Source organism: Bombyx mandarina, chromosome 23 (genome assembly GCF_030267445.1).
Source record: "Bombyx mandarina strain Sakado chromosome 23, ASM3026744v2".
Classification (NCBI taxonomy): Eukaryota; Metazoa; Arthropoda; class Insecta; order Lepidoptera; family Bombycidae; genus Bombyx; species Bombyx mandarina.
Genome location: NC_143229.1, coordinates 4,743,706 through 4,815,794, shown reverse-complemented (window position 1 = coordinate 4,815,794; position 72,089 = coordinate 4,743,706). Strand labels below are relative to the sequence as shown.

Sequence of the window (72,089 nt, the reverse complement as noted above, 5' to 3'; positions counted from 1 at the left end):
GACACACTGAGTGACTGAGTTTTTTACCGGATTTTCTCAATGGGTCGCGGTGGTAGATTCAACGAAGCAGTGCCCTTGCCGGGACTAGTGTTCGCTAATTCTCTCAGATTGAGCCCCATGAGTTTCACCAACACATTTGGTGCAGTTATTATAACCCGTTAAGGTTACTAGCAGTATGTGACCAATAACAAATAGACAATAGTTTAAAAATCCGTGATTGATTAATATTTTCTCATCTATATGTTGGTACTCTTTTCGTGTATCGAAAGACTTCCACGATTAAACAATGTATCATATAATGCAACCCACAAGTTACCCATTTATGCAGTTGAAGACTTATTCAAGATTCAGTCATTATTTCAATGGACTTGAGAACTCGGTCTCATATTTCACCGTGGATACCGGGGTTCTTGCTGCGAGATCTATGAGTTCTGGAAGTCATTTGACATTAGTTGAACGGTGAACTTCATCTATCCAGTACAGTCAAGGAAAAAATAATCAAGGTTTCTTGACAGTCCACTGCCTACGCATAACTACATCCTTTTAAAAAAAACATAACAACAACAAATAAATAAATAATCAACACCACTCGTCAACAACAAAATAAAACGTAACTTTGTACTTATTTAATGAGTTCTTAGTTTACTTAATAAATAAAAAAAAATTAAACGGACAATTAACCAGTAATTCAAAGAATAATTAATAACCAGTTTGATGAAATATTAATAATTTTAGACTAGGTTCTCATTTTCGAAGAAACTTTAGCTGCGACCTTTAAGATATTTAAAAATATATTTGTTTGGAACATTTGTACGCTCATTAAAAACGAAATGGCATGAATAAGTGTTTGATCATATCCTTCTTCAAACGAGGCTTGTGGAGAGAGCTTAACGGTAGGCAGCGGCTTGGCTCTGCCCCTGGCATCGCTGAAGTCTAGGAGTGACGGTAGCCACTGATCATCAGGTGATCCACCATCCATGCGAGAATCAAAGGAGGATTCAGCAGCGCTCCTTACGAGAAACTCAGTGGGCTGTTGGTTAATTTACTCGTCGAGCCCTTGAGAACGATGACTGGCGCTTGAGGTACCTAAAAGCACCGTTAGTGGATCGGGAGGATCCAAAATGACGTGTCTTGGGCGACGTCGACTGCTTTACATTCTGTCCGCAGGATCGGGAACGTAGTTACCGGCGGCCACGATGAGAGGGTTCTCGTGTCGTGCCGCTTTGTCGAAGTGTGTTCTTGACCGCTCATGACCACTCACCACGAGGCGGATCTTTACACTAGACTTTAGCGAATTCACAGCCCATAGTCTTAACTGGTTGTTATTGTTTTTCTTAAAAGCGACACGTTTAAATGTTATAATATGTTGGTTGAAAAATGAGCTATTATTTAAACTGTATTTTATAATGACTAGATAAATGAATATTTCTTCGTTGTTTTTTAATTAAAACGATTATAATGACGCGATTATATTGACAATTTCATTGTGTACTATTTATAAATTCATATCTAAGTGTCGTGTTAGACTCTGGAAATAACTTTGTTCGTGAGCCAAGGTCAAATATCAAGTTTGTTTTGTTCCCATACAATAAAAGGTTTGTATCATATTAAACAAAATACTGGCAAATCTTTATCATTTTTGGGCGGTCCGTTTTAACAGTAGCTCATTTTTAGTATTCGATTTGAGTTTGAAATATGTCAGCTACACCACGGAAGCCTGCTTATAAGCTCTTAAATACAGTTGAAATTATGATAAAAGCCACTCTAGTAGATTTATAAAGCACAGACTGACACTTTTGTTATTCTTATTACCTTTCTCTAACTAGATGGGATCCGAACCATACCATTTCACAAACTTGATGTCGCTTGAAATTCCAAGACCGGCTGCCTAATCTAATACCTCTTTGGGAAAGTTAAGGCTAGCACTGTATCTTATAGCCCTAGTATTAAGGGTCGAAATTGCCAATCAACTGAGTATACTGACTGAGCTTACCGGGCATGTGTGCTTCGGTGTGCGTGGTTGATACCACGGTCCGCTGTCCGCATATGATGGAGCCCCACCGTACGGTGTCCACGTCACTTAAGTAGAACTTAATCTTTGACAATCGCGGGAGACGCGATAGCTATTAGTGGAAGATAATGTTCAACTTCTGTAAGTCCATTAATTTGTAAAAGGATACGGCGGATGACCCTCTGCCGCCGAGCCAGTGATTTTGCACAAATACTGCCCCATAAGAGTTTCAGGGCACCAAAATGACTTTTTAAAAATAATTTGTAGTTAAAATGAAGGATTGATTACTACATTTTTTTCCGTTCAGCTCTATGAGCATCGATCGGGTTTTCCTTTGTAAATTACATATGTAAATCTTAAAACAAACTGTTAGTATTTGAACTGAAGTGCAAATTGCTAGCGGCTCTCTTCCCTTCTTCCTCGAAAGCGCTGGCCGGGTTAATCGTCCAAACGGCTTATGGTAACTAATTTGCTGGTATCAAAGCTTAACGCAATCAAAACTTCGCGGTACCCACAAAACGGATTAAAGTATTTAGTGGTTTAGTAGTTCACCAAGAACTCCTAAGTCCCAAAGTCAAAAACAATTAGGAGACAATGACATTAATTAACTAATCGACTTCAAACTTTGAGGAAATAGGTATGCTTGAAGAAATCAACGGTCAAGGCGTTCGGCCTAACTCCATTATAAAATAAATTTGGTAGATATTTGCGGGATTTTTGTCAAATGCAACAAATTTGACATGTTTCTATTGAACTATGTTCAGTTTTTGATAAATATTACATACTAAAATTTACCATATTTTTTGAAGTGTAACTTCTTTAGGCGCATGAGGGTAAACATTTTACAGAACGTCACGCAGGTATGCAACGGAAGTGACATCAAACTACTATTAAAATTAAGTATTTGTCAAATGTCAGTAGTAGTAGTTGTTGTATTTTTCCAACTGGAAAGGCAAATGTATCATACCATACAGCCTAAAATTTTATAATTTTTTGTGAAAAATGTTAATATAGGAATTGAAATGAAATGAAAAGAATTTGGAACATTAATCAAATAGCATGAAATTAAATTAGTCAATTCAATTGGCAAAATATTAGTCATTTACAATTTAGAAATCTAAACATAATGTGACTGTCAACGCTGAGGTTTGAGATTGACATTTGACAGACTTTTGGCGGGAACATATATTCCTTTTTCCCTTCCTATAAGTCTCGGAAATCTAAAGTTTTAGATTTGTATAAATATAAGCAAGACTTATAAATTAGTTCGCCAAAAAAGTTTCACTACTGACATGTGTACTTTGTACGCACGTAGTTTTTTTTTAGATTGATAGATTCCAAGGCATTGTACCGATTGAGTCGATACATTTTACGGTTATCGATGATATTTCAGAGAAGCTATCTGATTATTCATAGACGTATGACAGAGAACTAATTAGCGATAGTAATAGCTAAGTTGAAAAGAGTTTTAGTTGGTTCAGCATCGACATGCTCCACTTACGAACCCCAATGGGTTCAACGATGTAAGGGGATTCCATCATGTCCAAAAAAAGCTGGGTTGACTCACTTAACGAGAATATGCTATGCTCCCGGTGCGACTTTCTATCTGTTTCATTCTGATTTATTAGATATGAACGTACGCGAGAGTAACGAGATGCCAGCAGACTCGAAACTTGCACATATTTATGGATAAATGAAAGTTTTTCTAAAACTATTAACGATTAGATTAATTATATATCTAAAACGTTTTGATTTACGAAAGTATTAAAGGACCACTTTTTGTTGGTATATAACTTTTTTGGAATACATGTGCTCAATCGGTACTAAGGTACTTGTTTATTTCTATGAGTCGTGTCTACGGTAACCACTTGACAGTATTTTATAATTACAGTGATCATAAACAGCGGTGTTTAGTCTAACGCGTGATTTTTATTAGAGTTAATTTTAATTAGATAGAAAAAAAAACAAGTTATTGAAAAAAATTCAATTAATCAGTATTTAAATTTATATTACTTATAAATTTTATGGAAACTACAATTCGAAATATTCTTCCAATGGCATTGTCGTAAATACTTTATTTAAAGCTACATATACATTCCTGAAGCAGGTTGAAGCGAACTTATCTTGAAGAGTGTAGATAATATTTCTCCAGTGCTCTTGTGCTAAAAATTTGGCACCTGTAAAAAATGTTAGCTAAGTTATTCAACTAAGTAAGCGTCATTCGTATTACAAAGCTACTACACCGTAGAAGTCGGACTCGAGAGTTGGAGATATAGTCGTGGATCCCAGTAAAAGCTTTGGTTTGTATTTTTTAGAAAAATAGCCTTCCATGGTACTCTGAGTGACCTCGAAAGTATGGACTGTGGTCCATATACAGTCTGGTTTGATACAGTACAGTGCAGTCACTGGATCTCATAGACCATCATAACATGGCGTAACGAACGGTAGAATACCGGTCTCTTTGAGATGACATGAATTCTAAGTATCAGTTTTATAGTACAGCGACTGCCCCGCCTTTCAAACCTAATCAATAATATTGTACACTATACAATATTATTGTGTCTCAATAATATTGTATAGTGGTTTTCCCATCGCCCCATAGCAGTAGATAAGTGTGATTTACCCCTGTGGGTTCACAATAAGCCTTTAAATATCCAAATCATTTTGCCTTTTTGATTACACGGTATTGTTTCTTAATGTGTTAGTGAAAGTGACGTATTGCAATCACAATAATTGCACTTACTTGGTATTTTCCTGCCCGTTATAAAGATTCGTGAAATGTAACGCCACTTTCTCCAATGGCGACACCTTGACGATGAAGTCCTAATATGAAAAAGAGTTTTATTCCAACAGTTTGCACAAGTTCAAATGTTGTGTTCGGCATTAACTTGTAGCTTTCTGAAACATAATTACTCAATTTTTCATTAAAAATTATCAGTTTGATTTCGTTTTAGGCTTCGACCGAAAGTTGCAGAGACAATCTCTGAAAACATTTAATGCCTTTGCTGTTTGCTAGTTCATATAATTTATAGAGAGGGTCCTAAAAGTACCGAGAGTGACTCTGGGGGATCTGACAAGACATGTTTCGGGCCGACGGGCGGCTTTGCATTGCCCTGTCGCAGTCGAATAAGTAATTAGCGGCGACCACGATAAGAGGGTTTTTCGTGTCGCACCGCTTTGTCGAAGTAGCGTTCTGAACGCTTCCTTAAGATACTTACGTATCGGTACTTAGATTTAGGTTATCGTGAAGATCTATATTCCTCACGTACCGGTGATTATAGGGCTAAAATGCTATCTTCGTGTCTGTGCATACCATACAAATAAATGACGTGGCTGTGAAAACATCAATAATGACAGATTGAGAGAAGTACTGGTTTTCTATTATAGATTTTTATTTACTGGAGACACGCTACCAGCCAGCTGTACGATCCTACAGCTGACCTGCCGTGCATCTAAGCGATTCAGCGAGTCTACGGTGACTGGGTAACTCGCACCAGTGGCACTGCCTGGGTGGCGACTCTTGACCGCCGTAGTTTCTCCAATATCTTTTGGATTATAGCTTAAGCAGGGACCTCGTAGGAGGTTCGGTTCCAGCCAAAAAATAGCGTACTATCTCTGTGAGCGCCTCTTGGATACGGTAGAGTTTACACTCGCAATCTATTTCGCACGGGAGGCGTGGCTCTGTGTCCTTGGTGGTTCCGACTGGTCGCTACGGAGCATTTTTTTGAGCTGACAATTGGTAGGCGATTTACGATATCTCTCAGCATCAACCCGCCAGCGTCCAGCCAGGTTGGGGTAGAGATTTGCCCAAAATCCTGGTACCCTATAGTGTTTTAAGTGTCTTTTGCAATCAGTTTTGAAATCATCAAGAGGATGAAGTGTTTGCGAAAGTGACCTGGTTAAGTGACGGATGACTGCATTTCCCGCCCAACACTGGTTCTGGTTTAACATGGTTTCCTAGGGTTTAGCGATGCCATCGGGACGAACATCGAATGGTTTATCACCGGATAGTCCCGGTTGTTGTGGTGCTAGTGACCGCTACTTTGCGTCTAGCGGATAAGGATCATGAGGAGACAGCTCTCCACGTGATACCCGTTGCCTTTTTCCCAGCCTTCCTCGGTTGAGTTTTTTTTCCCATCCGGGGTTTGGACGCGTGTTATTGGGCGATAAGTTTTAGTCGGTCATCTCTGATATGTGAAATGATCGCTCACAATGTGTTAGCGGATATTTTTAGAGCGGATCATCAGAAATATCTCTTCTTGGATTAAAAAGTTGTCGCCATCGCCTTGTATTTAATTCTTAAATTACTGTTTTGAAATTTGTATATCAATGACTTACTTGTATCAATATTAAATTTTCCTTTTTCTTCAGTAGGAACTGTCACAGCCGGTCCAGACATCTCATATTGCCATTAATCGAAAAACCCAAACAGTATAATTCTAAGTTCAATAAAGATGTTCTATGTCCCAACTGTAAATTAAAGTAAAGTTGAAATTATAATTAGGTATCTCAGTCTAAGTTCAATAGTAGTGGTTAATCTATACTAATATATAAATATACAGTGGTTTTTACGGATGTCCGTTATAACTAGTGAAAGATAGGCTAATATTATATTAGTGTTGGACTCCCTAATAACAATGACATAAATAATAATGTTAATTTAAATGCCCAGCGAAGCGGGCGAATACGCTAGTAATAATATATAATTACAAGACATTTGTGAATTCCGTGCATGGTTCGTATCAGTATTGTGAAATTTGAATTATAAGGTTTAAAATTTTGAAGTTAAATTCAAAATCCTGAAGTTGCCTTCTCTTGAAGTTCAAAAGTTGTGTGGGGCCACCCTGAACTAAAATTAATATGCAAGTTCCAAAGTTGGCGATTTAAAAATACATCTAAGATTATTTCTTAACTTACCTTAGAGGCTTATTTCTAAATGTTATTTAATGTTCGTGAATACTAATTGGTGTGTGTCACCAATTCGGATTTCGAGAAAGCATTCTACAATTGACCAAGTCCACAGAATTTTTAATAAAATCGAAAATACGCTTGAAGAAAGGAAGTCTGTTTACCATCTTCATAAACATAGTTCAGCTTTTGACCAGTATGGCATGAAGGCCCGATATTTAACTTAAATCACTATTACCTAGATATTTTCTGGATATTCTGGAATCATATATATCTAATAGGGTTTTTAGAGTTAGGCAAAACAATGCCTGTTCAGAGCTAAAAGCAATAAAGCTGGAGTACCACAAGGATTGTTTTAGGGCCGGTCCTGTATCACTTGCGGCATTCCCCACATAGATAATAGTGCTGTTGCGACTTTTTCTGATGATATATCCATAATGGCTATTGGAAATAGTCACGAAGAAGCAGTAGAAAGCACAAATAGCTATTGATCACGTTCACCAGTGGAAAGAGGATATTTCTGTGTCTGTCACCTGCGTATCGCGACAGAAGGCATTTTGATCGATCCACTCTCTTTAATTGTAAAGATTGATTTAGGGCATGTCCTGTATATCGACGATAAGCACCGAGTTTCAAGTCTGTTTTAAAATACGCGACAGAGTTCTAGCGGGAATCTTCATTTCTCGCGATATTCTTAATGGGGTTGCGAAGAATTCTGACTTTAACAGCATTAACAGCCTTTGTAGTTCTACCAGCACGCGGCGGCCCCGATCTTTTCTGGTCTTCAACAGATGAAGTGTTGTTGTATCTGTTGATAGTACGATATACGAACATACGGCTGATACCAAGCTTTTGAAGTGTCTGAAATATGACCGACGGCTCCATACCCATTTTGTGCAAGGCGATCACTGCAATTCTATTTTCTTTAACAGCCCATTTCATATGGTAATTTGATAATGACACGAAAAAATATGTGAAATGGCGCGAAATCGAAAAAAGTTTTTAAAATAATATACGTGTTCCATATTAAAATAATTAAAATTAAAAAAAAAGAAAAGTTTTTACGTAACAGTATTTATGGCCAGATCTCTTGGCGCGAACCGTTGACGCGAATTTGCTGTGGAAAGCTCAAGTCAGAAAAAACGAGAAGAACAAGAATAAGATACAGAAAGTTGTACTGGCTACTTGGAAGACGGTCCTCGTTGTCGGTACTCAATAAATTAATGCTATACAAACAAGTTTTAATGCCAGTCTGGACTTATGGTATACATCTCTGGGGTTGTAACAAAGAAACTAACGTCAGAATAGTACAGCGCTTCCAAAATAAAGTTCTCAGGGATATTGTGAACGCACCCTGGTACATAAGAAATGACAATCTTTACCGGGACCTTATTATTGAGCCTGTCCGCGAAGTAATTGCAAAATATGCTAAAGCTCATGAACACAGGCTTCACCATCATGTGAATGTGGAGGGTATCTAACTCCTCGACAATACAGACTTAGTGAGAAGGCTCAAGAGGACTAAGCCTTTTGAGTTAGTGTGGTGTTCATTCGAAAAAGTGTTACAGTGATAATGTCGTAATGTGTCGCACGTAGCTTTTGGTACATTACATAATAAAAAACTTATTAAGTACGTATTTTCTTGGAAAAATACGTATCTTGCCGGTTCGAAATGCGGGATAGGACATCGGGCGACTAATACATTAGGCCACAATGTCTACAAATGTATTTACTACAGGCATGTGAATATCAATTGTGACAGGCAAAGTATACAATACAAATATCTAACTATATAATAGGTCGGTGAAAAGTTTCTTCTCATTTTTTAAGAAATTTACAAAATTTTTTAATATAGTTTATTTTTTACATTTAACTAAAGTATGTAGGTACCATAATGCTATAGAAATTTTGGGGCTTCTGATCAAAATACCGCGACAATTGGTTTTGGCTGTCCTCTCGTGATATTAACCTGACACTGCCTAAAGAATTCTGAAGAAACCGAAACAGGTGGAAAACTGAAGGTGCAAGGTCAGGACTATACGGCGGATGCATTAACACTTCCCAGCCAAGCTCTCTTAATTTTTGCTGAGTGGCTAAAGATGTGTGAGGAGTGTCGTTATCGTGATTAAAAACCACACCCCTTCTGTTGATTAATTCCGGCCGTTTTTTCTCAACTTCTTGCTTTAATCGCATCAGTTGTTCACAGTAGAGTTCAGAATCGATGGTCCTGCCTGGTAGTAATAGCTCGTAATGAATAATACCCTTCCAATCCCACCACACACACAGCATCACCTTGTTGCGAGTTAACCCGAGTTTCGCCAGAGTCTGTGAAGCCTAACCGGCCTTTGACCACGCCTTTTTCGCACGTTCGTATCGTACGAGATCCACTTTTCATCACCAGCTATCAGCTTCTTCAAAAATAGTTCAGTTTCATTACGTCGTAATACAAAATTACAAATGAGTACATGGTTCATTAGGTTGCTTTCAGTGAGCTCGTGTGGTACCCAAATATCGAGATTTTCAAATGCGCCAAAACTGTTTTGTGGTCAATTCCTAGTTCTTGTCGTAACTACAGATATGCCCCGATCTTGCTCCACTTTTTAAAAACTGGCATTCATTTTATCCGTAATAGGGCGACCAGAGCGACGTGCATCTTTACCTTTTTTGTAGTAAAATTTTAAAATGTATCGAATTTCTTCATTAGATTCACTTATCTTGACATTACGAAAAATAAATAAAATCAGACATTTTCCCAATTTGAATTTGGAATTATCTTCTTTAAAATTTAAACTTTTCATGATATCAAAACCAGTCAGATACAAACAGTATGGTCAAAGAGATTTTATTACAGTGCATGCATACTATAATGCGAAAAGACTTTTTCTCCAACCTATTATTAAGTACTGAAAACTAAAAATATGTTCTTACTATAAATCGAAGACTTTACAGGTATTATAGCCAGTCATGGAAATATTTGTTAACTTGATCTTCCGGTCAGGAAAATTTCCTTCTACGAACTCTATATACATGGGATCAATGTTTTGATTATTATCAGCTTCGAATATTTTTTCAAAGACAGAATTGCTGAACAAAACAATGCATTGCTTGTCTGTAATTTTGCATTTTCCTGAAAACGAAATCGATTATTCCTTATTGGACTACGTGGTAATTTATCTACTTAGTGTAGTGATTTTATTGGTCAGGACAGTTCGTGGATTGATGTGAAAAAAAAACAGTTCACGCATCTATAGCCCATTAAACAAGACGATCAGAATATTTTGCTGCCCATATACCACCCCACAGGCCCATAGGCCCATATACCACCCCAAGTTGGTCGGTGATCCCACCGGTAATCTTTTTATTAAGATAGAGACAATTTTCTCAATTAAAAAATGGTGCACATTCACCAATGAGCAGTAAAATAAATTCTTCAAATTAATACAATTTCCACAACTGTACTGTTAGCGATAAGGGATGCTGCTACATGATCTTGTACGGGTTAGTAACATCGTCAGCACAATTATGATTTCCGATTTGAAAGATTCGGTGTACTTAGGTATGCAGTTTCTACATTACCGTCCACCACCACCACCATCCTTCCCCATCCACCACCATCCTTCCACTTTTCTGCCGTGAAGCAGTTATATGGTCACGTTTGAAGGGCAGGAGAGCAACAACAATACAATTGAGATTTTGAAGTCATATCTGAAGGGGAGTGACGGCATTCACGACGGTTCTATAGGCTCCTGTAACCATTTATGAATGGATAGGATGTTGGTAGGTATGGACAGTGTATTCGCTTACCCAGCAAAGATTTTTCTTAACAGTAGGGCCAAGGTAAAGAAAACTTGAATGAATGGTCCTTAAAAGACTTTTTTTAAATTGGACGTACTTTTTTAAAGAGGATATGTGAGAGAAGGCTGTGAATGCGGAAGTGACGTATGATAGGCCAGAATGCAAAAAAGGACATGACGCACTGATCTCATATGGTAGGATAAGGGCAAGAAGAGGAAGTACGAAAATAAAACTATTTAAACTTACCATTTTCACCCGAAGCACCGAAAAATGCACATGATAATAGTAACAGTGTAGTAAGCATTTTCTAAAGATATTCGGAGCCAAGTTAATTTGTAAATGAATTAATCAGTAATAATACAACTTTATATATATACAACTTATTGAACAATCGGGATTCGTACAAGTCTTTTGTGCGAGCATTTTGTTTATATTTTTTGTTTGTATTGTTGAAGTTAAATAATAGGAATCTATTTTTGTTTCACTGTATTTGCATGAGTTAAACTAATTTAAATTAATTATATACAAAGAAACGCAGATTATAAGGTTTTTTGTAAAATTAAACGATGAGAATTTTTTCTATTATGAAAAATATCAGTGTTTCAATTTAGCCTTTTTATAACGTGGTAACTGAAAATCCTTTGTTGTATGCTATGTAAAAACTTATCAGTTTTAGTATTTATTAGATCTTGGGATCTAGCGGCAGGGATGAAAGAATGGCCTAATCTCTAGTTTTATATTCTCAAATAAATGGCCTTCATTTATTTAAAATATTTAAAAAAATGCGTAGTTATTTAAATTATGTTTAGTCACGACAAATTTTCTTAAAAAAATGTCAAAATGGACGTCAAGAAAAAATTTCAGATTTTCTACAAAATATTTAAATAAACGTGAAATTAAATGATCACAGTGTAAAACTATATATTATAATTATTATATTGTATAGTGAAATAGTCCTCTATATCCGTGGATAAAAATACATTTGTGTCTACGAATAAGCCTCACCTCAGAGTTGGTAATTAATTCCCTGCGCTTACGTTACCACAGTCCGAAAATTTTTGCTAAAACATGAAATGCCTGCTTTTCTAATCAATGGTTCATCATCATCGGAATCTGCTGGGACCTCTTCCTCAATTTTAATTTGATTTTCGCTGTTACATAATCTTCCTTGGAGATATCAAAATCGTCATCGTCAAAATTGTAACAAATAAACAATACCAAACACTCAATATCGGATGTGCCCGGAAGATACACGAGAGATAAGCAAAGATTTTTGCGCCAAGCCTGGTCTATGAGACAAATGTTTGTGAATCTAGGGTTGATAAATTACAGTGTACGTTTAAAATTTACCATTTAAATTTAACACTTATATTATCATATGTTAACGGTTACTCTCCCGACCCTGAGCAGGCTACATCCGCAAGTCAGTCCGGTGCAACCGCGTCACAGGAACCCATGCAATGCGTTTTTTTCAGGGACAAAGAGGTTTGCACATACACAAAAGTAGGTGCCATAAGGGCCGGCAACCGCATGTAGTAGCAATGAGAATTTTCATAACATAACTGCCAATGAAGCCCCCACCGAGGGCCCTTATGGCAAAAGTAAATAACTCACTTCTTACTGGTGGTAGGACCTCTTGTGAGTCCGCGCGGGTGGGTACCACCACCCTGCCTATTTCTGCCGTAAAGCAGTAATGCGTTTCGGCTTGAAGGGTGGGGGCAGCCGTTGTAACTATACCTGAGACCTTAGAACTTATATCTCAAGGTGGGTGGCGCATTTACGTTGTGGATGTCTATGGGCTCCAGTAACCACTTAACACCAGGTGGGCTGTGAGCTCGTCCACCCATCTAAGCAATAAAAAAAAAAAAAAAAAAACTCGAAGAGAAGCCTCTCTTTGGTAAAAAGAATTCCTCGCGAGGCTAGACAGTGTGTGGCGACCTCTTTGTCTTCCTGCGTTCTGATCTCTGGATGTCATCGACGAGATCGATAAACATAGCTGGGAGAATTTTCTGACATTCGCGTTTAAAACGCTACATGTTAGCCAAGACAAACATGAAAGTTCCCTTGCACAAAAAATAAAAAAAAACAACTGTTCCTTCAACTTTAGGTCTACTTTAGACAATATTCAGGAAAAACAAATATCGTACAAAATTACAAAAATAATTGAATTAAAATTTGATGAGAGAGACATTAAAGGTGCTGCCGACATTTTATTTACTAGTGATGTCGTTGCTCCCAACTCACCAGAAACCTACGCTGCCTTGTTGTCTAAACATCCGCAGCCTTTAGCAACAACTCACTTGCCTGATGCCCCCGAGCCTTCTGAGCGTACCCTGAAGGTTACACTAGAGGATATATGAGCCGCGATTATGTCTTTCAGTAGGGGCTCTGCCAGTGGATTAGACGGAATGTCACCACAACACCTTAAAGATTTGATTTGTAGTGTTGTTGGTGACTTCGGCACTGCACTTCTGGAAGATTTGACCCGCCTCGTGAATCTTATATTCTCTAGGAAGGTATGCAATAACATCATTGATGTGTTATATGGGGCCAACCTTTGCGCGCTTCGGAAAATGGATGGTGGCATCCGTCCAATTGCCGTAGGCAATGTAATTCACCGTGTGGCTTCCAAAATCTGCTGTAGGCACATCCTGCTAGATTTGCAGCAGTTAGGTTTTGGAACCAAGGGAGGGTGTGCGGCTGCTGTTCACGCTGCGCGCACCTTTCTCAAAGAAGGTTTAAGCGAAGTGTTGCTGAAGGTAGATGTAAAGAATGCATTCAATTCTCTGGACAGGGGCGTTTTGCTGACCTAGGCAAAAGACCAGATACCACTTACCTTTGCTTACCTGTGGCAATGCTACAGCGGATCAACCAGCCTAGCCTATAATGGTCAAGCAATACAATCAGCTGTCGGCTGTCAGCAGGGTGACTCTCTCGGACCGGTTATATTTAGTCTGGCAATACACCCCCACCAACCAATAAAAGGCGTAAATATGCGGCCTTGGGAGAGCCGTATATATTTTCGCCTTTTGCCGTGGAGACCTTGGGCCCTTGGGGTGCGGAAGCCCGTCAGCTGTTCAAGGAGATTTCCGCATCTCTCATCGACGCCTCGGGGGATCCAAGGGCTGGCGCGCATTTCGGACAAAGGTTGAGCATAGCCATTCAACGGGGATATGCCACCAGCCTCTTGGGCCCCCTAGCCTGCAAGGGAAGCGATTTGTGGTCGATTTTTTACATTATCTAGTTTTATTTTTAGTTTGGTATATGTATATAGTTTATTTAGTAGTATTAAATATGTTAATATAAAAAATATGTTAGAATTTTGTGACTTTTTTAGAATATTGTGAGTTTAAAAAGTGAGATTATAATGTCATTGGATGTTGCCTACCCAATTACCTATGTAAATATTTTAAAATTCATTATATAATCATAAAATATTTCAACGGAAATTGTTCCCGTTGCATACTTATATCACTTAAATATGTAGTTTTTTTTATTGCTTAGATGGTGGACGAGCTCAAAGCCCAAGGGCGGATCCAGCTTTGTCGCCAAGAGGGGGTCACATAGTCAAATTTAGATGCGTTCGTTCCCAAACGTTTGCCATTATACAAAGTTATTATATTATATTAAATTAATTAAATATTGAAGGTATGTAGTTACATAAAATCTATATGGTGACAAATATATAAATAAAGTCATTATATTCATTAGTGGTCCATCTAAGTCCTGGAACCAGCTCAGGGGGTGGTCATGACCCCCATGACCCCCCCCCCCTGGATCCGCCATTGTCAAAGCCACCTGGTTAAGTGGTTACTGTAGCCCATAGACATTTACAACGTAAACGTAAATGTTCTACCCACCTTGAGATATAAGTTCTAAGGTCTCAAGTATAGTTACAACGGCTGCCCCACCCTTCAAACCGAAACTCATTACTGCTTTACGGCAAAAATAGGCAGGGTAGTGGTACCTGAGTCGTTTAGTGGGTGGGTCCTAAAATCCTTGGGCCCGCGGTCTGCTCACAACACCATGCAGATCGTTGAGTCTCACATACCCCGCGCGCCCCTTTTGCGCGGGGACCTCGTAGGAGGTTCGGCCCTCTACACGAAAAAAAAAAAAAAGGGTAGTGGTACCTAACCGTACGGACTCACAAAAGGTCCTCGCGGACTTTTTTATAAATCTTTTAAAGGACAACAATTCTGTCATACATTATTTTAGCGAACTTTAACCGTTTCCGCAGCGCACACAGCGGAAGCTCTCAAAAGGAAAAAAAAAACGATTTTGGTACATTCTTTATTGGTGCTCTTATCTTGGCGTGATGTTATATAACATATAGCCTTCCTCAAGAAATGGGCTATCTAACACTAAGGTAATTTTTCAAATCGGATCAGTAGTTCCTGAGATTAGCGCGTTCAAACAAACAAACAAACTCTGCAGCTTTATAACATTAGTATAGGTAATAAGTATAGATTAAATCAAATGACGTAAAGGAGCAAATTTCATTAAAATTAAATACTTGTAATGAATAACGTATTTATTTGGATAGGAATTATTTTCATATTTATAAAAACACGTTCAGAAATAATATTTTATTTTAGAACAAATGTGGTTAGCATAAAAAACATTACAGTGAGCCAACCTTAACATTTATAGATGTTACGGTAAATGTACACTTTTGGGAAATGTACACTTTTACCGGTAAATGTGCACATTTGCTAAAAAGTTAGGCAAATGTGTACTCCTGCACTAATCGACTTCAAACTTTGAGGAAATAGGTATGCTTGAAGAAACAACGGTCAAGGCGTTTGGCCTAAGTCCATTATAAAATAAATTTGGTAGATGTTTGCTGAATTTTAGTCAGATACAACAGATGTATTGTATTTACTATTAGGAATTTTGACATTTTTCGTGATCTATGTGCAGTTTTTGACAAACATTAAATACTAAAATATATCATGTTTTTTAAGATTGATATATTCGAAGACGTTTACCGATTGAGTCGACACTTTTTACGGTTATCGATGATATTTCAGAGAAGCTATCTGATTATTCATAGACGTATGACAGAGAGGTCTGAGATGTTTCAACAAATTAGTGCATTACAAACATTTAGCTAGACTTGACTATGTCTCTGGTATTATTATATTCATGAGGGGGTGAAGGTAATAAAAACAATTAAATTAAAAGCGATCGTAATAGCTAAGTTGAAAAGAGTTTAATTTTTTTTTATTACCCTTGTAGGCAGACGAGCATACGGCCCACCTGATGGTGAGTGGTTACCGTCCCCATGGACTTCAGCAATGCCAGGGGCAGAGGCCAAGCCGCTGCCTACCGCTTAATACTCTCCACAAGCCTCTTTAAAGAAGAACATGTCATAGCGCTCAAGAAACACCGTGGAGGGGAGCTCATTCCATAGCTGGATGGTACGTGGCAAAAAATACCTCTGGAAACGCACTGTCGATGAACGCAGTGGTTCCAGATGATATGGATGAACTCTGTTCCGATGGCGGGAGGTGCGATGATAAAAAGGAGATGAGGGGATCATCTCAAACAATTCCTCAGAGCACTCCCCATGGAACATACGGTACAAAATACAGAGGGAACCGAAGTCCCTCCGCAGACCCAGAGGTTCCAAACGATCCGTGAGAATAGGATTATCGACAATCCGAACGGCCCTCTTCTGTATGGAGTTAAATGGAAGAAGCTGGTATTTGGGAGCGCCGGCCCCGAGATGGGAGCAGTACTCTACGCGAGGCCGGACTTGTGCTTTATAAAGCAAAAGTCTTTGTCTAGGCTTGAAAAGTACCGCTTCGCTCTGCTGAGGACTCCCAGCATTTTGGACGCCAACTTGGCTTTGCCTTCCAAATGACTCCGAAATTGGACATCGCTCGAAATGTCAACCCCAAGTATCCCGATACTCTCGGCAGGTTGCAGGGATATTAGTTGGAATTGCGGCGCCATGACAGTTTGATTAGCCGTTGTGGAACTTAACTGGGTGACGGTTGACCGGACCGGTTCGGCGTTCCGTGGGGTAAGTTAGTAAGAGATGACTTGCTTGCTTTCTTGCATCAGTTATATGTCTGCCGTCCGTGATAGAATTTTATTTAAGCTGAGTTCAGGACGTAGATTGTCGAAGGACCCGACCACGAGGTTTAGTTGGTTCAGCATCGACATGCCCCACTTACGAATCCCAGTGGGTTCACGGAACTACGAGGATTCCATCCTGTACAAAAAAACCTAGGTTGACTCACTTAACGAGAATATGCTATGCCCCCGCCGACTTTCTATCTGTTTCATTCTGCTTATTAGATATGAACGTACGCGCGAGTAACGAGATGCCAGCAGACTCGAAACTTGCACATATTTATGGATAAATGAATGTTTTTCTAAAACTATAAGTAAAACTGTTTTCATTAACGAAAATATTAAAGAACCACTTTTTGTTTGTAAATATTATAACTTTTTTGGAATACATGTGCTCAAACTTGTTTATTTCTATGAATCGTGTCTACGGTAACCACTTGATCTCATTTCCTCATATTCGAGAGCATAAAATATTATAGACATAAACTAATGTACATAACAAGAACACACACACGCATCAAATTGTCGATCAATCTTTGAATGCCTTAACTAAAGGCACGTAATAACGAGCCCTTAAATTTGGCACCCATTACCGCCCGTTTCATAAAATTATAATTTTGAGCTATTGTATTAAACTTAGACCAGCGGTTGCTTTAAAGAAAATATAGATGTATGTATTTGTATCGCAAATATACATCACTTCCTTTTGTGCCTAGTTCCTAGTTCCTAGAGCCTAGTTCGTCGTTGGAGTACGGAGACAGCGCAAATTTCATACTAAGTCGGTACCTTTTACGTAAGTATACTCATTTCGTTTTTAATAAAAAAATAATCGTAAAGCATTCATTCTAATGCAGTTTAAATATTTTTTTAAGTCTTCTTAATACTTTAATAAACACAAATAACAAGTAATTTCCATGAGCTACAGCTTAAATTTGTCTAAAATTAAATGTTTAAAAGTGGCGGTAATAGGAACGATTCTCACATTTTATTTCTTTTACCGACCCATATCGCTATTTGGTTTTAGATGAATATTTTTGTTACTATGTTTTTCATTATGAGATATGAATTAATAAGTAATAGGTTATACTAATTTGGTTGGTTAGTATGTCAAGTTGCATATGAGCTATTAACGCCATATAATTAGAAGTACGTAAGATAGTTGTTAAAATCAGCAGTTTTTTTATTTTTGTAAATGTACGAGGCTTAATTTTCAAATATTGTATTTTTTTAGTTAAAATATAATGATATTTAAAATTTTATTTTATTTATTTATTATAAAATATAACGATAATGATCGTTAAATATTCATAACTAATTCAGCTAAATTATCTCACAAATATACTAAAACGCAATATGTTTACACATTACACACACATTTTTATTGGTCGGTGTTATGTTTTACGATTTCTTTTAATATTATTACCGATTTACCTGTACTTTTGCAGTTTTAAATGTTCTGTAGTCAAAAAGGAACACATATAGTTTTTTTCTTTATAGTTAGAGTCCTTTCGTCTGTCTGGATGCATGTGTAAGTTTATAGTGGATGAGCTTCCGGCCCACCTGGTGTTGAGTGATTACTGGAGCCCATAGACATCTACAACGTAAATGCCGCCACCCAACTTGAGACATGAGTTCTAAGGTCTCACTTGTAACATTACAACGGCTGCCCCGCTCTTCAAACCGAAATCCATTACTGCTTCACGGCAGAAATAGGCAGGGTGGTAGTACCTACCCGTGCGGACTCACAAAACGTCCTACCACCAGTGTGTTAGTATATTTTATTAATTTTTAGTACTACGTAAATATAATGTAATTAATATTATTGCTTAATATAAATTTAAAATATATATTAAAAATAAAATAAAACAGCAATTCATTATTGAATAAAAAACTAAACTATATTAAAAATCACCTATTGACTTCCAGTTGAGTGTATTGAAAAATATTATTTACTTATTACATAATATATTCGACTCGATAGATAAATTTGTTTCAGAAACATGGAACCACCAAGACGTAAACAATATACCTATAGCTAGTCAACTTGACTCTGCATTGATGGCCATTAATAATGAAGCAAATAAATGTATATGAAACCTGGAAAAGATTACGGATTCCTAGAAAAACTCTTCGGAACAAGAAAGACCACAAGTATACTAAAGAATATTATGGAGTTCAAACCGTTTTCATTAACGATGAAGAACAAAAGTTAATAGACTGGATTCACTATTTGGGAAGATTAGATTTTCCTGTAAAAAAGCCAGCTATTGGAGATGGTGTCAAAATTATTGGAAACATTAAATCTCCCACACCCATTTAAAGACAAAGTACCAGGAAGACACTGGCTTCAAAATTTCATCAAAACCATCCCACAATTTCAAAGAAGAGTTGTCCTAAATTTGCCAACGTATATAAATGAAGTGAAAGAAGAAACGTCATGGTTTAATGATGTGTATCAATATTTTGAATAAAATCAAGTACTCAACAATTCTGCTAGAAGTTTTAATTGCGACAAGGCTGGACTCTTTTTTTTTTCCCAAGACAAAACGAGTCATCGTATAATGAAGCATCATAGAGGTATTGAGACTCGAATCATATTGGAGACTCGAGTCTTCAATGATGAAAATGTTTAACTGTATTGATTAATGTTTCCGCTGACCATGAAATCGCACCTCCTGTGGTTTTTACCCCCACAAGCGCATGCCTAAAATCCTTATCCCAACTGTGCCATCAGTATTGATTACGTTTAGATTCTTTTTAAAAGATAATTAAGAGAATTGTGACTTAATAATTAAAGTTATGTTGCTTCGTGCAAAAATTAAACTGAAACTAAAATTTTTATATAACATAACTAATTCTGTTGCTTTAGACTATTACCTATTATTAGATTATCTATTCCGCGGTAATAGTTGTCAAAAAACGGTAATAGGAACACACCTCATGCGTTGGATCGCTAATAGGGATATGACCCTTCCCATCAATTTTTATTTTTTACTTTTTTAAATTTTATTTGTAGTTGTTCCTTTATAGCATTAAAAAAAGTGTTATCTTCTATGTTTCTATAAAAACAAATTATTTAAAAAAAATCAAATAATCAGTATTTAAAGAAAGAAATCATTTATTCGCCAAGCATAGTGAAAATGAGTTATTAAATAAGTTAAAAGCAGCGTGTATGCTTTGTCATTATTTAATATATAAAATTCTCGTGTCACTGTGTGCGTGATTAAACTCCTCCGAAACGGCTCGACCGATTTTTGTGAATCTCACCGTGCATATCGGTCAGGGTTGAGAATCGAACAACATCTATTTTTCATCCCCCTAAATGTTAAGGGTGGTCCCCCTAAATTTTGTTTGTTATTTTTTAGACTTTTTTTTTGTTTTTATTTTTTTATGATACAGCATACAAAAATACATACAACTCTAAATTTTCACCCCTCTACAATCAACCCTTATTTTTTATTTGCTAATTAAAAACTTTATATTTCTTGCAAGAATTTTGTTTTTATTTTGTCATGACTTTTTTTTGCAAGATTTTCATTTTTATTTTTATTTTGTCATGAATTAAAATAAAAAATCTGATGTTATTCTCAATTTTTCATCCTTCTATGATCAACCCAAATTTTTTATTTGTTAATTATAAACTTCAATGTTTTTGGCAAGAATTTTTTTTTATTTTGTCATGACTTAACATGAAAAAATTCATATTACTCTCAATTTTCACTCTTATACGATCCCCCCCCCCCCCCCGACCCCTGTTTTTCCATCCCGATTTTTATTTTTTTTATTCTATGCACAGATCTGCAATAAGGTGGCAATCAAATATTATAATTGTAGTACGATAAATTCTTAATCAGAGTTTATAATTTCAAGTTCCTTTAATTATGATTTTTTTTAAATTCCATTTGAACTCCCGCCTTCGCCGGTCGACTACTGATCAACTATCAATCGATCAGTTATCCTCGCCAGGTGTCACCACTCATCCAGCAAATATCACGTAGTAGGGATGAGGACGAAGCCGGTCTCCTGTCTTACTCACTATACATTTCTCAGCCATGTTTTTTTGGTTTTATTTGTGTATCAATAGTATGTTCAGTAGGTCTGAGAATCGGCTACTATCTATTTTTCATACCTCTATTGATTGGGTTGTCCACCCCAAACATTTATTTTTTATTTTTATTTTTTGTATATATTTTTTTTGTTATAATGATGTATTATATGGTTGAATGAGGTCTTTTTCTAAACTAGAATTTCCCTAGAAATCTTATTTGAGGCAACACAACGTTTGCCGAATCAGCTAGTAATATTATATTATTTACTAGCTGACCCGGCAAACGTTGTGTTGCCTTAAATAAGATTTCTAGGGAAATTCTACTGTAGAAAAAAAAGCCTCATTTAACCACATAATAACCTCATTATAAACAAAAAAAAATATATCCAAAAAATTAAAATAAAAAATTAATGTTTGGGGTGAACAACCCTTTTCACTTAGGTGTATGAAAAATAGATAGTAGCTGATTCTCAGACCTACTGAACATACTATTACACAAATAAAACCAAAAAAACATGGTTGAAAAATGTATAATATTGTATAGCTCTCAAATATATTAAGTGTATAATCTATGATGTATAGTGAGTAAGTAAGACAAAATGTCCCCATTTTGGCGGGAACGCGAGGAGTGAAGTTGTGTGATTTGTTTTATTTTGTCTATTTAGTGTTTCTTCGGGCTTAAATGTGTAATAATGGTCGTTTATTAACTGTTTAATATCTGTGAAAGTGCACAAATGTGGGAAAATGAAACAAAGCCGCTGGACGTAGCTTCTCGGGATCCTCAAAAAAGTTTTGAAAGTCGTCGTGGCCTAAAGGATAAGACGTTCGGTGCATTCGTATGAAGCGATACACCGGTGTTCGAATCCCGCAGGCGGGTACCAATTTTTCTAATGAAATACGTACTCAACAAATGTTTACGATTGACTTCCATGGTGAAGGAATAACATCGTGTAATAAAAATCAAACCCGTAAAATGATAATTTGCGTAATCACTGGTGGTAGGACCTCTTGGGAGTCCGCACGGGTAGGTACCACCACCTCGCCTATTTCCGCCGTGAAGCAGTAATGCGTTTCGGTTCGAAGGGTGGAGTAGCCGTTGTAACTATACTAAGACCCAAATTAGAACTTATATCTCGAGGTGGGTGGCGCATTTACGTTGTAGATGTCTATGGGCTCCAGTAACCACTTAACATCAGGTGGGCTGTGAGCTCGTCCATACATCCAAGCAATAAATAAAAATGTCCACTTAAAAAATCTTAGTAATGACCACCATTTACTAAGATTATATTTCATCCCATATCATCTCAATTCATTTCATTTAATTTCGTCCCAGTTGATTAGTGTCTCAAATTAATCATCTACATTTCATTTCACTCCATAGTATCATTTTTCATAAAAATATGATTAATATCAGTTAAAATAAGACATGACTTAAAAGTCTCAGTTACCAGGTCATAAAATCTCTTAAAAAATAGTAAGACAGGAGACCGGCTTCGTCCTCATCCCCACTACGTGATGTTTACTGGATGAGTGGTGACACCTGGCGGGGATAGCTGATCGATTGATAGTCGACCAGCGAGGGCGGGAGATCAAATTCAATTTAAAAAAAAACATAATTAAAGGAACTTGAAATTATAAACTCTGAATAAGAATTTATCGTACTACAATTATAATATTTGATTGCCATCTTGCAACCTTATTGCGGATTTGTGCATAGAATAAAAAAAATATTAATCAGGATGGAAAAATAGGGGTTGATCGTATAAGAGTGAAAATTGACAGTAATATGATTTTTTTTATTTTAAGTAATGACAAAACAAAATAAAAAACTTGACAAAAAAATTAAAGTTTATAATTAACAAATAAAAAAAGGGTTTGATCATAGAGGGATGATAAATTGAGAGTAACATCAGATTTTTTATTTTAATTCATGACTAAATAAAAATAAAAATGAAAATCGTGCCAAAAAAATTAAAGTTAACAAATAAAAAATAGGGGTTGATCGTAGAGGGGTGAAAATTTCAGAGTAATATGAATTTTATTATTCTACGTCATGACAAAATAAAAACAAAATTCTCGCAAAAAATTTTAAAGTTTTTAATTAGCAAATAAAAAATAAGGGTTGATCGTAGAAGAGTGAAAATTGAGGATTGTATGTATTTTTGTATGTTGTATCATAAAAAAATAGAAATTAAAAATTTTGTCTAAAAAATAAATAAAAAAATTTAGGGGTGGACTACCCCTAATATTTAGGGGGATGAAAAATAGATGTTGGCCGATTCTCATAGATACCGGGTTAGCACAAAAAATTTCATCAAAATCGGCCGTTTCGGAGGAGTATGGCAACGAAAACTGTGACACGAGAATTTTATATATTAGATATTCAACTAATAATTTAAAAAATACATTTATTTTCAATATCGTCCCTAAGAAAATCATTTATGTGATAATAATTTTCACTAATAAGATTATCTTTTAGCTTTTTCTTAAAATCAAAATCGTCTAGGTCTCTTAATTTCTTTGGTAGTTTATTAAATATCCTAACGCTCATACCTAGTATGCTATTAGTCTTTAATGTAGTTTTGGATTTTGGAAAACATAGTTTATCGTCGCGTCGATTTCTGTTTGCCACATTAGACATTTTGGTGAATCTACTGGGACAAGTTTTAACAAAAGATGCAACTTCGTATATATATATATACGTACAAGGAAGGGAAAAAAGTTTATGCTTTGCAAAATATGGCTTGCAGCTGTCGGCTATTGCCAAACCAAACACAGACCTTGAACACCTTTTTTGTGCCTTAAAAACTTGATCTTTTTGCGTTGAGTTTCCCCAGAAAATTATTCCATGTCTAAGACAGGATTCAACTACACCACGATATGCAGTTAGTAAGGCGTCTGTGCTTAAAATAGAGGATAATTTGAAGAGTGCATAGGCCGAAGAGCCGACACGTTTACACAGTCCGTCTGTATGAGATTTCCAATCTAATTTGTTGTTAATATTTACACCTAGGAAATCTACATTATCTGTTTCGTATATGTGTTTGTTATTATTATAAACGGTAAAAATTTTATTTATTTATTTTATTTATTTATTTATTTATGTACACACAGAAAACAAGACACAGTACAGAGTAATAGGAAAATTATGTACAAAGGCACTGCTTATTTCTTTGAGAAATCTCTTCCAGCAGACCTGCGAGAGGATAATGAGAATAATAATAAAAAGTGATAAGTGTGTGTAGAACAAATAACACATAACTAAAATAACAAACACAAAATGAGAATTATAGCACATACACATAGCAAATATTATAAGTAACACAGTAACACTCGTGTATGCGAAGAGTATAGAACCATGATCATTCATCATTTTTATATTTATTTCTTTGATAAATTTTCTTGCATAAATTTTGTTTTGTCTAAATTAATTATTAAATTATTTTTATCAAGCCAAGATATTATTGAATGAAGAGTACTATTCCTATCGTGTTCATATAAAATGTCATTTCTACACCTAATAGTTATGGTGCTGGCGTCTGCAAAAAGGGTCATAGCGTGGTCAATTGAATTTGGAAAATCATTAATGTAAACTATAAATAAAAGAGGTCCAAGTACGCTTCCTTGCGGAACACCGTATGCAATCTTTATTATTTATATTACTTCTAAGTTTATATTACTTATAATGGAAACTACAATTCCAAATATTCTTCTAATGGCAATGTCGTAAATAGTTTATTTAAAGCTAGAAATAAATTCCTGAAGCAGATTGTAGCGAAGTTATCTTGAAGAGTGTAGATAATATTTCTCCAGTGCTCTTGTGCTAAAAATTTGGCACCTGTAAAAAATATTAGCTAAGTTATTCAACTAAGTAAGTGTCATTCGTAGTACAAAACTATCACGCCGTAGAAGTCGAGAGTTGGTCCCAGTAAAAGCCTTGGTTCATATTTTTTAGAAAAGTAACCTTCCATGGTATTCTGAGTGACCTCGAACGTAAGAACTCTGGTCACTTCGATAGACGAGCTCATAATTATCTAAGTATTGTAGAGTGGTCGTGGCCTAAAAGATAAGACGTTTGGTGCATTCGTATCTTGCGATGCATTAGTGTTCGGATCATGCTGGCGGGTACCAATTTTTCTAATGAAATACGTACTTAACAAATGTTCAAGATTGACTTCCATGGTGAAGGAATAACATTGTGTAATAAAAATCAAACCCGCAAAATTATAATTTGCATAATTACTGGTGGTGGGAACCCTTGTGAGTCCGCACGGATAGGTACCGTAGGTACGTACGGTTTGGAGGCTGGGGAAGTCGTTGTAACTGTACTGAGACCTTAGAACTCATGTGTCAAGGTGGGTGGCGGCATTTATGTTGTAGATGTCTATGGGCTCCAGTAACCATTTAACATCAGGGGGGCCGTGAGCTCGTCCACCCATCTAAGCAATAAAGAAAAAGAAAAAAGAGTCATTAGAACTCATAGACCGCTCTACCGCTAATACCGCTCTCTTTGAGATTGAATTCTAAGCGTGAATTCTAAGTCTCAGTGTATAGCGACTGCCCCGCCCTTCAAACCCAAATTTAAATAATATTTTATATTGGTTATTTCATCGCCCCGTAGCAGTAGAGAATGGCGATTGGTTGTATTAATATTTACCCGCCTGGGTTCACAATAAGCCTACAAATATCCCAAGTAATTTTGCAGGTAAATTTGATTACTATTGTTTCTTAATGTGTTAGTGAAAGTGACATATTGCAATCACAATAATTGTACTTACTTGGTATTTCCTGCCCGTTATAAAGATTCGTGAAATGTAAAGCCACTTTTTCCAACGGCGACACCTTGACGTTGAAGTTCTTAACATGAAAAAGAGTTTTATTGCCAACAGTTTGTACTAGTTCAAATGTCGTGTTCGTCATTAACTTGTAGCTTTCTGAAATATAATTACCCAAATTTTCATTAAAAATCGTTAGTTTGATTTTGTTTTAAGCTTCGACCGAAACACAGATAAGCTCTGAAAACATTTAAAGGCTTTGCTGTTTGCTGGTTTCATATTTATAGAGCAAAATTGCTATCCCAAAATATTATTTCCTATTATGAGGCTTTTTTCTCTTTTCCCTACCTATTCACTGGTAGCTTATGAGGCTACTCCATCTCCGTCCGGACGGGTAGGTGAGCTCACGGGTTCAACCTGAGACGGTGACCGGAGCTTGAGGTTTCTAAAAGCACCGAGAGTGTTCTCCGGGGGATACGACATGTTTCGAGTGACGGCGGCTTTACGTTGCCGCGTCGCAGTAGGATAAGTAATTAGCGGCGGCTACGATCAGAGGGTTTCCGTGTCGCGCCTCTTTGTCGAAGTAACGTTCTGACGCTTCCTTAAGATACTTACGTATCGGTACCAAATTTAGATCGTCGTCCACGTCATTTCGGATCCTCCCGATCCACTACCGGTGCTTTTAGGAACCTCAAGCACCCGACATCGTTCTCGTCGAAGTAAATTAACCCTCAGACACAGAGGAGAGTCACTGAGTTGCTCGCCGGATCTTCTCAGTGGGTCACGTTTCCGATCTGGTGGTAGATTCTGCGAAGCACGACCCTTGCTAGGGTTCGTGTTAGCAACGTCGTCAGATTTGAGCCCCGTGAGCTCACTTACTAGTTAAGGTTGAGCTGAAATAGCCTCTCAAGGCTCTCAGCATAGGTAGAAAAAAAAGTCATCGTAAAGATCTACATTCTTTATATACCACGGTGATTATAGGACTAAAATGTCATCTTCGTATCCGTACATTCCATACAAACATATGACGTGGACGTGGAAAACATCAATGATGACAAGATTGAGGGAAGTACTGGTTCTCTTTTATAGATTTTTATTACTGGAGGCATGAGTCCAGCCAACTGTTCGATCCTTCGGTTGTCCTACCATGCATCTAAGCGATTCGACTAGTCTACGGTGACTGGGTAACGCGCAACTAGCGGCACTGCCTGGGTGGCGACTGTTGACCGCAGTATTCCCTCCAATATAATTTGGATTATATCTCACGCAGGGAGCTCGTAGGAGTTTCGGCTCCAGCCGAAAAAAATGATTACTATCTCTGTTTATGCCTCTTGGATACGGTAGAGTATACATTCGCAATCTACTTCGCACGGGAGGCGTGGCTCTGTGTCCTTGGTCTTTACATAGGTTCTGACTGGTCGCTACGGAGCATTGTGATTAAGCTGAGAATTGGTGGGCGATGTTGGATATCTCTCAGCATCAAACCGCCAGCGTCCAGCCAGGGTTGGAGTAGAGATTTTGCCCAAAATCCTGGTACTCTATAGTGTTTTAGGTGCCTTTTGTAATTCAGTTTTGAAATCACCAAGAGTATGAAATGTTTTGCGAAAGTCACCTGGTTAAGTGACGGATGACTGCATTTCCCGCCAAACACCGGTTCTAATTTAAAATGGCTTCCTAGGGGTAACATTTAGCGATGCCATCGGGACGGACATCGAATAGTCAACCACCCGATAATCCCGACTGTTGTGGTCCTAGTGACCGTTACTGTGGCGTCTAGCGGGGAAAGGGTCGTGAAGAGCCATGCTCTACACTCTACACGTGTGACCTTGTCCCCAGCATGCCTCGGTTGACATTTTTTCTCATCCGGGGCTTAGCCACGTGTTGTTGAGCGACAAGTTTTAATCGGTTACCTCTGATGTGTGAAATGATCGCTCACAATGCATTAACGGATATTTTTAGAGCGGATTCTCTCTCTCGCGAGCTCTTCCTAGATCAAAAAATTGTCGCCTTCGCCTTGTTTTTAATTCTTAAATGACTGTTTACTTAATTACTAAGTTACTGTTTACTTATCTTAAATTACTGTACATATATAACGAACGACTTACTTGTATTAATAGTATATTTTCCTTTTTCTTCAGTTGTTACAGCCGGTCCAGGTATCTCATATTGACCATTAATCGAAATTCTTGAACAGTACAATTCGAAGTTGAATAAAAATTGTTCTATATCCCAACTGTGAATTAAAAGTAAAGTTGAAATAATAATTTAGGTATTTCAGTCTAAGTTCAATAAGTAGTGGTTAATCTATATAATATTATAAAAAGGTAAGATTTGTTTATTTTTTTGTACTGAATAGGTTCCGAAACTACTGAACCGATTTGTACAATTCTTTCACTGTTTGGAAGCTACACTATCCCTGAGTGACATAGGCCATATTATTTTTTAAAAAAAAATTGGGATCCTTACTAAAACTCCAATAATGTAACGCAAGGTGTAAAAAAATTACTTAAAATATTCGTTAGATCGCGTGCGCTGCGAAAACTATTGATGATAGAATAAAGTAATCTATACTAATATTATTATTATTATGTATTAAACACTGCCTCGCCTGGGAAGACGGCAGGACACACTCCGGCGAGGTGGGCAACAATCGGCCGGAGCGTTAGGGACTATTATTATTATATAATATTATAAAGAGGAAATATTTGTTTGTTTGTTTGTATTGAATAGGCTCCGAGACTACTGAACCGATTTGAACAATTCTTTCACTGTTTGGAAGCTACACTAAAAGTGACATAGGCTTTTTAAAAAAAAAATTAGGTATCCTTACTAAAACTCCAATAATGTAACGCAAGGTGTAAAAAAATTACCTAAAATATTCTTTAGATCGCGTGCGCTGCGAAACCTATTGATGTAGAATAAAGTAATCTATACTAATATTATAAAGAGTACAGGGAAGCTCTGACTCAATAAACTCAATAACTTTTGTTTTCTATGTATGACCTTTTTACGAAAATTAAAATAATAATAATATAAAATAATAATAAAATAGATAAAAACAAAAACTATTTAAATTTAAATAAAAGCTTATTAAAAACATATTAAAACTATATTTATAATTTTCTATTTTTAGAGACCTGACGCAAATATAAGGGTTAATGTGTGTGTATTATAATTTTTTATTTTGAAATTTTGGTTAAAGACCCGAGTGAAGCCGGAGCGGACCGCTAGTAATAATATATAACTACAATATATTTGTGAATTCCGTGCATGGTTCGGAAATACTGATAGTATTGTGAAATTTAAATTATAAGGTTTAAAATTTTGAAGTTAAATTTAAAATTCCCGAAGCTGCCTGATAAAAATAGGACCGGACTTGTCACTTCCGAGAGTCGCAGTTACGGTGCTCGGCAGCAACGAGTCCTGGCAGGCGATGCTTGACTTTTGCGCGTCCACCATCTCGCAAAAGTCACTTTCGTCGCCAAACAAACTGTGGAAGAGCAACCTGGTCGGCGGTGTATCGCGTTCCGGGCCTGAAGAAAGGAAAGTCTGTTCTACCATCTTTCTAGACGTACCTCAAGCTTTTGACAAAGTATGGCAACAAGGCCTGATATTAAAACTTAAACCACTATTACCTAGACATTTTCTGGATATTCTGGAATCATATATATCTAACAGGGTATTTTAAATTAGGAAAAACAATGCCTGCTCAGAGCTAAAAACAATAAAAGCTGGAGTACCACAAGGAAGTGCTTTAGGGCCGGTCCTGTACCCAATTGCGATATACCCCACATAAATAATAGTACTACTGATACCTTTGCTTACAATACAACCATAATGGTGACTGGTAATAGTCACGAAGAAGCAGTAAAAAACGCACAAATTGCTATTGATTGCGTTCACTAGTGGACTAGAAGATGGAGAATCAATTTAACGAATCCAAATCAGTACATATTGAATTCACAAACAAGAGACCTGTTTACCATCCGCTATATAGTTTCCTTCATCACTTGTATTCGATTGAACTCAGTTTAGTCAATAAAACTTTTTGAATAATAATTATTGAAACTCAACACACACAACTTTCACAATGACAGGGTAAACCGACAGTTTCGTGCCACATACCGTCAGACCGACTGACTAACTGCCAGAGACTCACTGCCTGAGACGGACGGACCGTCTGATACGGACCGAATGACTGTCTGACACGGAATGCCACGACTCTGTCCACGTACCGCTATTTTATACTGTGGCGTTACGGAGTCTACCCTACATTTTGTGATATTTATCAAAACAACATTTCATCATTTAAAATAATAGTCAAAACAACGTCTTAATATTACTAAAAGTCGTTAACCACGACATATATACATGTACAGGTAACCAAATACCCTTGATTCTTGACGCAAAGTTGTGGTGGAAAGCTCACGTGAAGAAAAAACGAGAAGAACTAGGAATCAGACAAAAAGAGTTGTACTGGCTACTCGCTCCTCGTTGACGGTATATAACGGCCGTCTGGTGTAGTGGTAAGTGACATGGTCACTACACAAAGGGGTCGCGGGTTCGAATCCCACCAAGGGAAGGTATTTGTATGATAAATATAAATGTCTTTTCCAGGGTTATGGATGTATCTTAAATATATGTATGTGTATAATAAAAATCTTACATTTATTTCCATTATCTGGTACCTGTAACACAAGTTCTTTACGAACTTATCACGGGCCCAGTTATCGTGGTGTGATTGTTAGTAAAATATTTATTTATTTATTTATAATAAATTAATGTTGTACAAACCAGTCTTAGCGCCAGCATATCATGACAGCTTTGGGGTTGTATCAAGAAAACTAACATCAGAATAATACAGCGCTTCGAAAATAAAGTTCTCGTGGATATTGTGAACGCACCCTGGTATATAAGAAATGACAATCTTTACCAGAACCTTACTATCAAGCCTGTCCGCGAAGTAATTGCAAAATATGCCAAAGCTCATGAACACAGGCTTCACCATCATGTGAATGTGGAATCCAACTCCTCGACAACACAGATTTAGTGAGAAGGCTCAAGAGGACTAAGCCTTTCGAGTTAGTGTTAATTCGAAATATTGTTATAGTGATAGTGACGTAATTAATTAACACATGAACAAAGTGTTTAGCCTTAATAGACACTAAGTAAGATCAGTGGACTTTATTATTAGTGACATTAGTTAAAATAGTAGTTTATGTTAAATTAAAATTATTTATTAGCCTTTTTGAGCTAGATTGTAATACTAGTATTGTGCCGCACCTAGATTTTGGTACATTACATAATAATAAAATAAAATAAAAACTTATTAAATACGTTGTTTCTTGGAAAAATACGTATCTGTCCAGATCGAAATGCGGGATAGGACATGGGGTGACTAATACATTAGGCTACAATGTCTTCAAATATATTTACTGCAAGCATGTAAATATGAATTGTGACAGCCAAACTATACAATACAAATATCTATATTATTTACTGAAAACTAAAAATATGTTCTTACTATAAATCGAAGACTTTACAGGTATTATAGCCAGTCATGGAAATATTTCTGAACTTGATCTTCAGGTCAGGAAAATTTCCTTCCATGAACTCTACGTACATGGGATCGACGTTTTGATTATTATCAGCTTCGAATACTTTTTCAAAGACAGAATTGCTGAGCAAAAGAATACATTGCTTGTCTGTAACTTTGCATTTTTCTGAAAACAAATTCGATTATTCCTTATTGGTCTACGTGGTAATTTTGTTTTACTTCTGGCCAGGACAGTTCGTGGATTGATGTGGAAAAAAAAACAGTTCACGCATCTATAGCCTAATAAACAAGACGATCAGAATATTTTGCTGCCCACATACCACTCCACAGGCTAATAAGTTGGTCGGTGATCCCACCGGTGATCTTTTTAATAAGACAAATAAAATTTTCTCAACAAAAAAATGGTGTACATTCACCAGCGAGCAATAAAATAAATTCGGCAAAATTAATACAATTTCCACAACTGTACAGTTTCGACACCACTGTCCACCACTACCACCATCCTTCCCCATCCACCACCACCCTTCCACTTTACTGCCGTGAAGCAATTATTGGGTCACGTTTGAAGGGCAGGAGAGCAACAACAATACAATTGAGATTTCGAAGTCACATCTGAAGGGGAGTGACGGCATTCACGACAGTTCTATAGGCTCCTGTAACCATTTATGAATGGATAGGATGTTGGTAGGTATTGACAGTGTATTCGCTTACCCAGCAAAGATTTTTCATAACAGTAGGACCAAGGTAAAAAAACTTGGATGAACGGTCCTTAAAAGACTTTTTTAAAGTTGGATGGACTTTTTTAAAAGGGATATGTGAGAAAAGGGTGTGAATGCAGAAATGACGTATGATAAGGGATATGTGAGAAAAGGGTGTGAATGCAGAAATGACGTATGATAGGCTACAATACAAAAAAGTACATGACGCACTGATCTCATACAGCAGGATAAGGGCAAGAAGAAGAAGTACGAAAATAAAACATTTAAACTTACCTTTTTCACCCGAAGCACCGAAAAATGCACATGATAATAGTAACAGTGTAGTAAGCATTTTCTAAAGATATTCGGAGCCAAGTTAGTTTGTAAATGAATTAATCAGTAATAATACAACTTTATATATATATACAACTTATCGTGATTCGTACAAGAATTTTTGTGCGCGCATTTTGTTTTTATTAAATATAAGAGTTTGCATTGTTGAAGTTGAATAATAGGAATCTTTTTTATTTTCACTGTATTTGCATGAATTAAAACTAATTTAAATTAATTATATACAAAGGAAACGGAGATTATAAGTTTTTTGTAAAATAAAACGATGAGAATTTTATTCTAGAAAAATATCAGTGTTTCAATTTAGCCTTTTTATAACGTGGTAACTGAAAATCCTTTGTTTCATGCTATGTAAAAACCTATCAGTTTTAGTATTTTTTTAGATCTTTGGAATCTAGAGGCAGCGATGAAAGTGTGGCCTAACTGCGCCGGCCAGTATAAAAAGGCGGTACGTGCCTCGCAATGAACATTCGTTGGACTACGTTTGCCTGGTGCACTTACTATATCCTCGTTACGTTGTGTGATTCAGTGACTGTTGTACGTACTGGTTAAAGTTGGACAAGTGTTAAAGTGAATTGTTAAGATAACATATTGTTGATTAAATCAGGAATCAAAAAGTGACATCGTTTTACTTGGTGTTCAACAAGATAATGTCTACCCTCAAGCTTATATATTTAATATACATCCATAACTCTCGAAAAGACATTTATATTTATCATACAAATATCTTCCCTTGGCGGGATTCGAACCCGCGACCCCTTTGTGTAGTGACCATGTCACTTACCACTACACCAGACGGCCGTTAAAATTACCGCTAACACATACATATAATTGTTAGTTGCTATGGGGACATTTGTGGTCCCTACAGCCTCATACGATTGGTGTCGGATCTGTACTAGTCGCTATTGCCACCCGCCGGTCAGCAGATTTGAACTCACTACTACTGTCACTACCACTCCACCCCCGGAAGCTGTTCCGCCAACCGGTGTAAGATCCTGTGGTACGGGTTGTCGTGCCAGAGCCGGAAACCGGATTGGCTCCTCCATGCTATGAGTCAGCTCTTCATGCAGCCCGTGGTTGAGTGTTCACTTTGTTCCATACTTTAAGCGTATTGCTTTGACTTCACCTATAGCATTCTTCGTTTTCTATACTTAACACTCCAACAAACAAAAACAGCTCTTTCAAAAAGTCAAAAAAGGATAAAATTTAATTTGGCGGGTACCCATTTGTTAATACGAATTTTAATAATTTTAGAGGCGTATACAGTGAACTTTATGCCGTGCGGTATCATCTCGAGACGGTGCTGCCTACTCTCGTTTTCTTAATGGAGACGCAGAAATCCGCTCCGCATGATAATCAATATCTCGAATAATCTGGTTACGTATTTAAACACATTTTCGTAGGTAAGGCTGAGATGTGCGTATTGTTTTAGCTATGCTGTGACTATTAAATGTGCTCACGGGGTTCAATCTGAGAGAATGTGCTAACACTGGCCCTAGCAAGAGTAGTGCTTCGAAGAATCTACCACCGGATCGAAATCGCGTGGATGTGTCTATGGGTAAGTTCGCTCGTCAAATACTGTGCCTAATAATATTCGAATGATGGCTAATATCAGAATTATTTGGAGGGTAAAGTGTAGTTAGCGCCAAAAACGCTAGAAGTCCTCGATAGAACGAAGCGGTACTTTACACCTGGGTAATTTGTGCATTAAACTGCTACCATTACTATACTGCTGCCATTTATGGCATTTATGGCCCGGGGCTTTTCAATGCCAGCTATTTCTGTTTGACTTTATGTAGGAAAATATATTGGATTGTCGATAATCCCATTATCGCGGATCGTTTATCCGGTTAAAGTTGGACAAGTGTTAAAGTGAATTGTTAAGATAACATATTGTTGATTAAATCAGGAATCAAAAAGTGACATCGTTTTACTTGGTGTTCAACAAGATAATGTCTACCCTCAAGCTTATATCAGAAGTGTCGGACTCACCTCCACTGCAGTCATGAAATAATTCGGCCAACAATATGATGTTTGAACAAATGTCATTATTTTCATCTGGGATGGAAGCCATGTTACAAAGAATCACTGAAAGTATGTCAGTTCATCGACCTAGCCAGAGCTTACCAACCAGATTGGTCAATTTTGACCCGGATGAACCGGAGGCTGATGTTGTAAATTAGTGTACGCTGAGCGAAATGATCATCGAACAGAAGAAATAGGATGGTGTAGATTTAATTTTGACTCTCACACATTCGCTTAAGGCTCGAGCTGCTACTTGCCTCACAAAAATACAGCCTGGTAAGATATCCTGGCCTACTATTAAAGATATGCTGACAAAATTCTCTAATGATGCAAGACCACTTCGACCTGGTTATTAAATTTGAAATGGAAAGCAAAGAGGGACCAGCTGAAGCCGGTATCCGGCTATGGCAACTTATAAAGAAGATTCCCGACGCTAATATGCCAGAAAATAGCCACCGGATTTGGTATATCAATACTGTCGCAGTGTGATGAAAGAATCCGTCGGGAATTGAACTCTGTCGTTATTACCACAAAAAATCATATATTTCGCACATTACGTGGCTTTACCCTCAAAAGAAAAAAACGAAGATCCTGATAAAGAACCAAAACGCTCTCGAAGTTTTTTTCAGTGGAAGCTGCCATTTCTGTGGAAAACCTGGGCATCGTGCCGAAGGGTGTTGCGACAGATACTGCTCTCAAACTTTTTTCGATATTCCAGCAAAACCTGAACAACCTCCTCATCCGTGGGCGCCCGGCTCTCGCCTGCAAGTCGGCTGTTACGTGTGCGGTGATGCGAGCCATGTAGCTTCTGGATGTTCCATGCGCTACAAGAAGAAAAACGTCACTGCTCCAGGTGCTGTGGCAGGTCCAACCAGAGACGTCAACGTGTGTTCCAGAGCTTCAGTGTGTTACAGATAAGTGGTTTTGGCTTCCCCTTTATGTTCCATTCAGGGTCAGAATGTAGTGTTATAAAACAAAGCCATAGTAATTTATTCAATAGTAAGCGGTTTCATGAACAAGTCACTCTTTGATCTGAAAGTAACTCGGACCAATCATGGCAAGAGCAGTTAGGGGATATTCAACTCGCCCTTAATAGTACACGTTGTCAAGTAACAGGGTTTACTCCAATAGAATAGATGTTTACAGGTCAGGGTAGTTCACTTGAAATATCTAAAGTTTCAACAGAGTGATAATCCCTCTAGATTAGATCTTGATTTAGCACGCTCGAAGGCCTGAGAAAACAAAACAAAAAAAATGGGCACAAACAGAAGCTTGGTTTAGTGGAGGCAAAGCTAAAGTCAAACTCTTTTCCGCTGGGGATATTGTTTTCGTAAATTAGACCAAAAATATAAAGGTCCCTTCAACATTTCTGCACCCTGAATCCTGATCACGCAGGAGCAAGTCACCGTCGTCGCCCTAGACACGTCCTTACGGATCCATCAGATCCAATAACTCTTACATTAGATACCTTCAGCTCTAACACTAGGAGCAGGCTGAGGAACCCCGGTAACCGTACTCGTCGAACTCGACAAAGAGGTCGACTTGCAACCTAACCCATGCATTAGCCCGCTGAGTTTCTCGACGGATCTTCTCAGTGGGTCGCGATTCCGATCCGGTAGTAGATTCATTTGCGAAGCAATTGCTCTTGAGTTGTTAGGTCTCCTTCGGAGGTGCTCGGGCAGTTGTTAGCAAATCCCACCCCTCTTGGCTGAGCCTTTGCTCGCCCACCCGTCCTGGTGAAGCTGGAAAGGCCTCCGGGCCACCAGTAATCTTTCCATCATTAAAAAAAAAAAAAAAACATTACTGCAGTTTTGGAAAACGACAGGCATAAGTTGAGACATGTAAATGGTTCTAATAGAGTGTACAAATTTCCCCATGAAAACTTACGCGAAGTACCTCGAGGCCCGTCAGGCTACTAGAAATTTCTGAAAATTATAGTGACGATGACGTGACGGCGTACACAGATGGGTTAAGTAATCTTGTTCATGAAACTGATCTTAATGATGACGACTCTATTACTGACAATAGAAGCAACATTTTTGTCTGCAAATAGCGATACTATGTCTGTGGGTAGTGATACAATGTCTGTAGGCTCAGGCACCTCGGGTGCAGGTGTTGGAAATGTAGAAAACGACGGTCGGTCTTGCATTATTTCTGAAGAAATTCCGTATAAATGTTCTGGTTTAAGAAATGTTTCAACAAATGCTACCGTACACGCAGAGTGAAAAAAAAAACAAAAAGAGAAAAAATAATAATTGTATTGGCTAAAGGGATGTTGGTCCGGACTAGCAAAAAAAAAAAAGAGAAAAAAAAGTGTGAAGTCATTGAAGGGTCTGTCCGGTCCAATGGCTTGGCTATAGGGATTTTCATCCGGACTAGCCACAACAATTAGCTATAGGGATTGCGATTCGGTCTAGCATTATCCGGTCCAGTTCGAAAAACTGAAGGGATAACAATTCCGGTCTAAGTTAAAAGGGACATACTTGCATACCTGAAGAGTTTTAAATGAACTGGCCCAGGTATGTAAGCCGTCTGAAGGCTTTTATAGCCAGTCTAAGATTTTCTGAAGAATTATGCGAACCGAACCGTACTAGATTGTTAATATCATAGACCACGTTTTAAGTTGCATCCGTTAATGTCAGGATGAACGAACACGTTTGTTGGTCACAGACATACCATAAGGATGCGCGCACGAGGACGAGCGCACGTCAGTATGGCCGTGACGGCGTTAACGATATTTATGTTATATAGCACGTGCAATAGGAGTGACTCACACAAGCCAGGTGCGCCGGCCGTGTCGTTCGACTCATAAACAACAGGTGCAACAGAAGTGACTCATAAATAAGCCAGCTGCGCCGGCCAGTATAAAAAGGCGGTACGTGCCTCGCAATGAACATTCGTTGGACTACGTTTGCCTGGTGCACTTACTATATCCTCGTTACGTTGTGTGATTCAGTGACTGTTGTACGTACTGGTTAAAGTTGGACAAGTGTTAAAGTGAATTGTTAAGATAACATATTGTTGATTAAATCAGGAATCAAAAAGTGACATCGTTTTACTTGGTGTTCAACAAGATAATGTCTACCCTCAAGCTTATATATTTAATATACATCCATAACCCTCGAAAAGACATTTATATTTATCATACAAATATCTTCCCTTGGCGGGATTCGAACCCGCGACCCCCTTGTGTAGTGACCATGTCACTTACCACTACACCAGACGGCCGTTAAAATTACCGCTAACACATACATATAATTGTTAGTTGCTATGGGGACATTTGTGGTCCCTACAGCCTCATACGATTGGTGTCGGATCTGTACTAGTCGCTATTGCCACCCGCCGGTCAGCAGATTTGAACTCACTACTACTGTCACTACCACTCCACCCCCGGAAGCTGTTCCGCCAACCGGTGTAAGATCCTGTGGTACGGGTTGTCGTGCCAGAGCCGGAAACCGGATTGGCTCCTCCATGCTATGAGTCAGCTCTTCATGCAGCCCGTGGTTGAGTGTTCACTTTGTTCCATACTTTAAGCGTATTGCTTTGACTTCACCTATAGCATTCTTCGTTTTCTATACTTAACACTCCAACAAACAAAAACAGCTCTTTCAAAAAGTCAAAAAAGGATAAAATTTAATTTGGCGGGTACCCATTTGTTAATACGAATTTTAATAATTTTAGAGGCGTATACAGTGAACTTTATGCCGTGCGGTATCATCTCGAGACGGTGCTGCCTACTCTCGTTTTCTTAATGGAGACGCAGAAATCCGCTCCGCATGATAATCAATATCTCGAATAATCTGGTTACGTATTTAAACACATTTTCGTAGGTAAGGCTGAGATGTGCGTATTGTTTTAGCTATGCTGTGACTATTAAATGTGCTCACGGGGTTCAATCTGAGAGAATGTGCTAACACTGGCCCTAGCAAGAGTAGTGCTTCGAAGAATCTACCACCGGATCGAAATCGCGTGGATGTGTCTATGGGTAAGTTCGCTCGTCAAATACTGTGCCTAATAATATTCGAATGATGGCTAATATCAGAATTATTTGGAGGGTAAAGTGTAGTTAGCGCCAAAAACGCTAGAAGTCCTCGATAGAACGAAGCGGTACTTTACACCTGGGTAATTTGTGCATTAAACTGCTACCATTACTATACTGCTGCCATTTATGGCATTTATGGCCCGGGGCTTTTCAATGCCAGCTATTTCTGTTTGACTTTATGTAGGAAAATATATTGGATTGTCGATAATCCCATTATCGCGGATCGTTTATCCGTATGTTTGTCTAAGTATTCCCTTTAAAAATGCCACCTGAATATGATATTTGGAATTTGGGAGGTCGCTATCCTTATTATAATATGAATAGACCAAGCCTCTTGTGTCTTAGGTAAAAAAAGGCCACGCTATTTACAATCTAAATCAGCTGCTAAGAGTATCCTGGTATGTACAAATTGGACTATGAGTTCGGATTCTTGTAAAGCGGATTTCAATAATAAACACACATTTATAAGGTTTTAGGTTGGTTAATTATAGGTTGGTTTATAGGTATATTAGGTTGGTTATAGCCTATTATTCTTCTACTTATCAGCTCATGGACGTCCACTGCTGGACATAGGCTTCCCCCAAGCCTCGCCACAAAGACCGGTCCTCCGCTGCCTGCATCCAGCGGATCCCCGCGAACCTCAATATATGCCTATAACATTGCCCATTATTTCATAACAAAAAAAACAGATTAAAATGCTTTCTCAAAAATTTTGTTGTAAATGTCGCTAGCTTTAATCTACACGTCGCCTTTTATTTAAGGTAAAAATTCCTTTAGTATAAGTGTTAATTTGTCTAATAAAGTGGCCCTTATGGTTCATCTCACAAAACATGAAAACGACACAATAAAAATCTCAAAAACACTTTATTAACTGTTACTCAATCAAACTCGAAGCTTTTTCCACTGTTCATTAAATAAAACGTTTCGTTTTTTTTTTTTAATCAGCCGACAGACGTCCACTGCTGGACATAGGCCTCCCCCAAGCCTCGCCACAAGGATGGGTCCAACATTGCTTGCATCCAGCGAATTACCGTTTTGTTTACACAACATAAAATAACACTTCTACTACTACTACTAATTAAGCAGTTTGGTTTCGAGTTTTTTTTTATTGTAATATATAATTATTATATATAAAGTATTCGAAGTCAGAAAGCATTCTTACAGTTTTCGTGGTCACGGATGACTGATAGTGAGTGAATGCTTAAGACTAAATTAAACGATAAAACTAGTTTTAATTACGTGTGCGACTCCACGATAATCGAAGAAAAAATATAAAATAAATCTTAATTAAAAATATATATAACCAGTCAGGTCATAAGTATTGTCACACAGTAAATACTTTTCTTTTAAAATGCTGGCCAAAAAAAGTTTATTGAATTCGAATTTCGAATTGTTCATGAAAATAAAATAGTATACATTTAGAATTTTACTCATTTTTAAATATGGAGTGGACGCTTAAAGACGACCGTTTTGCAGTTATTGCGTTGCATCGTTGCGGTTACGCGCCAATTCAAATTTTTAACATACTGAAAAATTTGAATATAACCAAAAGATTCGTTTATCGTACCATCAAACGATACAATGACGACTCTAGTGTAGATGACAGGTCAAAAAGTGGTCGCCCTCGGTCTGTTAGGACTCCAGCAGTGATAAAAGCTGTGAAGGCGCGAATTCAAAGAAATCCCAAACGTAAGCAGAAACTGTTGGCCCTTCAGATGGGGTTAAGCAGAACCACGGTGAAAAGGGTGTTAAATGAAGACTTAGGGCTTCGGGCATATCGAAGAAAAACAGGACATCGTTTGAATGCTCGTCTAATGGACCTGAGACTGAAGAGATGCCGCGTTTTGTTGAAGCGGTACGCGGGAAAAAAATATCGGGAAATTCTTTTTTCGGATGAAAAAATTTTTACCGTAGAAGAGAGCTACAACAAACAAAATGATAAGGTGTACGCACACAGTAGTGAAGAAGCGAGCAACCGTATTCCGTGTGTCCAACGAGGTCATTTTCCATCCTCGCTCATGGTATGGTTGGGAGTTTCTTATTGGGGCTTAACAGAGGTACATTTTTGTGAGAAAGGTGTAAAAACGAATGCAGTTGTGTATCAAAATACAGTCCTAACGAACCTTGTGGAACCTGTTTGTCATACCATGTTCAATAACAGGCACTGGGTATTCCAACAAGATTCGGCGCCAGCTCATAGAGCGAAGAGCACACAAGACTGGCTGGCGGCGCGTGAAATCGACTTCATCCGGCACGAAGACTGGCCCTCCTCCAGTCCAGATTTGAATCCGTTAGATTACAAGATATGGCAACACTTGGAGGAAAAGGCGTGCTCAAAGCCTCATCCCAATTTGGAGTCACTCAAGACATCCTTGATTAAGGCAGCCGCCGTTATTGACATGGACCTCGTTCGTGCTGCGATAGACGACTGGCCGCGCAGATTGAAGGCCTGTATTCAAAATCACGGAGGTCATTTTGAATAAACTTTAGTGTTATAAGAATCTGTGTTTTGTTAAGTTCATTTTGGTATATGAATGGTTACATAATGAATAAACTTGTTTCAATTATTTTACATTAAACATGTGACAGAATTTATGACCTGACTAGGTATATATATCAGAATTCAAGAACTATATTTTAATCAAGGATTATGTTTTCAATGGGTATGAGTTTTAAGTATTTGTTGAAATTCTTGAACAGCGTCTTCAAGTGGTCGTTGAGTGTCGGTTCTTGTAATATCTTAGCAACAGCACTCCAATTTAGTTTTATTAAATTATTAACAGGATCGGCTGAAAGAGAGATAGAAAACATTTCATGCTTATCTATATTTTATACTAGCCATTCGTGGAAGAATTCACCTTTGGCATCGAATTGCTTTTGAAGTCTCTGAAGATACTATATTATATTAAAGCATAAAATTATGCACTATCAAACTATGACACACTTTCCGTTCGTATTATGTAGGTGTTTTATTACAGCTACAACAGAGTTATGGCTATTTTGCCTTTTTTGTTTTTCGAAAATAGTCGAGATGTAAAAAAAAATTCTTACCCAATTGTTTGTTTCCATTAAATAGGTTATCGAGTTGAAGATCCATGCCTCCTCTCAAATCAGCCTTTACTTTAAAGTTTTTAATTGCAAGATGCATTTTGTTATCTTCCCCGACAACTCTAGTAGTTTCGGCGTCTACATTAACTAAGTAGTCCTCTGAAAATTATAATAAAACTAACGTTTATATTTGTTTAATAAGCGAATATCATGTTCTACAGTGTGTGGAATTAACTCAGACTGTGTAACATAAGAAGAAAGCGTTAGAAAGCCTAAGGTCCCATTTTCAGGAGTATATATATTTTACTTCTCACGATCACGATTAACTGAATCTCGCGAAACGACGTATTTTAAACTCGTACAGAAAAAATCAAGAAAAAATAATCATAATAATGAATTAGAAAAAAACTACTAAAGGCCATGTCTGATGCACAAAGTATAATTGACGTAGAACACAGTTTGTCGATTCTGAGCGATCAGCAGGTAGGAGTTGTATACGTAAGAATGAAGAATATTTTTATCGGTGAGAACTAGGGTGGACAGTGGAGAGACGGGCGTGAAGCTGATGACAATGATGGTTAGGTTCTACTATTCTGGGTTTAATGGTGTCAAGAAGGCATTCCGATTTGAAATTTCATTTCGATATTTAGGTATATTTTCGATATTAAGTATCTAATGCTATTAATTATATTATAACCCGTTTAGTGTAAAATTATCTACAAAATTATCGAATTAATGAAACATCCACGTTGTGCTGAAATTGTCATTTTAATTTTTAAATATTATATAATTCATTATGATAAATATAAATAGTCTGATTCAAGACATATACACTCATGGGTAGGCAGGCCCTTGTACTTTCGAGTACACTACGCATTGTAGAGACATATCTGAGGGTAAGAAAAAAACCCTTCCTCATCCAGCACCACTTTTCACAGTTTTTAGTAAATACGGTGGTTTATCATTGCAAAAAGATATCGGGCTCTATGCATCATAGGCTCTTTGCATTCTCCACATTTCCACAGTTTAATTTACAGTTATTACCTATTAAATTTTCATCTGAACTTGCATGTCTAAGCATTCTATTTGTGAATTATAAGAATACGGAACTATTCATTTTGCAACGAATTCTCGGACATAGGTCTGATTTTAACAATACATCTAAAGACTCACTGCAACGAATCCAATAGGGTCCTTTTCCTTGAATTGGCACACCAAGAAGTGTTCCATCAATTTCGTATATTCCATCCATGTAAAATTCTGGACATCTGAGTTCAAACTCAACATGAGATTTTTCAAAATTGTATCTGAACAAGGATTTGAAATGAATTTTAGTGGATCAATGATTAGTTCGAAGGATTAATTGTTAAATTAAATCTGCAAAGCTAGTGACGTAGTATGGTAGCATCAACCTGACTATTTAGTCTGACTGAAGTCATACATTTACAATTAGGACTATAATATTATAACCTAAAGTGCCATTCACTTTGTGTTTTTTATGAGCTTCTGAAGCGTAGAAGCTCTGAAGGAGTTTACGATGACCCACTAGGTGTTTTTGGTTACCGGAGTTCTTAGTTAGTTTTAAGACTTTTTTTTTTGCCCTTGTATTTATTAAAACGATCGTCTTCCAGTAGAACAGAGGATAAGCTTACTTTGAATTTAGTACTTCGCAACGCTTGTAGCCGAGGCATGTGTTGTTAAAAAGCTTGTAGTTGATGACACCAAGGTTACCGATGATTTCGTCACGCTGAAGAGGATCCGAAGACTCGATCTGCAGTTCAGGGTTTCCGACCACAGCCAGAGCATAAATGGCCTTAGACAATTTCAAAAGGCACACATTATCTTCCTTCTTACACGGAGATAGAGACGGAACTGGAATGACAAAAGATCTTAAACGCAGGTACAGCTTTGAAAAAAAGATACGCACTTTAAACAGCTATGCAAACGACATCGTGTATTATATAATACAAATCAAGTTCGTAAAAAGGATAAATTTGGTTAAATTAGTGGATCGTTTTGACACCAACCACTACACTGTCAATTTCTGTTGCAAACCGGTATGAGTTCCGGTTTTATAATTGGCATGGTCATATAAAATGCAGTTGAGACATCGATCTCATGTGACGAGACGAGATATGCAAAATGGTAATCAATTTCTTGTAAGAATTACTGGTGTTACTAATCGAAGTGGCTGTACAGATTGGTACTTTTTCGCACAAAGACTTTGACTGAAGGAATGTCTGTAATATGTACATACGTCAATATAATTTAATGAACAGAGTATCTTAATTAAAAAAAAAATAATAATTTAAGACCGGTTTTAATATACAACGCTAAAATGTTTAGTCTAGTTTTAATAATAAAGTTCATTATTTGTTGAATTTTCTGAAGCTGTCATTTATTTGAAGGTCAAGCTTAATTTATTCCCCTGGATTCACACTCGGTGCTTTTAAGTCTCTCAAGCACCAGTCACCGTCCTCGTCCAACTCGTCGATTACGACGAAGAGTGAACTAACCCATAGACACAGCCCACTGAGTTTCTCGCCGAATCTTCTCAGTGGGTCGCGATTCCGATCCGGTGCTAGACTCTGCGAAGCACTGCTGTTGCCAGGGCTAGTGTTAGCATATTCTGTCAAGTTGAGCTCGTTAGCTCACTTATCCGTAGCTGGAATAGCCCCTTATGCTATCAGCGAACAGGTAGGGAAAAAAAAAACAGAAACATACAGACGGTGTCGCTACCGTGAAACCGTATATTGAAATCTAATTTTCACTCTCGCAGTTCGATCGAGATACGTTTCGCTGCAGTATTGTGGTACATATTTATGTGTAATAGGTTTATTTAACGGTTACCAAAGCCATCGACAAAATAGTATACATCGACATTCACTTTAAAATTAGAAACTTTAACCAGTTTAAAATTAGAAAAATGCATTAGAAAAACAGGTTAAAACAGTAAGGACGGGTTGGTGTTAAGTGGTTACCGGAGTCCATAGACATCTACAACGTAAATGCCGCCACCAAACTTGAGACATGAGTTGCATTCGCGGCAGAAATAGAAAGAATGGCGGTAGTCATCAGCGCGAACTCAAGCTTCGGTAGCACCGCTAATCACATGGTGATCAGAATAAATAATATTTTAAAAAAAACAAAAAAACACGCTTCTATAGAAAATCCAACTAAAAATAGAAAATAAATTTTAATAAATTTGAATTAAAAATAGTGTAAAAAAATCTTGACGGTCTCTACAGTTGTCTTAAGCTCCTTTATTAATTAATAAATAATTTTATTATAAATTAATAATTTTACGCTGATCATGACGGCAGGCAATAGTTAAAATCGTTACTTAAAACAATGTTGGGACCAGTCCCGAATATTAACAGCTCTTTCACAATATTAACAAAGCCTAATTCAATCGCTGTACAAAATAATAATTATTGACATAATGATATTTAACTGTAACACAACATTTAAATAAAATCGAGAAGTCATTGATGTTTATTCTAAGTCGGTAGCTTATCCGAGAAATGACGAATTTGGGCGTCTGCTCCCCTTGAATGAGATAGCCGATTCTCAGGCTTCCGCTCCGAAAATTTCATCTTAATCAAAGTCGGTAACTTATCCAAGTAAGTGTTCGGGCCCCTGATAACTTCCCTTCTGCGTATTGACGCAAAAACAGTCCGGCTTTCAGGAAAACAACAAATCGCTAATTCTGTTTTTTTGTCATCGGTCCTTAATATGTATTCCAAATTTCGAAATAACCCGACGTTTTGAAGGGGGTCAAAATCATGTTCAAAGATCCCGTTACAGACTACGATAGATAATAACATACGTATGAAGCTAATAAAAGAGTATTAAAAATAGGGAGCGAATTAAGAAAATATACCATTACTAATTATCAAACGATGTTTGACTTTTTAAAAAACTCACCTGAAAACGTTTCCGTCCCTAAAAAACAAATAAACAATATTAAAAATATTCGATACATGTTGTTTTAACTAACACTGTGCTGCCCTCACTGGCTATGGTTTCGTGAACACAACCACATTTATAGCTGACACTGAAATGAATAAAAAAGAAGTTACCATAAAGCGATGCTCAAAACATCTTACTGTTTTGATTATCTTAAATCATTAATTTAAGTTTATAAAACATTTTTTTTTTTTTAAGGTTCCGAACCTCAAAAGAAAGATAAGCGTAGTAATCCTTATAGGAACACTATGTTGTCACCGACGCATAATACTGTTGGTTGAGTTTAAAAAAGTGAAGTGGCCTAAAGGATAAGTAAGACGTCCGGTGCATTCGTATCTAGTGATGCACCGGTGCTCGAATCCCGCAAGCGGGTACCAATTTATCTAATGAAATACGTACTTGACAAATGTTCACGAATTACTTCCACGGTGAAGGAATAACATTGTGTAATAAAAATCTAACTCATAAAATTATAATTTGTGTGATTACTGGTGGTAGTACCTCGTGAGAGTCCGCATGGGAAGGTAACCACCACCCTGCCTATTTCTGCCGTGAAGCAGTAATGCGTTTCAGTTTGAAGGGTGGCCGTTGTAACTATACTGAGACCTTAGAACTTATATCTTAAGGTGGGTGGCGGCATTTACGTTGTAGATGCCTATGGGCTCCAGTAACCACTCAAAACCAGGTGAGCTGTGACTTCGTCCAATAATCTAGGCAATAAAATAATCTTGCATGGTCCTTATAATCCGTAGTTAGGCACGTATGTATTTATGTTAATGTTTTTGATGTTTGTACGTTTGTTACTTAATCATGCAGTAGCCTCGAATAGTCTTGACTTTGCCATTGTCACGGTCAGAGGCTGGCTCTATATGGTAGGTAGGTACACAGCGGTCATCAGCACCACTCTCGAAAAGTAACGTCGTGTTACCTAATTAGCTCCCTAATATTGCTAAGAAGACGGCTTAATGTGTCAGCTGTCCCCAACAGCCAAGTGAACAATCCCGAGTTCTTTCTCGGGCTGAGGGCTGAACCTACCTAACCTCCTACGAGGTTTCTGCGTCTAAGGCACGTGAAGGAAATGTGGGAAACCATAGATAATCGCTAATAGTCAACGCTAAATGAATGACCAATGAATCTTTTCCAATTAAATTAGTAAATAAAAAAGTATCTTCGATGAAAACCCAATAATTTTAGTAACTAAATGAAAACTTTAATTTGTATTATCACAGAATAAAAACTTTCCTAGCAAACCAGACACGAATTTCTTTAAATTTCACATGGAAAACATATTCTGTAAACTTACAAATACATAATTTGGTGTTGGCAGCTTCGTACATAAAAAATACCTAGGACATGATGACATTGAATTTCGATTCTATATATTCTTTTTTTACTGATAGATTAGGGACTTATTCCAACTTTACGCGGTTGGGTAGGCGAGCTAACGGACTTCACCTGAGAAAATTTACTAACACTAGCCATAGCAAGAGTAGTGTTTCGCAGAGTCTACCACCGGATAGTAGGGGGGGGGTTTGGTGTCATGTAACGCAATGCAATAATCACTTAGTAATAAATAAATAAAAGTTGCTTCATTTTATTATTTATTACGCTTTAGAACTTCGGTTCATAAAAAAGCAATGATTTAAACTTACAATAGACACAATATTTTTATCATGTTTTTTCTAAATCAACCATGACTTGTAAATGTCACTGTGAATAGTTACGCAATAAGATTTTAAGTCGTATGAAAGCACGTATTGCTTTCTCTTGAAAATAAATCTATGAACCAAGTGAAAGCCAATGGTATTAGTAATAAATGTGTTTTAAAACTAATCTTGGATACTTTGAAGATTTCGTGGTAATGAGAGCATATCGTTCGTAGAACAGATGATCACTGGGGCTGAGTAGTTTTCAAACGACAGCCAACTAGAAGACGCAGCTTGGATAGACCTCCGATAAAGTTGATTAACGACATGATGAAAGTCGCGGCAATCTAGTGGAAGTAGGCAGCGCAGTTCACTACAGCGAACCGTGGGGCTTGTGTCTAGCAGTAGATGTCTGTATGTGGCCAAGGATAATCATTACACGTCTTATATATTCTAAAAAAAATTTTAATATACACTAGAGATAAAGTCGTAAAACTAGTTTTGTTCACATTTAGAACTCTGCACATTTGTATGTTATTTTGCATTTTAATTAGATATAAGCATCTGGTCGACTGGCACAGTTTTCAAAACCTTGTTTAAGTTTTTGATAAGGCGCTTGATAGCTATATTTAGGATCGGGCCCTGGAGTTCTTTAGTTACTTCCTTCCAATTTTCACGTGCAAACTGCAAGACTGGTTCCGCTGAAATTGTGAAATCAAATCTGTTCTATATAATATGTGTTATCGAATTGGAATTTATCTAAAAGCGCGTATTTAGTACACTGGCCGCACGGGCCCACGACGAATCTAAATACGTATCATAAAAAGACACTCACCAGTTTTAGTGGAGAGTCGAGGGTGAAATTACGAGAACACAGTTTGATTGGATTTGCCTGACTGAATATATACCTCAGCATATATATATATTTCACCGAGGACATGAACGATGATAGGCAATATCCTAACAGTGACACAGGTCGCAGTCACAACTAACAGATATTAGGATTATGGCTTGGAGACGTGCGAAATATGAAAATGTTTGGTCCACTTTTTTACGCAGCAGTGGAACAAAGGACGATTTTTATTGTTTTTTAACGACACTACATCATTTCTTTATTTAATAATTATTAGTTAACTACATTTAAATAGACTAACAGTCTTACCTAATTCTTTTTGTCCATTGAAGAGGTTAGTCAAATCAAAATCGATTCCGTCAATAATTTCGGCGTTAATATTAAAATTCTTCACCGCAAAATAAGATTTTCCGTCATTACCACTGATTGTTTTGATTTCACCCTGTATTGTGATGTTGTACTGTCCTGAAATAAATGAACATTTCTTTATAAAGATACAATGATTTTAATATTATTCCATTACAAAATATCTAATTAGTGGCAAAATAGATGAGAATAGCTGAAGTTTCGGCTCAGTGACGTAAATCTGGAATGTGGTCTGTTGATTTTTTTAAGCCTATAGACATCTACAACGTAAATGCCCACCTTAAGACATGAGTTGTAAGGTCTCACTATTAACAGTACATCGGCTGCCCCGCCCTTCAAATTGAAACGCATTACTGCTTCACGGCAGAAATAGGCAGGGCGATGGTACCCACCCGTGCGGACTTACAATACTTCCCACCACCAGTAATTACTCAAATCATAATTTTTGCGGGTTTGATTTTTATTACACGATGTTATTCCTTCCTTACTGGTGGTAGGACCTCTTGTGAGTCCGCACGGGTAGGTACCACCGCCCCGCCTATTTCTGCCGTGAAGCAGTAATGCGTTTCGGTTTGAAGGGTGGGGCAGCCGTTGTGACTATACTGAGAACTTAGAACTGTATCTTAAGGTGTGTGGCGCATTTATGTTGTAGATGTCTATGGGCTCCTGTAACCACTTAACACCAGGTGGGCTGTGAGATCGTCCACAAATCTAAGCAATAAAAAAAAAAAAAAAAATCGTGGAAGTCAATCCTGAACATTTCTTAAGTACGTATTTCATTGGAAAAATTGGTACCTGCCGGCGCGATTTGAACACCGATGCATCGCTATATCTATATACGAATGCACGGCACGTCTTGTTGTTTAGACCACGATGACTTCAAAATGGGATGAAATTTGGGATGACAATTGTCTTAAAATAAAAGTGAAAGTTTGATATAATGACCAAAATGTACGTATGTAGCTTGGATCACATATTTCAAGGTGGGTTTTTATATTGTGCCCATAGACTAGCACCGGCTTATCACCAAGGGCCAACGTAACATTTTACTTCCAATCCAACTTTACATTTTGCAGAAAAAAACTGGAGTAGCTATCTGTTGAATTATACATACTGGCATCAAGCTTAAAGTCTCCTTTGCCTTGCACTGGTAAAACAACAAGTCTACCATCGATTTCGTACAAGCCATGTACTTGGATTTCCGGACAAAGTAAGTTGAATTCCAGAAAAGATTTTGCCAAAGACAACCTGTAAGAATAATATTTTTTGTAATAAATTAACATTACAATGTGCTGCTGAAATAATTATGTTAAATTCATTCAAAGTCCCACAGCCTATATACATTATATCAAATCGTGAAAAGCCATATCCACTAGCCACTATCCATTAACGGTGCTTTTAGGCACCACAAGCACCGGTCACCGTCCTCGTCGAACCCGTAGCTTGCGACGAAGGGCTCGACGAGCGAATTAACCCATAGACACAGCCCACTGAGTTTCTCGCTGGATCTTCTCAGTGGGTCGCGTTTCCGATTCGGTGGTAGATTCTGCGAAGCACTGCTCTTGCTAGGGTAAGTGTTAGCAATACTCTGCTTCTCTGGTTTGAGCCCCGTGAGCTCACCTACTAGTTAAGGCGACGTTGATATAGCCTCTCAAGGCTATCAGCTTAGGTAGAAAAAAAAAAAAAAAAGCCATCAATACCCGCGAGTCATCCAAAAAAAAAAATGTTTGCTAACAAAATATACTTACTGAGCATAGTTCAGTTTACATTTCTTGTATCCCGTAATTGAAGTGTTTGTTAGGGTGTATTTGATTATAGAAAGATTCCCATCAATCGAATTATGATAAATGGGATCTGCAGGCTCTATTTCCAAATTGGGATCACCTTTAATTGTCAAATCATAAAGGGCTTGCGAATTCGCTGTGATGCATTTGATATCCTCCTCTTTACATTTTTTTATGTCGAGGCCTGGAATCAGGTCAACATAAAATTTAAATTATATAAAATTTTAAGGTGTCTTCATTTGTATTTGAGAGTGATGATGGGAAGATCTTCCTCTCAGAGGTTAAGATTGTTCAGTAGACTGACGGTCCAAATATTGTTGTCCGGAATTTGTATATTTGCAAGTTTATTTTGGAAATGTTGTTAGCGAGATTAAGGCTTCTGCCAAAAATCTTGTAATCTATGATGGCTCCCGCCACACGTATCACAATCCAAGTAATTCATTTCCTGTATCATGACATTATTGAACTGCCTAATTCTACCACGAAGTTTAGGTTCTGTTGTGGATCACCATGTTAAAATGCATAATGGGATTGAATTTTTAACTTCATCTCAAAGTGAGATACGTCCTTCTGAGCATTAGATATACTAGATATAATTGATTTGATTATTGAATCCAACAGTTAATTTCATTTTCATTCGCGGCATTTCTGGCAAAGTCGTCTTACAGCAACAAATTAAAATAGAACTGGTTTTGTATGCAGCCGCTTATCTTACTATTTATATTGTATACTAGCTGAGTCACGCGATGTTATCTGCGGCTATTGTCGTACCGCAGGTGACACCGTGAGGCGAAGCTAGTCTAAAGCCTATGTTACTCCTTATATCATCAGCTACTTATCAGTGAAAGTCCCGTCAAAATCGGTCCAGCCGTTCCAGAGATTAGCCGGAACAAACAGACAGACAGACAAAAATTGTAAAAAATGTTATTTTGGTGTATGTACCGTATATATATTCATATGCATGTAGTAAAAAGCGGTTATTTTAATATTACAAACAGACACTTCAATTTTATTTATATGTATAGATTTATCTGGATTGTTTATAATATTTATTATTTCTGTTTCCTTATGAGAGATTCTTTAGATTTTCCTGCATTAGGTATATCGAATATGTGATTAATGTATTTATCATTTTTCATCAACCTACGGGTTTCTTTGATATTTTTAAAATTATCTAAATGCGATATCCGAGGACTTTGAGACAGTTTTGATAAACACTACTAACTATTATAGATTTTTTGCAGAAACCAAACTACATAATTACTATTCCAAAAATAGTTAACGTAGAACATGCAGAGGGTAATAGGATTCTAGATAATAAGTTTTTCATAATATGGTTTTGGGGCTAATAAAAATTGCAGTAAAGATTTTTCTATATGTTAAAGGTATAAGTGGCCAATAAAGAATAGACCAGGTAATAGAAAATAATAAAAAGTAAGATAAAATACATAAAAGTTGATTGTTATTGAAATTACTTCAACTATGATACATAGTATAAATTGAAAAATACCAAAATATTTTTATATTCTGTTCAAAATTATTTAATTCGAATGATACTAATTTCCAAAAATAAAATAAAAAAAACTGCGTTTTTTTTGTGAGCAATAAAAGGTACGAGTAAAAACATTATCCAATTAGATTTAGCGAAAAGATAGTCGCGCCACCATCCGATTCAATGTTACTTTATTTGTTTTTATTTACTACTCTCAAAGTCATAAAGTCGATCTAAAAACTCACCGTAACAAGTTTCGGCACAAAAAATAGCACTAAATATGGTGAATAATGTTAACTTTAGCATTGTGTTGCTTCGTGCTGATCGCAGAGCGGAATATGTGTACTCTTCAAGTGGTTTCTTCTTTATATGTGTATGTGTTGATTAACTTGTAATTTACAACGAATTTCTTACAAAAAAAACCTGTAAGGTCAAAATCTACATATTTTTCGCCGTGGCATATTCAACAATTTAGCTAAGTTTAGATTTCATTGTTTCAGCAGTAGGATATTTAATACTGATGAAAGTCCTCTAGATGAGGTTTTCGGACTGATCTTTCTTAAACGGCCACAGACGACCGGTATACGAACAAACGATACGACTCTGAATAAAAAGATGTTTCCAAGAAAATATGTATCAAACATATTAAATGCTTACGAGCGATTTCCACTTCGAAGGAATAATATCGTAAAATTAGCTTTTTAGTAATTATGAAATAGTTCAAGAACCAAGGTTTGCCACAAAATAGTTTTTTGTATTGAGAATTGTTGTGTCGATTAACAGAAGAGGTGTGGTTTCTTCATGATGTTAACGTCAGACTGACTACAACCTCAGCAAATATCCAAAGAGCTTGTTGAGAAATGTTAATACGCTTACCATATAGCCCTGATCTTGTAAGCTCAGATTTCCCCTTGATTTAGTGTCTACATAATTCTTTAGATTAACATTGTTAATTGAGTTGGGTTAACATTTTCCGGTCGACGATGTATCGCGTTCCGACCCGGCAAGGTATCCCGGAAAACTAGCGGTATCGTCTGGGCGGCCTGGTAGGGCCGCCTTACCCGGAGACAGCGTCGCTGGTCGTCGACTATCGCCTCGACGACCCGTCGATCGGGCGTCCTTGGGGTGGTGTCGCGAGTCTGGTTCTGGTATTGACCGCGGGAAACCCTTGCTCTGACCGGGTTCTGACCCCAGGCGGAGATCGGAGATCGGGTGTAAGAGTGCAGGGGAGTCCTTTAGTGGGTGGGCCCTAAAATTCCTTGGGCCCGCCGTCTGCTTCCAACACCTGCAGATTATCAAGTCCCACATACCCCGCGCGCTCCCTAGGCGCGGGGACCTCGCAGGAGGTTCGGGTCCCGGCCCGAAAAAAAAACCAGGAGTGTACTACCTATCGAGACAGTTTGTCGCAGTTTTTTTTTTTTATTTTCTTTTTATTACTTAGATAGGTAAATGAGCTCATGAGCTCCATAGCCTATCAGGTGTTAAAAGGTTACCGGAGGAGCCCACAGACATCAAACACGTAAATACAGCCGCCTAGCTTTAGACATGAGTTCTGAATGTCACAGGAAATTATCACTAGCTCTCGAGTTGACTACTTATTTTCATATTCATTAGATTATCATTATAAATTATGTTAATATTTATGCCGGTATATATAATAATAAAACTAGTTTCGCATTATAACCGCTAGGAAGTGTCGATAGTGTATTATCTCATTAATTAGATAATACATTGTTATTAGAGGAAAAAGAAATAAGGTTTATTTTAGAATAGTTAATTTTGAAACGAGAGGCACGGATAAGTATGATGGCAGCATTGAACCGTACCTTCACAGACGGCTTGCGGTAAATTCGGAATGCTCCATTCTTTATCTGCTTTATGGTAGAACGTGTGGGCATGATTATTCAATGACGAGTAAAACTATATGAAGAACCTTAGATTATTTTTTTATTGCCCTTGTAGGCAGACGAGCATACGGCCCACCTGATGGTGAGTGGTTACCGACGCCCATGGACTTCAGCAATGCCAGGGGCAGAGCCAAGCCGCTGCCTACCGCTTAATACTCTCCACAAGCCTCTTTTAAAGAAGGACATGTCATAGCGCTCGGGAAACACCGTGGAGGGGAGCTCATTCCATAGCCGGATGGTACGTGGCAAAAAAGATTAGATACTTGTATTTTCTCAGATATTCGCGAATCATGAACATAATTAAAACTTTTATCTCTTTCTGTCATTGCAATTGCTTCACCGCTGCTTGAGATACAGGTTTTATCACCTAGTTCAAGCACATATTATGCAAATTATAATTGTGTTTCTACTTCTATGTTAACAATAAATAAATAAGAAAAATAACACTATTTATCCTTACCATCTTAAATAAAAATATATATATTTGTGTAATGTATTATAATATAAAGTAAGTATATGTGTGTGTGTGTGGGGGGGGGGGTGTATTTCTATATACATATATACATTATTTTGTACCTTGTAATATGTATATATTATTATATGTAATGTTTACTGTATGCACTAGGTTTGTGTTCCTAATTCTTCTTTCCTTTTGCGGGCCTACTGGAAGAGATTTCCACATGAAATAAGTAGTGCCCTTGTACTCTGTACCCTTATTGTCGTGTTTTTTCTAACAGCTGTGTGTACAAAATATATTAAATAAATAAATAGATAACAATAAGAATTGTCCTGTCATTATAGTAATTTCTACGTCTCAAATATTTTGCAGCTTTCGTGATCACGGATTACTAAGGTGATATTCGTTGACATTTCAATATTCTGTTAACTACTTCAATTTTGCTAGTTTTTTTACGTTGATTTTCTAACTTAGTGATCATTGTAAATGCTGCAAGTCCGCATACATGAATACATACCCTTCTGCCAGTTTCCGTCGGCGAGAAATAATCCATTCCGGTTTGATAGCAGTATCATTAGTATCATTCAGCCTTCAAGGTGGCTTATGACATTCACGCTGTTGTGTCTATGCGATTCTTCTCAGTCATATGGCACTCTTGGCAGAGTGGTCGTGGTCAAAGCGGTAGTGCGGTTTTTTTTATTGCATAGATGTGTGGACGAGCTCACATCCCACCTGGTCTTAAGTGGTTACCGGATCCCATAGACATCTACAACGTAAATGCGCCACCCACCTTGAGATATAACTTCTAAAGTCCCAAATATAGTTACAACGGCTGCTCCACCCTTCAAACCGAAAAGCATTACTGCTTCACGGCAGAAATAGGCAGGGTGGTGACCACACCAGGTAGGTACCAACCTACCCGTGCGAACTGACAAGACTCACCTCCGCAGTGAAAATAACGAGTTTCATGTTAGCTATCCGTGCATTGGATCATTCAGCGAAAGCCGAAAGGCGACTCTTGCAGCACTCTTGCTATTAAGAGTTAACACCAGGTGCTCTCGTTAAAACCAGGTGGGCTGTGAGTTGGTCCACCCATCTAAGCTATAAAAAAAAAGTTACGCGTTCTGGTTCAAAGGACAGCCTTTTGGGAGCGTATTGTGAAGTCTATGCTTTCTCTCCTCTTATCGCTTACCATCAAGTCAGCCCTGAGCTCTGAAAAGCGCTTTTTCCATAAAGGAAAATGAATATTATCATGTTGTATTGATATGTTTTATGGTTGGTGAAATCAAAAAAATCTTATAGATAATATTCTGATAATTTCTATAGTATAAAACAATAGGTAGTTTTAAACAAAACAATTGACGTCAAAGCTCCTAATTAATATAAATATTCAGAAATTATATAATACGTTATAATAAATACGTTAATAACTTTTTATGGTTTTAGCCACTAATTAATAGACTGTCTTAAACAAAATAGGTGCTAATATAAAGTCTTCCTCTTATAACGAAGTTTATTTTATTTAAGAATGATTTAAAATGTTTAAAAATATGCCTAGAAAATCTGAATAAGGTTTAAGATAATGTATGGCTTTGTGTTTTTCCCTTAGATTGGCAGAAGAAGTAACGACTGATCCAGTGTTAAATGGTAGGTAGTGTAGACATCGAAGCTTGAATTTCTGCGATTACTTTAGCGTGTGTATTGTCCCACCCTTTATGACCACGCCACTGTCTGTAATAAATACATGCATGCTTTCAAGTTAATACTACAGCGGTAGGAGGATAGGATAGGATCTTTGTGAAAGATATCCGGTAATCGCGGTCTAGCTGAATGCTCGCTTAAATGTCTATACGATGTTGCCTTGACACAAAATGTATTTTTTTTCGGACTGGAACCGAACCTCCTTCGAGATCCCTGCGCCTAGGGGGCGCGCGGGGTATGTGGGACTTGACGATCTGCAGGTGTTGGGAGCAGACCGCGGCCCAGGGAATTTCAGAGCCCTACCGCACTAAACGAATCCCCTGCATTCTTACACCCGACGTCTGATCTCCGCCCGGAGTCACAGCCCGGTCAGAGTAGGGGGGTTCCCGCGGTCAACACTACAACCAGACACGCGGCGCCACCCCGAGGACGCCCGACCGACGGGTCGTCGAGGCGATAGTCGACGACCAACAACGTCGGTTTCCACGGTACGGCGGCCCTACCCGACCCATGCCGCTGGAGCTCCGCTAAGCAATAAAAACATCTTGACTGGAGCATGAGTACATCATGCAATATCTTGTGGTTACTGGTGGTAGGACCTCTTGTGAGTCCGCGCGGGTGGGTACCACCACCCTGCCTATTTCTGCCGTGAAGCAGTAATGCGTTTCGGTTTGAAGGGTGGGGCAGCCGTCGTTACTATACTTGAGACCTTAGAACTTGTATCTCAAGGTGGGTGGCGCATTTACGTTGTGGATGTCTATGGGCTCCAGTAACCACTTAACATCAGGTGGGCTGTGAGCTCGTCCACCCATCTAAGCAATAAAAAAAAAAAAAAAAAAAAAAAAATCTTACCATAATAAAAGCAGTGATTCGCTGAATCTACGCCTGGCACGGAATCGCAAGCTACTGTGAAGATCTTGGCTTTCATTTTCTTCACTAAGCCATGTATACTGCGAGCTGATCTGCCCTGGATTTAGGGTAATATTAAATAATTTAAACACAATATAACCACGATACGCTACTGAGGAACTCAGATTGCCAGGCAAAAATATCGAAGACGCATACGAAATAAAAACAGATGCATTCGTGTTATTTGTATAAGCAAATATATATTTAGCATATACAACTCACTCGTATTAAAGTCTTTGCATGATATCGTCGTATATGAGATGAACAGCTTTGAGCTTGAGAAAGTTGAAAATCGGGCAAATTGAGGCAGAAAATAGAAAAGCATATCTGGTAAAGGCAAGGCGTGATTAATAGGTGCTTTAGGAAAGAGTTTGGATTCGGTTGGGAATCGAGCTCGGATGCTGTAGATAATGGTGTCTTCTGGTTGAACCCGTGCTCACACACCGGTCCTAGTGGAGCTGGAGAAACCTTCGGGCTAACATTGATACTACTATCTCAAAAAAAAAAACAAAAAAAAGGGAGCGCTAAGAGTCACATCGCGGCGATGCAATAAGGTAATCTTGTTACACATTTTTAGATACCTATATCAGTTTTTAATGTAAATAATAATTACAATGATTCATATTAGATAGAATTATGAGCGAGCCAACTATTTCATTTCCGTTCCTAGTTTTTTGTTTCATTTTTCGAATGAAATAACAAGCTTAAAATTTTAATTATCAGTATATGTACGTGTGATGTTGAGAAAAACAAAATTTACATATAAAAAATACGAATACGTTTATTTTTCGTACTTGATAGGTGAAGAAGCGCCGGTACTCTTCGTGTAAAGTGATTGTAGGACGCCTTACGTTTCACAGTGTCGAAATCAAGACTAACATATAAGAGGCTTATTTATTTAATTTATTTATTTCATTTACTTCAGATTTTGCATCCATATTACACTCATTAACATTTCATTTATACTAGAATTAAATAAAAATAATACTACAATCTCGGACTAAAACAAAATCAATAATCATAATAAAAACCAAAAAGTCTTAGTCGTTAGAAGTCATAAGAGCGTTATGACTGCTAATGACTGATGAAGAAGCTTATGATTGTTCCGCAGCAAAAATTGACATAATAGCAGCGTAAACTATCCTGAATTGGTTCACAAGATCCCCTAGTACGAGCTATTCAGCAAATTTACCAAAGATTACTAGTTACACGAGGTTATGTTTTCAAAATGATGGTTGTTCGAGAGCACATGTTAAATTAGATTAGGTACGTTTTTACATATATATGTACTATTTCTTTAAATTATTGTTATTTGTTGGTGAGATTTAACACCCAGAATCTTATTGCGATGGAAAAAACGTGAAAAAGGGGTTTCAAAATAAAAAAATTGATTTTTTGATAGATTTATTTTCCGATACTATTAATCTTAATTGACAAATCTATGTTCTTTTTTGTGTAGTTATGATGTTTGTACACAGGACAGGTGGCAATGATGAATATCAAAGGACTGTTCTAGCAAACAGCTGTTTTACGGGCACGTGCTTTAAGTATTTATTGACGCTTTCGATGAACTTTTCGAATACCGCATACATTGCCGGCTCTTGTGTTGCTGCGGTCACTCTCTGCCAGTTCGCGTTGAGAAGATTACTCATGATAAATGCTGGAACAAGGTTATTATTTTAGGAGAAGATGGTAGACGAATAAGTAATTTAAAATTTAATACTGTCAAAGAACAATTTTATGTGATTATTTTTGAGCATTAATTTAACACGATTTCAAATACCCACTTTTATTTCTACATTTTTATTGGCCTTAGAAGGCAAACGAGCATGCAGCCGATCTGGTGGTAGTGCTACTGTTATTCTTCAGCAATTCCAGAAGCACATCTAAGTTGCTGCTTACTGTTATATACAGTATACAGCACTTGAAGTAAAGATTGAGGATCGTCCACCGGTCACCGTCGTCGCCGAACCCGTCACTTGCGACGAGGGGTTCGGTGAGTAAACTAACCTATAGATACAGCCCACTGAGTTTCTCGCCGGATCTTCTCAGTGGGTGGCGTTTCCGATTCAGTGGTAGATTCAGCGAAGTACTGCTCTTGCTAGGGCCAGTGTTAGCAACACTCCCGGTTTGAGCCCCGTGAGCTCTTACGCTGACATAGCCTCTCAAGGCTATCAGCTTAGGAAGGAGAAAAAAAAAGAGGATCGACTTCGAAGTATCCTTAGATGCTCCTAATTTTCGAAGCGGAAAGAGACTGTGTCGTCATATAAATAGGGTTGTGATACTCTAGAGCTTACCCACAGTATACTCTAGTAATTAAAGACCAACATTTGCCATAAATAAGAATATACGGAAAAGAGCTTTGCTAGTGGTCGAGCGTATTGGAAACCACAAAGCTGCTCTATCCAGAAGGTTGCATGACGGCTTGACCTCAAACTTTATTGTCAATTAAATATCACTTATTCTACATAGTCCCTTATGCGAGTACTTTGATATAATTTCCCTGTACAAAATAAATTGAATCAGTGTTCGGAATGCTTCCTTTTGAAATACGTCACGACGTCACATCACATGGTGATGTGTCTATGCCGCTATTGTCACTATATTAATCTTTTTAGATCTGGCCATGCTATGCCATAATTTTTGTAGATCCATGAGCGATAGTAACCATTTTATTATTTTTATTCACAACGAATCGTTTGGTTCAACACTACACGCTGTCAGTTTATATAATGATGAGGATTTTCCTCCATAATTTTCATGATTTATTATCATTTCTTTTTCACACTATTCCATTTATTTAGTCTGTTTTTATTGTAGGTGATAGTTGTAATGTTCGAACATGTTTGTAGCAGGCTTTCTCAGAATGCTAACACGATATGACATGGTGCTTATGAAATTTTCATTAACGAATACACATGTAATAATCGACCTACCTTTTTTTTTTATTGCTTAGGTGTGTGGACGAGCTCACAGCCCACCTGATGTTAAGTGGTTACTGGAGCCCATAGACATCTACAACGTAAATGCGCCACACACCTTGAGATATAAGTTCTAAGGTCTCAGTATAGTCAATACGGCTGCTTATCTGCTTATCTGTTAATAATACTAGTGACGTATAAAATATACTAACCTCGTTCAGGATCTGAATTGTACAAATTGTTGAATTGATATGTGGCGAGTCCTCTTACATCCAAATAACTCATTTTAAACTCTGTTACATGTATGTAAGTGTTCTCGTTTGGGCCATTGTAGAGCTGCATCCCTCCAGTTAACCCGATTATGTAGTTATCTGAAATGCACTTAGAAATCTTTAGAGCCGTCTATGGGCAGTTTTTTTATTGCATAGATGGGTGGACGAGCTTACAGCCCACCTGGTGTTGAGTGATTACCGGACCCATAGACATCTCCAACATAAATGCCCACCTTGAGATATGAGTTCTGAGGTCTCAGTATAGTACAACGGCTGCCCCACCCTTGAAACCGAAACGCATACTGCGTCACGGCAGAAATAGGCAAAGTAGTGGTACCTACCCGTGTGGACTCACAAGAGGTCCTACCAACAGGAATTATGCAAATTATAAATTTGCGGGCTTGATTTTTATTACACGATGTTATTCCTTCTCCGTGGAAGTTAATCGTGAACATTTGTTGAGTACATTTCATTAGAAGAATTGGTACCCGCCTGCGGGATTTGAACACCGCTGCATCGCCCTGAAAACACATATATCGAGCTACATTTACATCTCAAGTGGACAGCGATTTATAATCACGAGAGTTTGGTGAGGATCGGATATTTGTCTCGGTCGGCGTTGTATCGCGTTCCGACCTGGCAGACTGGTTTTGACCCAGCAGGGTGTCCCGGAATACCAACGGTATCACCGGGCAGCCTAGTACGGCGGCCTTAACGCGGAGACCGGCGTCGTTGGTCGTCGACTATCGCCTCGAGGACCCGTCGGTCGGATGTACTCGGGGTGGCCCCTTGAATCTCTTTGTAGTATTGACCGCGGGAGCCCCCCTACTCTGACCGGGTTCTGAACCCGGACGGAGATTGGATGTCGGATTTAAGAGTGCAGTGGAGTCGTTTAATGCGGCAGGGCCCTAAAAGATCCTTGGGCTTGCGGTCTGCTCCCAACATCTGCAGATCGTCAAGTCCCGCATACCGCGCGCGCCCTCTAGGCGCGGGAGCCTCGCAGGAGGTTCGACCCCGGGCCGAAAAAAAGTTATAGATAGATATAGATATCTCATGTGTAAAGTGATTTATTTCGATATCAAAATAGCCGGAACGTGATAATTCAACATGTTACACTACGAATAAATAACTTATTATTTATTCGTAGATGTTACATCATTGTCGTTCCATTAAACAAGGAAGAATATGTGGTAAATTAAAAAGTCAAAATAAAATTACCATAAACAATTCTGCAAGGTCCGTTTCCGTCTATATTGAGTGACATTATTTCACCTTTAATATCATAGTCAGCTTCCAGAATGAGACGAGGGCATGTCAAGTAAAATTCCCATGTTAATTCGTTCATGTTAAATCTGAAAAAAAACCCACACAAAGGTCTTTATAAATTTTCTTTCGTTTTCGAAATTAATAGACAAAATTTAAGCTAATTTCACGGCATAATCGCATTTGTTTTTTTAATTTTATTATTATTAACTAGCCGTACTCCCCCGCTTCGCTGGACATTTAAAATTAACATTATTATTTATTGTCATTATTATTAGGGAGTCCAACACTCATTTAAATATTAGCCTATCCATTAAGTACATGTATTTTCTACATGAAAACCAAGTTTCAAGTCAATCGGATGCATGGTTCAGTAGCTTTAACGGGACATCCGTAAAAACCACTGTAGATTTATATATTAGTACAGATAGAATCAGATAATGTTTGGTTAACGTTATTAGTGTACGTCAAATAATTTTTCCCACTTCTTTCTCACTACTCACTCCAAATATTTTGAAGGTAAGTATTCTTCAAGTCTCGAAAAAAAAATTGCCTATAGTTTCTGAAAGCATGGTCTTAGATTAGAGAAGTCTATTTGAACGCTATATTTGAACCGCTCCTATAGCATACGGGCTATAAAAGAAAGTATAAGCATTACCAGTATGAAACCCCAAATAAGGTCGATCTAAGGAACGTAGCAGGAACTTTAATGAACGTTCTTATTGTATCATCAATCAATTTCCCAATGAAATTAATTTAGAGGACACTTTAAATACGATTGTTTGATCCTTACTATCACTATCTACTTATGGATGGTACAAGTGATGTTGTCTGATCTGTTTTGATTTGAATGGTAAAAGAGCCATTGGACAATACAATTGAAGCTTGAGGCTTGAGCCTGACCTGAAGTACCAAGGGAAGTAGAGGCTTTCACTTTGTAACATTTCTATTAACAACACATAGGTATACTTTAGGTAACTAGCTCGTCTACTGATACGGCAATAAAATAGTTTCGTTCTCATATTGTTCCAAAGTTGATGACATCACAATATTATCAATTCCTTTGCCCATCTATACTAACTCGTGGTCGCCTAGTAGTCAAAATACGACCATAATTATTAATTTAAATTATAAATTTGAACATTACTATGGTTCTATTGTCAGCCTTTACTTCTTTAATCACGGATTTCGCCGAGGCTACACACTATATACAAATAACATTAAAGACAAACAATATTGATCTATTCTCAATTTGACCACAGACTTTAACAATAAAGAAAAGAGTATATATTATGCATTCGTGTATCAAATACATGGTAGTACGTAATTTTCGTAAAAAAGGGTACAAAGTTTTTGCTTCACGTATAATATCTATACTAAGAAAACTGGTCTATACTCACTTCAGTTGATGAATAGTACAATGCTTCAATCCGTACAAATATGCATTTGTTAACGTATAGTTCAGGCGTTGCGAGATTGATTGTATTGAGTCCCGATGCAGAGGATCGTTACGATCTATTGCGAATTCTGGTTTCCCATTAACTATATTGTGGTATACATTGATGGAAGCTTGCGTTGTGCACACCACATCGCTTAAGTCGCAAGGAACGCGTTCGAACGCTGAAAACAAATTAAAATACACGGTGTAATCGTTTTTATCCGAATGTAGAAGGAGTAACATATTTTCGAATGTATGTATGTATAATTATTTATAACTAGTATACGGTTGCTTATGCAAATCAAATCAAATCAAAAAAAAAATTCAACATAAATGAAAGTACATACTTGTTGAACGTCAAAAGAACTACCGCCAATTCGCAAGAACTAGCCTCCGTCCTGAGAAGAATTGGCAAGAAACTCAGCGGGCACTTTTTTTTTTTAATATTAGATAATTTTTTAATATTAGATTTTTTTTAAATATTCATTTTTACATGAGTATAGTAACTTAACAATTATTACAATATTGAAATGCCCGGAGTGAGCAACTCATTCCCACTTTGTGCAATCTTCTGCAATATTCAATGAGTAAAGGGTGTTAACTGCCCTTTATTAATAAAACAAGTTGATTACAATTTAACTCCGTATATTCACAAGTGTCTGTCGTGTCGGGTGGGCTATATACGACTGACCAAATGCAAGCGATATACAAAACTGCATACGCTGCTAAGCTGTGTCCCTACACTAGCTTTTGCCCGCGACTCCGTAAGCGTGGAATAGTTACTTTGGTATAACGCAAAATTTTACCGTCCACTTCATTTACGTAGAAAGTGAAAATATTTTTGAATTATAGAATATCAGGAGCCATTTAAACCCCTATTTTGAAACATTCTTTATTGGTGCTTGTATTGGTCTTACCGTGATGTTATATAGCCTATAGCCTTCCTCAATAAACGGGCTATCTAACACACACTGAACAAATTTTTCAAATCGGATCAGTAGTTCCTGAGATTAGCGCGTTCAAACAAACAAACTCTTCAGCTTTCTATTATTAAAAAGCTTTTTATGCCTTTTTCCATTTATTGACATAGGATAATTATGCAGTCCACAATGAAAAAAGGAATAAATTTATTCCATAATTAAAGATAAAAACTAGCCAAAAATATAATTTAGTTAGGACATGCATCCTAATTGGAATTGATTTATGGCGGAAATAAAATATATTATTATTATTGAATGAAACAAAAAATATATTAAACTGTACGAAAAATACTAACTTGAAAATGTAAAACGAGCTATGTTAGTAAAGTTATTGCAAATTGCGGATAAATAAAGAAATCAAATATATTTGTGTGTAGTTTAAACGCTTGCAATAACTCCACTAATATTTTACTAATGCCAAGCGTATGGAGAGTTTTAAAAATTGCATTTGGCTCCATACCTACTTTGTGTAATGAAATCACAGCGATTCGGTTCTCTTTATCACCCCACTCCATTTTAATATCGCAAAATATTGTACAATGTATTGGCACCAAAATGAGAAAACTCAATGAGCAATCATATAAAAATGACAGATTCCAAATTCAAATGTAATATTTTGTTTATTTTTAATTGTAACAGTCTTTATGGCCAGACTAAGTATTATAGAGTTCATTATTCCGTCTCTATTTTATATTAATAAAGACACGATAGTTCATTTATTTAATTGATTTTCGATTTAATCGATTTATGATTAACTGATAGATAGACGACGTACAGACATAATCTAAAAAACTAGCTATATTTTGCGTTAGCATTAGCTGATAGTTTCAGAAAGCGCTTTAAAAACCGATAGTGACAGACTTCAACATGTGGATTCTCAAAGGATCTAACAGAAAAGGCGGCGTTCATTAAAAAAAATTCACAAGAAAACAACTAGAAAAAAAAACCTCATTTAAAGTAATACCTTATGAAACGGTTCAAATTATGTGATAGCTTTCCGATGATTAAAGTGAATAAGTAAATGTTTATGTGCCAAAATTAAAACCACTCACCAAATACATTTGAAATCAGTAGTGAAATTGTTAAAATTAATTTAAAGTTCACAGTGGTCATCTTTTCAGAGCCGCGCACCCAAGTCCAGAACTTAATTAGATATGAAAGTATCTCTGGTACGAACGATTTTAAATGGAGCCGACGTTGCTTATATAGCCACGTAACGTTTTTCAGCTTTATGCCTCATAATGTTCTTTTGAATTAATACGTTCATTGTATTTTCTTCAATTCTCGGACACCGTTAATATGATTAAAATATAAATTCTTCAGAAACATTCTTATTATGCAGTTGATAGTGGTATTAAGAAATTTGATATCAGACCAAGGGATGTCGCGAAGCTTTTGCCATATGCGTTCCAGCTTGAAGGGTCAGAGAGCCAGCCGTCTATGGTATTAGGTAGTCATTTTATATGTATAGTTTTAGAAATGGTGTTTGTTCATTGTTTCTCGCCGAATTTTCTCAGGGGGTCTCTATTCCGATCCGATGGTAGATCCAGCAAGACATTGCGCTTTTTAGAACAGATGTTAGCAACCTTTCTCATGCAAAGTCCCGTAAGATCACCCACTACCGAAGGCAAATCCTTCAGGCTATTATCAGTTACGTGGGCAAAAAACATAGTACTGTGATATTCACAATGATTTTACAATTCAGTGATTTTTCAATAAATTCCCTGATTTAATACCAATTACGTTGCAGCGTAGTAATATTTTCAACCAAAATAATTCCTTTACTTATTGCCTCATTAAATATTTCAACTACATCTTTATTACCTAAAGAGTAATTTATTTTGTTGTATTTTTTTTTTCGAATCTTAGCTTAAGAACGTTGACCTGTAGTTCAAAGAACTGTTAATTAATATAAGTTCTTTCTGATCTTTTTCCTTTGTTTTATTTTGTGCATGCCTTATTTAAAGTTTTTGAGTTTGCGCTCATCGTATTTTTTCTATATAATTTTTTAATAATTTTTAGAAATTTTTAATTTTTAAATATTTTCTAAAAAAAACCTATGTAATAAATCGTACGTACCACGTTTATTCGACTTATTTGTTGAAATATAAAGAACAATGGTCCTTATTATTATTTTGGGGAAAACGTATTTTCGCATTATAGTATGTATGAACTTGTAATGAAATCTCTTTGGCTATATATAATATTTGTACGTGACTGGTTTTGGTATCATTAAAATTTTGAAATTTGAAAATGTCTGATTTTTATTTATTATTCGTACTGTCATGATGAGTGAATCTAATGAAGAAAGTCGATGCATTTTAAAATTTTACTACAACAAAAGGTAAAAAATGCAACGCAAGCCGCAAAAAAAATTTGCGATGTTTATGGACCTAGTGCAGTGTCTGTGAGAGTAGCACAAATTTGGTTTAAGCATTTTCAATCCGGATTTTTTTTGTCAAAGATGCACGTCGCTCTGCTCGCCCTGTTACGGATAAAATAGATGCCATTTTTTAAAAGTAGAGCAAGATCGGCATATCAGTAGTTACGACGTAGTTGAAGAGCTGTGAATTGACCACAAAACAGTATTGGCGCATTTGAAAAAAACTGGGTACACAAAAAAGCTCGATATTTGGGTACCTCACGAGTTCATTGAAAGAAACCAAATGAACCGTGTACGCATTTGCGATTGTTTATTACGTCGTAATGAAACCGAACCATTTTTAAAGAAGCTGATAGCTGGTGATAAAAAGTGGATCACGTACGACAAGCATGTGCGAAAAAGATCGTGATCAAAGGCCGGTCAGGCTTCACAGACTGTGACGAAACCCGGGTTAACTCGCAACAAGGTGATGCTGTGTGTGTGGTGGGATTGGAAGGGCATTATTCATTATGAGCTGCTACCACTAAGCGGGACCATCGATTCTGAATTCTACTGCGAACAACTGATGAGATTAAAGTAAGAAGTTGAGAGAAAGCGGCCGGAATTAATCAACAGAAGAGATGTGGTTTTTCATCATGATAACGCTAGTCCTCACACATCTTTAGTCACTATATTAAGCAAAAAAAAGCAAAAATTAAGAGAGCTTGGCTGGGAGGTGTTAATGCACCCGCCGTATAGTCTTGACCTTTTTTTTTTTTTTTTAACGCTCGGGAATCCATTTACGGATACCCGGTCGAGGGGGTTTAACGGACCGGGTTATGTCGGACTCCGGCGCCTCCTGAGAGGAAGAAGGGGAATAGTATAGTATAGTCCTGACCTGCACCATCAGATTTCCACCTGTTCCGGTCTCTTTAGAATTTTTTAGGCAGTGTCAGCTTAACATCACGGCCATCAAGCCCTAAAATTTCTATAGCAATGGGATCATGTCCCTACCTACAAGATGGCAAAAAGTATTCAAACAAAATGGTACCTAAATACTTTTTTTTTTTAAGCCTTTATTGCTGACACTAAACAACGATATTTACACATAGTAGCAAATTGTTTTAACTTAAATCTAATCTAATATATCGGGTTTCCCGGTTCAGTGATCAGCGTGTCCTTTGACACATAGGCCTCTTCCAGCTGCTTCCATTCTTCTCTATTGCTAGCTTTTCTGGACCAAATTGTCCCTCCAATTATCTTTATATCATCTGTCCATCTTCTAGCTTGCCTACCTCTTTTTCTTTTGCCATCACGTGGCTGCCATTCTGTTATAATTTTAGTCCATTTCATTCTGCTTTCCCTTGTCATATGTCCTGTCCATCGCCATTTTAACTGTCTTATCTTCTTTAGTACATCTTCCACCTTTGTTGTACATCTAATGTCTGCTGCTCTTTTGCGGTATTTTAGCGTCACGCCTAACATACTCCTTTCCATACTCCTTTGACACGATCTTAGTTTTAAAAGATTTTTTTGAGTCAATGCCCATGTTTGGCACCCATACGTGAGTCATGGCAAGATGCAAGAATTAAACACTTTTTTCTTGGCTGTCATAGGAAAGTGTTTACTTTTAAATATCTCTTTAAGGGACCAGTATCGTTTCCAAGCACAGGCCACTCTGCTTTCAATTTCTATATCTGTCCGGTCTCTAAAAGGCAGTAATTGTCCTAAGTATGTATAGTTTTTAACATATTCAATATCTTCATTGTCTACTTTTATGAGTATTTCTTCTCTGTTTGTCATTACTTTTGTTTTTGATCGATTTGTAGTAAGGCCAAGTACTCTGCTTGCTTCAGCTAGCTGTTGTAGCATCTGTTGAAGGGTCTTCGCGTTGTCAGTTATTAGGACTAAGTCATCAGCGAATCTTAAGTGGTTAAGTTGTCTACCGTTGATATTAATGCCAAAATTGTCCCACTCAAGATCTCTGAATATGCTTTCCAAGACTGCCGAAAAAAGTTTTGGCGATAGAGGATCTCCTTGCCTCACACCTCTAGCTATTGGGAACTCTTCACCGGTTGATTCCAGTTTTATTTGCGCTGTGCTATTTGCATATATATTTTTAACTATACGTATGTATTTTATTGGCACTCCCTGCTGGATTAGAGCTCTCCAAAGCGAATCGTGTTCTATAGAATCAAATGCTTTACTATAGTCCACAAATGCGATGTACAAGGCTTTACCGTATTCTTGACATTTTTCTATTAGCTGTTTGATGACATGCATGTGATCAATAGTTGAAAACCCCGCTCTGAAACCAGCTTGTTCTATAGGTTGTTGTTCGTCCATTATTCCTGTTATTCTGTTCAATAACAATTTGGAGAACACTTTATAAATATTCGACATAAGGCTTATAGGCCTGTAGTTTTCTATAATATTCCTATCCCCTTTTTTGTGTAATAGTATAATTGTACTCTTGGTCCATTGCGATGGTATACATTCTGAGCTTAAAATAGAATTGTATATTTCCGTGAGTTTTTTTAGCTTTTCTGGTACTCTAATTGAGATTTTGATCGTTTCGTTTGAAATTGGATCTGGTCCAGGAGCTTTGTTGTTCTTTTGACTGTTGACAGCTTTTTCTATCTCTGATTGTAGGAAAACTGGTATGTCTTCGTCCATGTTGTCACTATCGAGATTTATAGTTAAGTCTCTTGTGTTTCGTTCTGTTGCATAAAGTTTTCTATAGAAGTTAGTTGCTGTCTGTATTATAGCTTTTCTTGTCGTTTGCTGTGTTCCTGCTTTATTTTTAATGTTTGGGATCCATTTTTTCGCCTCTATCAGTTCTTTCAAAGCTTTTTTAACTCCTCCTGTCTTGTTTATGTGGTAATTAAGTACATTCGTTCTTTTCTTAGTTCTATTATTTTTTATGCTGTTACTTAGTTTTGATATGGCCCTTAGATTTTCTTTGTCTTTTCCAAGTTTTAAAAGTTTTCTTCTTTCTTCTATTAATGTTTTAGTGTCATTTTCTGTATAGGTTGTCTTGGGCTTTGCGGATTTGTTGAACAGTGGACCATATATTTCTTTTATCTCATTGTTATATTTATATTCTATTTCGTTTTTAGGTATATTTATGAAACATTGTTGTTGTGTATTTATAAAGTTAGCTTTTGCATTGTAATTTTTTCTACTCTTTTTGGGTTCAGTGATATTTATTTCTGCTCTCACTATCCGGTGGTTGGTACTGAAGTTAAATTGCTTTAAAATGTTTATATCATGAAAGAACATTTTCTTGTTCGTTGCTATGTAATCTATTTCGTTCTTGTATGATCCATCTGGAGATAACCAGGTCCACTTTTTCTTCGGATCTTTTCTAAAAAAACTGTTCATGAATGCAAGATTGTTTTCCAATGCCATTTTAATCATTCTTTGTCTATTTTTACTTCTTCTACCGTAGCCAAGTTTGCCTATTATATTTTCTTCACCAGTTCGTTGTTACCCTATTCTACCATTAAAATCTCCTATAACCATAACGTTTTTGTGTGCATCCTGTAAGTCTGATGACAGCTGATCATAGAAGATGTCTTTAACCCGTTCGTCTTGTTGTTCAGTGGGAGCATATACTTGAATAATCGACCATTTGTATTTGTAGCCCGGCAGACGCATATTTAGTACAGCTATTCTTTCTGATATACCTATAAATTCTTCAATATTTTTTTCTAAGCGTTTTTTAACCATGAAGCCGACACCGTAACTTCCCTTTGTTTCCCCTTTATAGTATAAGACATATTCCTTTCTATCTTCAATGCTCTCACCTAATCTTTTTACTTCACTTAAACCTATTATGTCCCATTTTATTTTTGAAAGAGCTAACTCTAATTCGGTAAGTCTCTCTTGTGTTCTCAGTGTTAAGCAGTTTAATGTACAAATATATAGTTCCGTATTTTCTTTTATCTTTAGTGTTTTGGTTTTATTGGTATTTTCCTTTATTAGAGCTGGAAGGGATTGGTCGATATCTCCCACGGTGACAAGCCGGCTTGGGAGAGGTGTTGTTGTTTTGTTTGTCTTGTTAATATTTTTTCGATCATTTGTTCTGATCTTCCGGTTTCCGGTGTGTATTGATTGCTATTCTATATTTATATGGGATGTTGAGTGAGCCCTGCTCCTATACATCTTTTCAAAGGCATTTATTTTGTTTACTTTTGTCGGGGCGTTTTCAGTGTCATTCTTTGTCTTTGGTGAGGCAGATTGGTCTCTCTTCCTTTTATCTCGCATCCCACTTGCTTCACCTTTAACAACTAGTTTGTCGTATTTTATGTATGCTATACGTCCCTTTTTTCGTTCTTCCTTTAACTGCGGTATTAGTTCTTTCCTTCTTTCTAAAACTTCTTTACTGAAATCCTCTTGAACGTAAATATTTTTTGGCAGCTTTTTCTTATTTCGCAAAATCTCATCTCTCTTTCATGCGTTTAGCATATTAAGTAAAATTGAGCGTGCTTTTTCTTTTACTTTACCAATTCTAAACGCTTTGTTAATATCTGTTTTATGCACTTCGATACCCGAATCGCTTAAAGTTTTTGATACCATTTCCACTATGTTAATGTTCATTCGATTCCTCGAAGCCGTAGAGTATTAAATTATTCTCCTTTTTTCCAAATTCTAGGCGTTTTACTTTCTCATTTAATTTCTCTACTTCATTCTTTAGAAACAAATTTTCTTCTATAATTGGTGTTTAGTTAAATGTAAATAAAGTAAATAAAAAAAAATTGCGAATTTTCTTAAAAAATGCATAGAAACTTTTTCTCCAACCTATTATTGAAGGCTCACACTACGTCCAATATTACAAATCATAGCAGTACCTGTCATAGAAGAAATCCTGCAGACGTGAATCGCGATAAATAAAGTTCTAACGACATTCTGACCATCTGATTAATAACACCCATTCGGTGGAAGGTCTTTCTTATATCGTTCCCCTTGGCTTAGATTCAGACTGAGCGGTGGAATTAATAATAATATTATTATTAGAAAAAATTTTGGACCAAAATAGTGTAGTGGGGCTCCCAAGCCTCGCCGTATTTAGTAGTTGGGTCCATAGATATATTGCAAATACTATCTACCAGGAAAGGTAAGGTCAACTTCGTTTGGAGAGTCAAGTTTTTTACTTTGATTGCATTAGTTGGATGAGCCTAAGGAACAACTTTTCTTAAATGGTTTACGAAGACCGTAGGTATAATAACCACCCAACTTAAGAGATGTGTCGAAGTCTTAAGTGTCTTATATAACGATTGTTCCAATTAAATTCATTTAACGTGACCTCACGAGCTCAACCTGAGACTTTTGTTAACACTAGCTCTAGCAAGAGCAGTGCTTCGTAGAACCTACCACCGGATCGGAAACGCGACCTACTGAAAAGTTTTGGCAAGAAACTCAGTGGTTGTGTCTATGGAATCTACTAGTAACTAAGAGCTTAGTACTAATAATGATAAGTCGCTATTAGTATTACGGAATGATAATAGAACTCCAGACTCGGTTCGAGTTCGAATCCCGCCAAGGGAAGATATTTGTATGATGAATATAAATGTATTTTCCAGGGTTATGGATGTATATTAAATATGTGTATGTGTATAATAAAAAATCTTACATTTATTTCCGTCATCTGGTACCTGTACACAAGTTCTTTACGAACTTATCACGGGACCAGTTACGTGGCGTGATTGTTAGTCAATATTTATTTATTTATTTATTTATTTATTTATTTATTTATTTATTTATTTATTACTGTATTCGTAGCTTATGAATGGTAATATACCAATAGTAAGGGTAATGGGACGTTGACCCGTATATTCTGATAAATATTCGGACCGACTCGTTTATAATTGTCTATGCAAAAAGTTTATTTTAACAGTTAGCTACCTACTGAACTCATCAAAATCAGTTAAAGTGGCTGGAGCGTGAAAATTCAAAAGATACACGGAATTGTTTTCATTTCAATAATAATATTTTCCATGTAGGTAACTTTTAACATTTGATATCAAAATTTATATTGACTTTAAATGATCCGATTTCATTGAAACAAAACTTAATTTTAACAGAACTGAATCATATTTACTTGTGATAACTACATTAAAATTCGATCACTAGCTCCAGGGATATTCGAGACAACTAAATAGGCAGAGAAACAGAAAATAATTAGAAAATTTGTGTTTCCATCTTTTTAATATTAGCTTTCTTCAATATACAGATACATACATCTGATTCCACTGTTTAATTATAATAATTGATGATGTATATTTCACGAATTTATTTGTAATTGTACCCATCTTTTACAGAATATTGGTAAGGCTAAAGTGTTATTCAATTGCTTTCCGTCCGATTACGTTTTTATTCGCGAACTACATGAACTAGTACAAGTAGACTGCTTAAACCTTATTTTATA

General features: G+C 37.1%; 4 protein-coding genes, 2 long non-coding RNA genes and 1 pseudogene across 6 annotated transcripts; 2 read left to right on the top strand and 5 right to left on the bottom strand.

Annotated features, from left to right (window-relative positions):
* Positions 1–4,767: 4,767 nt before the first annotated feature.
* Positions 4,768–11,037, bottom strand: LOC114247636 (uncharacterized). Its single transcript, XR_016325240.1, has 4 exons — positions 10,961–11,037; positions 9,848–10,046; positions 6,350–6,481; positions 4,768–4,909 (listed from the first exon to the last, which is right to left on the bottom strand). It is a non-coding gene; the product is annotated as an uncharacterized LOC114247636 (long non-coding RNA).
* A 1,245-nt stretch (positions 11,038–12,282) lies between these two features.
* Positions 12,283–13,527, top strand: LOC149500126 (uncharacterized; annotated as a pseudogene).
* Positions 13,528–24,393: 10,866 nt separating this feature from the next.
* On the bottom strand, positions 24,394–32,273 carry LOC114247635 (uncharacterized). The gene is made up of 5 exons (XM_028180636.2): positions 32,168–32,273; positions 31,143–31,341; positions 27,724–27,851; positions 25,622–25,777; positions 24,394–24,681 (listed from the first exon to the last, which is right to left on the bottom strand). Exons 1-5 carry the CDS (start codon positions 32,223–32,225, stop codon positions 24,536–24,538), a joined length of 687 nt encoding a protein of 228 aa, XP_028036437.2. The 5' UTR covers positions 32,226–32,273; the 3' UTR covers positions 24,394–24,535.
* A 1,805-nt stretch (positions 32,274–34,078) lies between these two features.
* On the top strand, positions 34,079–37,293 carry LOC114252341 (uncharacterized). The gene is made up of 2 exons (XR_016325206.1): positions 34,079–34,525; positions 34,968–37,293. It is a non-coding gene; the product is annotated as an uncharacterized LOC114252341 (long non-coding RNA).
* A 1,856-nt stretch (positions 37,294–39,149) lies between these two features.
* Positions 39,150–45,527, bottom strand: LOC114247656 (circadian clock-controlled protein daywake). Its single transcript, XM_089737207.1, has 5 exons — positions 45,267–45,527; positions 42,992–43,211; positions 42,513–42,646; positions 41,343–41,498; positions 39,150–41,080 (listed from the first exon to the last, which is right to left on the bottom strand). Exons 1-5 carry the CDS (start codon positions 45,322–45,324, stop codon positions 40,929–40,931), a joined length of 720 nt encoding a protein of 239 aa, XP_089593333.1. The 5' UTR covers positions 45,325–45,527; the 3' UTR covers positions 39,150–40,928.
* A 1,462-nt stretch (positions 45,528–46,989) lies between these two features.
* On the bottom strand, positions 46,990–51,835 carry LOC114247660 (circadian clock-controlled protein daywake). The gene is made up of 5 exons (XM_089737206.1): positions 51,695–51,835; positions 49,922–50,141; positions 49,288–49,421; positions 48,117–48,272; positions 46,990–47,655 (listed from the first exon to the last, which is right to left on the bottom strand). The coding sequence occupies exons 1-5, from the start codon at positions 51,753–51,755 to the stop codon at positions 47,501–47,503; spliced, it is 726 nt and encodes a 241-aa protein (XP_089593332.1). The 5' UTR covers positions 51,756–51,835; the 3' UTR covers positions 46,990–47,500.
* A 6,010-nt stretch (positions 51,836–57,845) lies between these two features.
* LOC114247657 (uncharacterized) lies at positions 57,846–64,485 on the bottom strand. Its single transcript, XM_028180663.2, has 5 exons — positions 64,350–64,485; positions 62,280–62,499; positions 60,835–60,968; positions 59,557–59,715; positions 57,846–58,083 (listed from the first exon to the last, which is right to left on the bottom strand). The coding sequence occupies exons 1-5, from the start codon at positions 64,408–64,410 to the stop codon at positions 57,923–57,925; spliced, it is 735 nt and encodes a 244-aa protein (XP_028036464.2). The 5' UTR covers positions 64,411–64,485; the 3' UTR covers positions 57,846–57,922.
* Between the last annotated feature and the right edge of the window lie 7,604 nt (positions 64,486–72,089).

What these genes read in the sequence shown, in the direction of transcription:
- LOC114247635 (XM_028180636.2), bottom strand. Translation starts at nt 32,225, where the DNA reads ATGCTTACTACACTGTTACTATTATCATGTGCATTTTTCGGTGCTTCG. An exon ending in CGGTGCTTCGGGTGAAAAAG is followed by an intron (nt 31,342 to 32,167) that starts GTAAGTTTAAAT and finishes ATTTGTTTTCAG; the next exon opens with AAAAATGCAAAGTTACAGAC. An exon ending in TAACGGGCAGGAAATACCAA is followed by an intron (nt 24,682 to 25,621) that starts GTAAGTACAATT and finishes TATTTTTTACAG; the next exon opens with GTGCCAAATTTTTAGCACAA.
- LOC114247656 (XM_089737207.1), bottom strand. Translation starts at nt 45,324, where the DNA reads ATGTATCGAATATTTTTAATATTGTTTATTTGTTTTTTAGGGACGGAA. An exon ending in TGCGAAGTACTAAATTCAAA is followed by an intron (nt 42,647 to 42,991) that starts GTAAGCTTATCC and finishes ATCCTTGTTCAG; the next exon opens with ATACAATTTTGAAAAATCTC. An exon ending in TAATGGAAACAAACAATTGG is followed by an intron (nt 41,081 to 41,342) that starts GTAAGAATTTTT and finishes TCTCTCTTTCAG; the next exon opens with CCGATCCTGTTAATAATTTA.
- LOC114247660 (XM_089737206.1), bottom strand. Translation starts at nt 51,755, where the DNA reads ATGCTAAAGTTAACATTATTCACCATATTTAGTGCTATTTTTTGTGCC. An exon ending in TGTAAACTGAACTATGCTCA is followed by an intron (nt 49,422 to 49,921) that starts GTAAGTATATTT and finishes TTATTCTTACAG; the next exon opens with GTTGTCTTTGGCAAAATCTT. An exon ending in AGACTTTAAGCTTGATGCCA is followed by an intron (nt 48,273 to 49,287) that starts GTATGTATAATT and finishes CATTTATTTCAG; the next exon opens with GACAGTACAACATCACAATA.
- LOC114247657 (XM_028180663.2), bottom strand. Translation starts at nt 64,410, where the DNA reads ATGACCACTGTGAACTTTAAATTAATTTTAACAATTTCACTACTGATT. An exon ending in TGTACTATTCATCAACTGAA is followed by an intron (nt 60,969 to 62,279) that starts GTGAGTATAGAC and finishes GTTTTTTTTCAG; the next exon opens with ATTTAACATGAACGAATTAA. An exon ending in CAATTCAGATCCTGAACGAG is followed by an intron (nt 58,084 to 59,556) that starts GTTAGTATATTT and finishes ACCTTGTTCCAG; the next exon opens with CATTTATCATGAGTAATCTT.